Source organism: Helianthus annuus, chromosome 13 (genome assembly GCF_002127325.2).
Source record: "Helianthus annuus cultivar XRQ/B chromosome 13, HanXRQr2.0-SUNRISE, whole genome shotgun sequence".
Lineage (NCBI taxonomy): Eukaryota > Viridiplantae > Streptophyta > Magnoliopsida > Asterales > Asteraceae > Helianthus > Helianthus annuus.
Window position 1 is genome coordinate 82,394,108 of NC_035445.2, and position 72,089 is coordinate 82,466,196.

Here is a 72,089-nt window from a genome sequence, read left to right on the forward strand (position 1 = left end):
ATTGGTCATAGACATTAAACTAGGGTTGTTCTCACTTCACGTCTCAATCAAAAGTTAAAATAAACATAATTCAAAGGCGATGAAATCATAACCGTAACAAGATAGGTGTTTACCGACTCAGATTTCGGGTACTTCGATTTAGTAATGGGTTAAAGTAAATGTCTAGTCAACCGTAAAAATACACAACTCATAGCCTTGCTGTGTTACAAACCAATTGCACTAGCAGTTAAACACACATACACATAGCCTAATAATTAGGGTTGTAAACGAACCGAACGAACATGAACAAGGCCTTATATAATATGTTCATGAATAGTTTATGAACACTTACCGAACAAGATTTTTTGTTCGTGTTCGTTCATTATGAAAATGAACGTGTTCACGAAGGGTTCACGAACACAGATAAAATCAGCGAAGACGGCAATGGCTATAGGTGGATGGTGAGAGGGAGCGGAACTAGACCTTGAAGCCCTAATCGTTGAACGAAGGTCAATAGTATTTTTCGATGTGAATAATGAGAAGAAAAGTAGAACAATGCATAAACAAGGTAGAGATAGAGTTTCCTATTTTATCTGTTAGAGTAATGAGATAAATAAAAAATTAAAGAACATAAAAAGTTTAGATAAAATAAGTAAATGATAAGAAATCTTTAATGAACAATATAAACGGACGAACATGAACGAATGCTCACGAATAGATTACTGAACGTTCATGAACGCAATTGAATGAACAAGACATCTGCTCATTCATTTAACTAACCAAATGAAATTTCTTGTTCATTTTCGTTCATTAACTAAACAAAGGAACGTAAACGAACTTCCCGTTGGTTTACAACCCTACTAATAATAATAAGAGTTAAATACCATTTTAGTCATTGTGGTTTGGGCTATTTTGCCAGTTTAGTCAAAATGTTTCATTTTCCCCTGTGGGTCCAAAAAGGTTTTACCATTGCCATTTTAGTCCACTGGGTTAACTTAATCAATTTTTTCTGTTAACGAGAAGAGAAATTCGGTCATTTTATATGTAATTATGTTAACTAGAAGGACAATTCGGCCATATAAAATGACCGAATTGCCCTTCTCGTTAACAAAAAAATAGATGAAGTTAATCCAGTGGACTAAATGGAAACAATGAAATATTTTTGGATCCACTAACTAAAAATGAAAACTTTGGACTAAACCGGTAGAATGAATCTTCTAAGTATAATAAATCTGTAGGATTATGTTGAATTGCAACAACTACAATTATATACGCTTTGTTTTTGAGTTTCAATTTAAAATTTTCATACACTATAGACTATTTGTTTGGATATAGTTTAAACGTTGTTATTTCCTTTGGTATATTCTAATCTTGACAAGCATTGTTGATTTGCATGTTAGTAAAGGGGCATGGATTTTCTTTTGGTGGCGGCTAGCCCACAACCTTGGTACCGGTGAGACAACCAACCAAAAAATCATCAAATTGAACAACGAATCAAGGAATGGGCAAATGGTACCGGTTCGGAACTGGGTACTGAATTTCTCAACCCGGCTCGATTTTCGGTACCGACGTTTTGCGTTTTCGGTACCGGTTTTTACCTTTAAATACTGTTACTGTACTGGATATTTTCGCTACCGGTAACGGTACCCATTTCTTAGGATTTTCGGTACCGGTTCGGTACTGTTTGGGAAACCATTGACATGTTTGACCCGATATCTTTTTAGCTTAAAAATTTAGTTTTACCCATTTGAGAATTGAGATAAAGTACATGTTTAAGTAATACGTTATTTATGATGTTATCTATTCAGTAGTTGACTCATTGTTTTTTTAGCTAAAACTTTTAATTTGACCCATTTCAGAATTGAGATAACGCGCCTCTTTAGGTTGAATATGTGTTATTCAAAATGTGTTTCAGTGAGAACTAATACTTTACCACTTAACTATGTATAATTTCTACACAAAGTTTTTTCTTATTGTGTTTGTTTTTAGCATAACATAAAGTTAAGGCCTTGGCGGTGTGTGTTTGTTTTGCTATGTTCAGGAAGACGGACAAGTATCATTGATCCATGATGGCTGCCAAAATCAGCTGCCGCTCAACTTTGTATTATGCTATAACCCGAACGGAGATTACTAAATGCAAGTAACGTATAGTATACCGACCCTGTGATACTTAGTACACTTACAAACGTTCATAGTTTAAAATTATAAGAAATTCACTTGAAGAAATATAGTGGTAGCCTATGTACTTTTTATTATCTTTTTGTAAACATAGACAAGTAAACTAATGTATCAAGGTTATAAAGCTTTTCAAATTATGACAATTGTATGTTGAATTAAATGTTGCTTTATCAAGGGCAAAAACATGAGATGAAGTCAAAATACTAATAATTGACAACGGAAAACCTACAGATAAAACAACTAATGTGATTTATATAGAGATTTTCAACGAATCGTGATCGTTGCATATTCATGTATTTCAATTTGTCGTTGTAATCTAATATATTCGTTTGTGTTTTAACGTGTATAAAATAATAATATTTAATGTCGGCCGGTATTAATGAAGAAATTTTCTTTTATCAACCCGCGAAATTTGCGGTTTCTTAAACTAGTAATAATAATGTATATACTTCGTCTTTGTCGTTTTAACCAAATTGATTATTGAAACCTAAACCCCTTTTTCCGGTTCAAATTTCGGTTTAAAATCGAAACCAAAGCAATGAATTCGAATAATCATTTGCCTAAGAATATGATAACGGCGATTCAAACAACAAAGAATTCATACTCCAAACTTCTTCTCACTGATCTGCTTTATGGTTTTCATCTTTTCCAGAATGTTCGTAACAAGGTATACTGCCTATTAATAATTACGACGCATGATTTGCTTGTAATTGTTCACATTCTATAGATATTTTGAACCTTTCACATTCATTAGTTAGTGTTCTTGTTCACATACCTTTCAGTTTCTAGGTTACTGAAATTTGTTAAGCTAGCTTGTATTATATGCTAAGTAGTTACTGCGGTAAAATATAGGATATCGGTCAAGGATCGGTATTTGAAGTATCGGTTATCGCGGTGGGATATGGGTCATTTTAATATCATGCTAAATTTATAGATATAACAATTTAACACTAACAATTCAGTATATTCTCTCCTACCATTAACAAATTAACCTTTTGCAACTTGCAAAACACTAACAATTTTAGCAACTAGGAACTGACTAAGGCTTAAAATACTGACGTTTAACAGTAACAGTTAAGACTTAAAACACTAATAGCAGCGATAAGAAGAAAGATGAATGGTAGAAATAAGAAGAAATGTACTGATATCGGGAAAATCGGTGATATATCTTTCATATATGGGTCCAATATCGGTCAATATCGTTGATATTGTCGGTACTGATATTTTGACGTATATTTTACACCGATATCTCTGCAGGGGACCGATAACCGATATATCATTGATATATCGGGATATTAACTACATAGATTATATGTTTGTCTTGGAAGTTTTCTTTTGGGATTTATGTTCGTTTTGCGGCAACAGGTTTTCCGGTATGTTATATACATTCCGTGCCCCTTTACTTTTCTGTTTGCTATGTTGTTTGTGTTCACGTGTGGTTTTCTGCTTTATTTTGCAGTTGTCGCCAACCCTGCTGTAGCTACCAGCTTCTGCCGCCGCTGGTCAACGCTGGCTGACGGTTGACCGCTCAAAGTTGGTTCAGCAGAAAGTCAACGGCAACAATTTCACGCTGCAGTTTTGTTTCGTCTCCTTTTTTTTGACAGCCGTGATACTCACCCCCCTAACCGCTTTGACTTTAGGATATGAAAATGCATTTTGACTCGCTTAAAGTTTATGACAATCATATGTTGACTACAAAACAATTTGAAGTAATCACTCAATTAATGAAGAGTGAGTTTAATCAATAAAGTCTGCGGCGTAGTTGTCAATAGCGATCGTAGCGATCGCTATAGCGCGCTACGTAGCGTATAGGTATAGTGTCGCTATTAGGGTTGTAGCGATGGATAGCGACACTTTAGTTTTTTCTTTTGTTTTTTTAATATAAATAAATAGCAATTAAATATAGCTATAAAATAGCTGGATTTTAGGTTTTTGTTAAATATACATGTAAAGTAGCATATATGCCAGGGTAGTTTGATATAAAATACATATAAAATTTTTAACTTTTTTTTCTAGTGTATCGCTATTTATACAATAGCCGCCCGCTATTTATTGCTATTCGCTATGTAGCATATAGGTACCTTATCGCTATTTGTTGCTATTCGCCATTAACAACTATGGTCACTCTGCGGTCTGTAGATTAATTTCCTGTAACTGTCAAATATGCGAGATTTTTTTCATCATGTGATTTTGAAAAATATCTAGTTGAGTTTTCCGGTTGGGAGCTATGACATTAATACTTTGCAATACGGTCTAGTTTCCTATTAATGCTCTAATAATTATAAAATTTGTCTCATGTTCGAGAGTAAGGTTAAATGTTATGAAGATATGCCATTTGATGTTTATTATCATGGGTTTAAAAGAATATGTTGAAACACAAAAGCATATTACACTTGCCACATAAACATATGGTTACATATGTTGATCACCTTTTGTTTTTAAAATATAACAAAGAGTAAACTTCCGTTTTGCTCCCTGTGGTTTGGTCACTTTAACGGTTTTGCTCCAAACCTTTAAAAATAGCCATTTTACTCCCTGATGTTTCGGTTTTTTTGCCAGTTTGCTCCCCGCCTCTAACTCCATCCAAATTGTTTGTTTTTCCATTTTGCTCCCCGCAGGGAGCAAACTGGCAACAAAACCAAAACATCAGGGAGTAAAATGGCTATTTTTAAAGGTTTGGGGCAAAACCGTTAAAGTGACCAAACCACAGGGAGCAAAACGGAAGTTTACTCTATAACAAATAGACATATGCCGACTTCCGGCAGATCCGTCACGTATTTTGGATCCTTATCAAACACCCTTTTCGATGTGTACTATGTACTTAACTTATTTTCCCAAGAATTTTGACGTTTGTTTTCATACACACATAATGGTCAAGGTTGTAAAGCACTCAAAGCTTTTGCAAAAAGAAGTGAACATATGTGATTTGTTGTTCTTGATCCTTTTGTTCTGTTGCGTAGGATTCGGTTGCTTTTACGGAAAGAAAAGAACAGTACATATCTCTTAACTTTCTAAATAGCGATGGCGGTTACAGAAAAATTGCATGAAGAAAGGTCATTTTCAGATAACTATTTATGGACCAAACGTAGCAGAAAGGTAACATATAGACATGAAGGTGAGCGTTTTTTTAGATAATATTTGATAGACAACATGTTTTTGACACAAACATCCAACTATTGGTTGCTAACGTTTTCTAATTTAATGTCAAATAGCGAAGAATTTGGAACTGAATCGGCGAAAAAACTTGAGGCGTCTCATGTTTTCTACTATTTTTGTAAAAAAGGTATTCTGCATACTCATACTCGTGACTTGTTTCTGGGGGTTTACTTATACTTCTTTGCCGTTTTATCGAATTACAGAGTAATATTTTAATGAGGTTCGATGATCTTTATTTTCTGTCAATCTTTCCTTAACAGTTCATGTAATATGTCAATCTTTCCTTAACAGTTCGATGATCTTTATTTTCTGTCAATCTTTCCGGGAGCCGCTACCCGATCAAGCTAGCTCCGCGGTGACTTCCCATGCCGAGTTCTTACCCTGGGCGACATATGCCACTCCCATGACTCGAACCCGGTACCTCTGGGAAGAGGTGGGTGTCGGTGGCCAACTGGGCTACCCCAGTTGGTTAGCAAACACTATTGTTTGAAACATCATATTAAGCACTTTTCAGCTTGGTGATCAAATGTCTGTCGTTTTCATTTTCTTATCTCGTGTTCTACAAAACAGTTCACATAACCTTATATGCTAATGCAATTTCCTGACATAATTAACGTTTTAAAGCTGCAAGCCGTTGGTTGTGTTGCTCGAGGGAATCAGCTTACAATGTGAATGGGACCTTGTGAAAGCGATATCAGAGGACGGTTTGCCTGTGATTGCGTCAATGAGGTTCTGCTTCTAAACCTTTTAGTATTATTTGTGTCTAAAACATGCTATTATATTTTTGAACTTGAATTAAACGTCTTTATATGTGCTTTTGTGTGTTGGTGGGGACATTTTTTTATTATCCGCCTAATCATATTTAGGCTATCAATGTGCGTTTGTGAACTTTTAACAAAGTATATGAAATCGTACCTTTCTCTATTTTAAATGTCAACAAGAAAATACCCTTGTATGTATTGCAACAAGGGTATGCCAATAAGAGGATGCTATCATCAAAATATTATAATGAATTAATTCTGGCACTTTAATTATAGAAATCCCCTACATTTTCGTAGGACTTATAATGCAGTTTTGTAAGATAGTTCTTCTTTGAACAACTACCATGAACCTCTTATCCTTTAAAAAATGATTAGGGGTGTAATGAGCTGAGCTGAAGCTCGCGCTCCTCATTTAACTTATGAATGCTTGAGCTCGTTCGGGCTTGACTGGATTATTATATATTAATTATTTAATTATTCTGTTTAGATACATTTATATTATATATATAATTATAGTTTTCTATAATATATATTATTTGTTCTTTTTGTCTTAGATTTATATATATAGCAAAAAATATTAGTAAATATATATTTAGTAATAGTATACAAAGGTGCTGTTTGTTTTTTCTGAAAAGCTCTGCGCAGGCACTTCTGTCTGCTCCGCGCAGCCACGCGCAGACATTGTCACGCACAGACTATTTGTTTTTCCGAAGACGTTTCATTAAAAAACGTCTGCGCGTGCTCTTCTTTGTGTAGACTTGGCCCAGCCACTTCTAAGATCTTCTAAGGTCTGCAGAGGGTTAAACATCACCACCCACCACCACCGTCCATCACCACCACCATCACCGTTCACCACCACCCACCACCGTCCATCACCACCACCACCGGCCACCGTCCACCACCTACCACCGTCCACCACCCACTACCGTCCATCACCACCACCACCCACCACCACCCACCACCACCACCGTCTACCACCATCACCGTCTAGCACCACCACCACCCACCACCACCGTACGTACACCACCACCAATTTATTTTAGAAGTCTGCATACGTTAAAAAACAAACAACCTTCTTCTTGTAGTCTGCAGAGGTTTGGTCCACCTCTTCTTCTACAGATGTCTGCAGATGTGGTCCGCAGACTGCAGACGTTTTACCTGTTAAAAAACAAACATCACCTAATTATCATCGTCATCGCCCTCGCCCCGCTGTCGCCGTCGTACTCAGTAAATCCCACCAATAGCAAAGCTAAGGTAGGGTCTGAGGAGGGTAAGATGTAGACAACCTTACCTATACCCCGTAGGAATAGAGAGGCTGCTTCCAGTGAGACCCCCGACTCGATAGTAGTTTTGCATCAAGCCTTGGACATAAGACACATAACACTCAACAATTAAGACAAAGGCCGATTAGTGCATGTACTCCCTTGTCTTTTGGCTATCAACGTCACCACATGATGCATGATTAACCATCCCCCTCTTTTAACGTTATTTTCACGAAATTAGTAAAATAACGTTAAAACTAGTGCACTTTCACTTTTGCCCCCCAAGCGCCCACACATATAAACATTATATGCGCATACCGCAAGCGGGGCGTATTTAGTATACTAAGTATAAATTATATAAATAATAGGCTCGTTTAAGCTCGCTTAGGCTCGCAAGCTTAGTCAACCTCGATATGTGAAGCTCAGCTTGATTCAAGCTTTTACGCTGTGTTCCCGAGTATCTTTTTGATAAAATATACATATAAATTGTTTCTATTATTTTCTTCTAGTGTATCACTAAACATAAAATAGCGCTCTCTATTTCATCGCTATCGCTACGTAGCGTATAGGTAGCTTGTTGCTATCGTCTGATTCGCTATCAACAACTATGTAACCAAAAGCTTGGATTTGTGAATTTTCTTTTATCTCTTCTCTTTCATAAATATGTCTACACTTAGAAGCTCACCTTTGGTTTAGTAATTTAAATGTGGTTGGGCTTTTGAATCCTTTTTAATGACATAAGTTAATTTTATCGGGTGTATTAATAGCCATTTTCACAAGACTTTATTCGGCCTCTCTAGGGTTTGTATTAAGTTCACCCCCTTTCATCCTTTGCCGCCGCTCACGCTGCACCACCGCTCATCTCTCTTTTTGGCAACTCCATCAATTGCATCCAAGGTGTGGTGATCCTCTGTTGTGTCGATCCATCGTATGTTTCGGTCATCTATGTGTGTATTTTTCTTACTTGGGAGTCTCTGTATGCAAATTGATACCGTTTTTACTATGCAGAGAAGCAAGTTTACTTATGGTTTATGCTTAAATGCATCCCTATTTCCTTGTTAGATCTTTATCTCGTAGCAAGTGCTCTATTGCACTTCTTAAAACAAAATTGATGTCGATTTTGTTGCTAATTTAGCATTAACATTCTTTAATTTGTAGTGTACTATATGCTCTCAAGATCTAATATTGCTGTTGGTTTTTTGAAAAATGTTAAGAATTGATGTTGATTTCTCGTAACGCTTTTAATGCTAATAGATTTGAACAGGATGTATCTATTTTAGTATGGATGTTTTTAAATTATGGAACTTTCATTTTGGTGAATAGGGTAGGAGTTAGCTGTAGGATCGGGGATTCGATCTAAACGAGTTGATCAGAAGAGTTCTAGACCAAATCAATGAATTCCGCCTCTGATTTGGTCTAGAACTCTTCTGATCGACTCGTTTAGATCGAATCCCCGATCCTACAAGTGGTATCAGAGCTCAGGAGGAAGAGTTCTAAAAACATCATACCTAAAACACAATGCCTACATAGACTTCTAACACTTTCTTGGAGTTTAGACTTTGTAACCAAACCCTACCCTTGATGAATATATTTCTCTTAATCTTTTTTCTTTACCATTAGCCTCTTAGGAATTTTTTTTGACACTAGAGCTAGATTTTGCTGTTATTACCTTCTTTTTATATCCTATGTACGTTCTTTTTTTTTTTATTTTATTTCCCTGTTTTGAATTTTGCAGTTCTTTAGGACTAACATTCCCTGGATATTTATTATATATATGGAGTTGGATTTACATGAAGAACATAGTCAACAGAGAGTGTTGACAGAGTGAGTTCTCTTTTTCTAAACGCTATAACGATAGGACCCTTTTCTTGTTTCTATATGACAATTTTATGGTCCGAATATGCAGGCCATCGAGTTCAAATCCAAAGTCAGCCAAGAGGGCAAAGAAATGCGCCTCTTCGGAAGTGAAGATCAAATCAAAGCCAACTAAGTTGATCTCTATTCGTAACCAGTTATTTTAAATCATACCTCTACACAAAATTAACGTTAAATTTTTTTTTTCTTTCATTTTTAAGAGACATGAAAATGCATCGGTTAATATTTGCGGATGGAGAAATACTGGATGGAACTGCTGTTGCTTATATAGCTAATGGAAAGGTAGTAATTGTAACAATACAAGTTCCAATAGTCATTGTTGCAGAAGTCGCTAGGTGCTCCGAGGTCGGTCGACTGGGGAGTTGCGAGTACTCGGGGAGTACTTGGACATGTCAAATATCATAAGTTTAATAATATTTATAACAAAACATATGAATGGCATTTTGTAAACCGATATTCATTCCTTAAAATATGATTTTCATTCATTATGATAGACATATGAATTATGTTTTTTTTTTAAAGTCAAACTTGGCCCGAGTTGACTAACTAGATCCGATTCTGGCCAAGGTTGATGGCGTTTGATTGATTCCGAGTAATCAGGCGGAGTTGAAGAAAATCGCCTCGGCAACCTGCCTTGTAGCGATTACTCGGCCTCCGGGACCTTGTTTTACAACACTGCCAATAGTAGACCACCTATATTATTATTATTATATTAATTTGACATCCCCTTTTTGGCAGAAAGTGCTATGCGGTAAAAAGCAAGGCCATGGTATACTCTGTGAGTGTTGTAAATCTAAGGTAAAGTTTTCCGAACCTCCAAGCTTTAGCATCAAGGATGAAACAAGTCAATAACCTTTTTTATTATTTGTAAATAGATTAGTGCCTCACAGTTTGAAGCTCATGCTGGCTGGAGCACGCGCAGAAAACCGTGAGTTTTCCACTAAAACACACGTTTATGTTTTCTTTCAAATTTGGGTAATTTTTTAACTTTTGTATAAAAATATTGTCAGCTACGAGAATATTTTTCTCCCAAATGGAGTCTCTCTACATGCATTTTCACTTCTCTTAAAGCAAATTCACGAAAATCTGGCTATGAAGAATGGCGTGTGTGGAGAGTGTCATAAGGGAGGAGACCTAACGCTCTGTGACGGATGTCCTCGGTCTTTTCATAATGGTAGAGTTCATATTATTTTGATTTAAATATTAGAGTAAAATGTTATTTTCGTCCCTTAGGTTTGGCCAATTTTGCGACTTTCATCTAAAGGTTTGTTTTTCTGCATCTGGGTCCAAAAGGGTTGAAATCTTGCCATTTTAATTCACCCGGCTTGTTAGCTCCATCCAATTTTCTCCGTTAAGTCAGGGGTATTTCCGTCCTTTTTGTTAACTTAAACGGCAATTCGGCCTTTTACAGGGGTATTTGGTCTTTTTACATTAAGTAAAAAAGACCGAATTGCGCTTAAGTTAACAGAAAGACAGAAATACCCTTAACTTAACGAAGAAAAATGGATGGAGTTAACGAGCCGGATGAAAATGGCAAGATTTAAACCTTTTGGACCCAGATGCGGAAAAACAAACCTTTGGACGAAAGTCGCAAAACTGGCCAAACCTCAGGGACGAAATGGCATTTTACTCAAAATATTAAACAGCCAGCTGGTTTTGGGTCATGAGTGATCTAATATTAGTTTATCGTATTTTCACTTTTAGTTTGCGTGTTTGTTCTACATGTCATGCAGAATGCATACTCGATACATGGCGTCCTCTTGAAATATGGTTTTGCAAATATTGCAAAGACTCGATGAAGCGTTCGGAATCATATTTGAATGATGTGGCTGGTTTAACGGTTTCTGGACTCAATCCCATAGAAGAGGTTGAAAAGCGTTGCATCCGGATTATTGATAATCCAAACAAGCATGATCTGGTAGCATGCTCGTTATGCAGGTAACGCTGTTTTTCGCTATATAATGTTATTTGTACTAAACCAAATCTAATCCTGTTTGAATAATGTTGTTGTATACAGATCATACGAGTTCAGCGTTGATGGCTTTAATGATCAAACCGTTATCGTGTGTGATCAGGTTTGTGAATTCAAAAAACTTCAGTTTAATTTTCCAATGCCAATTTTAAAAGTTATCCCCTAAATGCCGTTTTGCATTCCTCACAGTGCGAATTAGAATTTCACATCGGTTGCTTGAGGGAACATTATAAAGCCAATCTGAAGGTAGGTTGATATTTCAACATTCGGTAAAATCCCAATATACTTTTTTTCTAATATTCAATTGTGTTATAGGCTTTGCCACCGGGCAGTTGGTTCTGCTCGGTCGAGTGTGGGAGACTCAGTTACGTTATTAAGGTTTTGGTTACCCGCGGAGCACAAAAAGTTCCTGATACTCTTGTGGACACCGTAACTAATCTTGACGTGAAGTGGGTTGTCGTTCATGGCAAACATGCTTCAGAAGAAGACAAGTCGTTGCTTGCTGAAGCTGCTGATATTTTTCATGTGAGTGTTGCTTTTATTCGACCAATCAAATTGTTATCTTTTGTCTATGTCGAGAATTTGTTTTTGCATTCAATCTGCAAATGAGCTTAATTAGCAAGCATTTATTCTGTGGGTTACAGGATGGTTTCAATCCGATCGTCGATTCGGTAACCGGAAAAGATTTCATTGAGTCTATGACATATGGGTAAGCATATAACAAATTACTAGGGGTGCAAACGAGCCGAGCTACTCGCGAGCTACTCGAGCTCGGCTCGAAAAAAAGCTCGAACGAGCCGAGCTTAAACGAGCTCGAGCCCGAGCCTAAAAACAAGCTCATTTAGTAAACGAGCCCGAGCCCGAGGTTCGCTTATCGAGCTCGAGCCGGCTCGCGAGCCTAAACGAGCTTTCTGTTTATATATTTTTTATTAATATATTAAACATATATTTGTATAATAATAATTACCATTTATATAAATATAAAAAAATAACTAACTTATATGTATAATAATAATTATAATTAATATAAATTAATTAATAAAATACTAAACGAGTCGAGCCCGAGCCGAACTCGAGCTTGAAAAATTACCTTCGAGCCGAGCTCGAGCTTTAGAAATAAAGCTCGAATCGAGCCGAGCTCGAGCTTTCATATGTTAAACGAGCTCGAGCTCGAGCCTGGTCGAGCTCGGGCTCGGCTCGTTTGCACCCCGAAATTACTTACCGACTTTCTAGCTCTCTTTTTTTTTCATTAAATTATTTTAGCATCTTAAACATTCTCTCTCTCTCTCTCTCCAACCAACAGGAAGAGTATAGATGCGTCGGATTTTGCTGGGGTGCATTGTGCCATGTTAACAACAGGGTAAAATTCACATTGCTTTCTAAATTTTCCTAATTTTATGGTGACATTATTAACGATTCTTATGCTGGTTATGCAGCTCAAAAGTTGTTACAGCTGGATTGTTTCGTGTATTTGGTCACGACATTGTAGAACTTCCAATTGTTGCTACCAGTCAAACTTACCAAGGGAAGGTGCGTGTGTGTATATATATATATTTATATTTTGATCCGAGTAAATTACGTTTTTGGCCCTTGTGGTTATATCACTTTTACTATATTAGCCCAAAATAAGAATTTTTAACATATCTGCCCCTATGGTCTCTATAACTAACCATTTTGGCCCCTAAGTCTAACCATTTTAGCCCCTATGGTCTCTATAACTAACCATTTTGGCCCCCATGATCTCTAGACTTAGGGGCCAAAATGGTTAGTTATAGAGACCATGGGGGCAGATATGTTAAAAATTCTTATTTTGGGCTAATATAGTAAAAGTGATATAACCACAGGGGCCAAAAACGTAATTTACTCTTTTGATCCTATGAATTCTTCTCTGTCATTCTTTGATCCTATTATGACGCATGTCTACATTTTCAGGGCTACTTCAAGCTTTTCTTCACGTGCTTCGAGAAACTGCTATCGTTTTTAATGATTAAGAAGCTCGTGGTCCCAGCTGCTGAAGACACGAAAGCGATGTGGACTAACAAATTTGGTTTCAGAAGAGTGACAGCGTCAGAGGTTTGTGTTTTTTTTAGTGTTTTTGTTTTATTTTAATTTTTGACACAATAAATTGATGTGGTTTGGCGGGGTTGCAGCAAAGCGAGTACCGAAAAAAACAAACATCAATGGTGGCTTTTACTGGCACCAGTTTACTGGAGAAGGCCGTCCCTGAAGGTCTTGTCACTTTTGAAGACAATCCTTTTTTCAATCTAAATATGGGGTGATCTGTTCTTGAGGCAAAACTAGAAAGAAGTTTAGACGGTTTTTGTTTCATGCAAATGGGTAGAAACAAAGTGTGTTTCTTAGTTTGGTATCTTTTTCTGTTTGAATTCTGGTTTGATGTAGCTGTTTTTGCATCATGCTTTATTATCTGTCCGATGCTTGTCTATTTGCCTGTTTTGTGGTATGCTTGTCTAGTTTGTATCTGTCCGATACAAACTAATATGTATACTTGATATCCGACGAGTAACTACACGACACATACCTGGCGGGTGTCGTGTCGGATTATGGACACATTCACAATACTGTTACCTGTGGCTGTTTCATTGCCATCCCTACTTAGAAGCTGTCGATGTCGGTGTCTTCTATTTTGAAAAAAACTGAAACCGTTCTTATTGGATGATCATGAGACTTGCCAAAAATCAAAATTCTTGATCAATGGAGGAACAATATGACAATTTGTTCAATAAGATACCAAAGAGGATGATTGACTCATTCCATACTAGAAATAACCGCAGGAAATTTTTTGATAACACGGATTCCTATTTCTCAATGATATTCAATGATCAATACAATTGGCTGATAACACGGATTCTTATTTCTCAATGATATTCAACGATCAATACAATTGGCTGAATCCTGTGAAATCATTTCATAGAAGTTCATTTAGATCTTTTTATAAAGGAAATCAACTTCGATTCTTCAATAATCCACGTCACTTCTGCTTCTATTGTAACAAAAGATTCCTCCTTTTTTTTTTTTTTTTTTTTTTTTTTTTTTTTTTGGGAAAAGACCCGTATCAATAATTATGATTTTACGTATGGACAATATTTGTGATAGTAGTGGATGTTGGAAAAAGAAATAAATAAAAAATATTATGTAAACAGCCATATAACTATTAAGATTATGTAAATAACATGGAAAACAATCAGATTCAAGAGCCGTTTCATTTGTAACACATTTGTAACAAACAAATGGAAAATAATAAGGATTCAACTAACTGGCTGAGCCCAAAATGTATGCTTTGTAACAATAACCTTGATTTGACAATAGCTATACCCTCGATTTTAGAAAGACAATACATTTAAGTTCTGAAAGTCGAGACACGAGGCACGAGATCAGAGCTTCACGTACGTGATGCGTTGCTCTATGTACAACAAAAAATTCAGTTCGCAACGTCTATTTTGAATATCAACTTTTCAACCAAATAAACTATTTGTAACTTCATAAATTTTGGTCATTTTATACGTTTTGTACTTGAAGCATCACCTCAAGGTCATGTGTGATATGCCTCGTGTCAAACATTAGACCACATGTACTTGAAGCATCACCTCAAGGCCATGAAGCGTTTTTCCGACCGCCTTGTATCAATGGCGCAGTTTAAGAACCAGATTAATAACAAGGACACTTGTCAAATACTTTAGAGATAAAAACTTTAAAGACATCAACGATAGTTAATTAATATGTAATATTTAACATCTATCCTTAATATTTTATAGCTGTTATAGACTTAGACTGGAGGGTCTGGGATAAAGCCCCTAGCCATGTCAGCGACACGTCACGTCCACGTCAGACAGGGGCCCCTCCCCTTAATTTGCAGGGTGTGGGATAACGTCCCGTATGAAACAAAATTAAAAAAAAAAAATTATTGGATGAGATGATGTGGGCCCCACCTGCACATAACCTTCTTCCTCGTTATCATGGTGGCGATGGAACCATGGCGCCCCCTGTTAAATCGCTGGGTATGGGTGGTGGCGTCCCTCCGGCGCTATCGATGGTGAGGTGGCAGGGGTGGCGCCCTCCACACCCTCTGGCCTTATAGGTTTTAAACTACCAAATCTTTAATCTTAAACAAAAATAGGAAATACATAGTTCATGAACGTAAACGAAATCCCGTTGTATGTTTATATTTAAATAACTAGTTATGTATTAATCAAAATTTAAACAAACATAAATGAACACACATAAGCGGACTTTCACCAACATAAATAAATGAACAAAAAATGTGTTCATGTTTGTTCATTTTATTAATTGAACAAAGAAAATTGTTCATGTTCGTTCATTTATTTAAATAGCTGAACTGCCCACCAAGCAGTTCATCATAAACGTTCGATTCGTTTACACGCCTATAGGTGTATGAGTTAGCTATTATAAAATAACTTTACTTCAATTCCTGTGAGGAAAATGAATGCTCCTGATTCCTTATGCTTATGAACTTTACATTGAGTATGTGGCACGCTTAAAATTTCGACCAGATTCATTCAATCTATGTCATTTCCCTATGTAAATATTTGAGCAATTCTAATTTCTAAGTCATTAATCATCTGCTATAATATGATATATATCTTGATTAAATAATCGTTTTCCAGTCATCCTAGAAGAGAATGTTTGTGTCACATGTCTAAATGTAAAAAAAAAATTAAACAGTCTTTCCCTGTATTCTTCTATCTATTAATTTCATTTGATTATGAGTTTCTTGTATTATTTAATTTTTTTAAAAAAAATTATATAGTTATATTGTTTAAATGTAACTCACTCAATTATTTAATTAATCTTTAGATTTATATTCTTCCTTTTGATTAGCTATTGAATCCATTAATAAAGCCTTTATTTTTAATATATGTATATTTCTATCAATTAAAAAAAACATTAATAATGCCATCAGACAGTTATAAATACATTGTACCATGTTAGCTTTTTTAATTGTTAACTTAGACACTTAGAGCATGTGAAGTGAGGCTTGGGGTAGTGGTGTTCAGAATTTGATTCGGATTCGATTATCAAGGTTCGAATTTGAGTTGATTCGTATTCGAGTCGAGTAATCGAATTCGAACCGAATACGAATTTATGATTTTCAATTCGATTCGATTCAAAATTCGAATTCAATTAATATATAGTTTTTTAATATATGTATATACACACACATATAACTTCTAAACTTGGCCAAAATATGAATTACATCCATAAGTGATAAGTTTATTATTTATAACATCACCAAACCTAGTGACAAATTAACTAATTTAAATCGGTACCAGTAACCAACCTATCTTCTAAATTTCGGTGTTTTGACATATTGATAGTTAATTAATTTTGCAGATTGTTATATTTTATGTGGAATATAATTAGTTTGTAGTAGGTTTGAAAAATGAAAGTAAAATTATTTATTGTTTATGGTGAATTTGACTTAAATCGAATTTATTCGAATTCAGTTCGAACTCAATTCAAATTCGAGTTTCAAATACAAATCGAATCGAGTCGAATACGAATTCAGGTAAAAAAACTAAAATTCAAAAAATTCGATTTGAATAATTTAAAAATTCGTTATTCGATTCGATAGACACCCCAACCACATAAGGGGAGGCGGGGTGGTCCGTGATGGCCACCCCATCACGCGTGAAACAACAACGAACACCGCCGCCGCCAAGCTTATAACGCGTGATTTTTGTAACGCGTTGAAAGTTTAACGCGTTGAAATTGGAACGAATTTGCAGAGATGGTTTTGTCGTATTTGTTTTGCAGAGATAGAACTTTGATGAAAAGTTCAAATTTAGCCCCTCAACTTTTGTTAGCTATTTTTAAATAGCTATTTTCTATCACTAGTGACCACCCCCACTATATTTCTATCACTAGTGATAGAATATTGGGTGATGACATGACATGAGTTGATTGGTGCTTGGTAGTGATAGAATTGTATCACTAGTGACCACCCCCTCCCCTAAAGACGGCAACAACCAGAAACACCTAACTAGCACTAAATCTATACCAATATCTAACATGAATAGAATCCTAAACGACCTAAGGAAGAATACTTTACTACACCTCACACCCCCACGTGACTAGCTTTTTTTTGAAAGGTGTGAATTATTCGCGAATGTTGGGAAGTCTAGCATGTGTTGTCTTAACCGGGTACGCATTAGAGAGCCCCCTCGTACAATAGATCTTCAATTTAAACCTCTAAATGAGAAACCCCTATCATCCATACTCAAACTTGAGACCTGGAGGGGAAAACTCACCCGGTCCCACTATGGATGAAACTTAAATACCCGTGGCCACTACTAGAGCATGATTCCCCACGTGACTAGCTAGTGACTAGAAGCCACCTTTGACTGTTCCATGTTAGTTACGTGTTGTATGAAACATGAAGAAAACCAATCTTTTCACAATCTTGACTTATCTTCTCATACTTTTCTGAAATTTACTTTTCGAAAAAAAAATCTTCTCATACTTTTCAAACCATAGCATATCTCACCTTCCTAGAACATCCAAAAGAAAATGATCAACAACCTCTAGCTATCTTTCATTCATTCTATATATACCACTTATCTTTCAACAAACTAAACACATACAAATATTATTAACCTTGTGCAAACATCCCAACAAACAATGTCCCCCAACAAACTCCACTTCCTTCTAATCCCCCACATAGGCCCAGGCCACACTATTCCCATGATAGACATGGCAAAACTACTTGCAAAACAACCCAATGTTACTGTCACAATTGCCACAACACCTCTCAACGCTACCCGCTACGGTCCCACTTTAACCGGACCCATCGAATCTGGACTACCCGTCCGTTTTCTCCAACTCCCATTTCCAGCAGCCGAGGCCGGCTTACCCGAAGGATGTGAAAGCACAGATAAAATCCCCAGTTTGGATTTAGTCCCTAACTTTTTAGCCGCTATTGGCATGCTGCAACAAAAGCTAGAACAACGTTATGAAATGATAAAGCCTGTTAACTGTATCATATCTGATAAGTACATGTCTTGGACCGGGGATTTCGCGGACAAGTATAAACTTCCGAGACTTATGTTTGATGGGATGAGTTGTTTTAATGAGTTATGTTACAATAATTTGTATGTATCTAAGGCGTACGATGGTTTGCCCGAAACAGAACCGTTTGTTGTCCCGGGTTTGCCTGATAGGATTGAGTTGACACGAAACCAGCTTCCACCCGAGTTTAACCCGAGCTCGATTGATACAAGTGAGTTTCGTCAGCGGGCTAGGGATGCCGAAGTGAGGGCTTATGGGGTAGTGATCAATAGTTTTGAGGAATTGGAATGTGAATATGTTAAGGAGTATAAGAAGTTAAGAGGGGGTAAAGTTTGGTGTATCGGGCCATTGTCGTTATGCGATAGTGACAATTCGGCTCAAGCTCAAAGAGGAAATGTAGCCGCGATCGATGAAGAACAATGTATAAAGTGGCTTGATTCTCACAAGCCCGACTCGGTAGTCTATGCTTGTTTTGGTAGCCTTGTGAGGGTTAACACGCCGCAACTTATTGAGCTCGGGTTAGGGCTAGAAGCGTCAAATCACCCGTTCATCTGGGTGATTAAATCGGTTCATAGAGAGAAAGAGGTAGAGGAATGGTTAGCGGAAAGTGGGTTTGAGGAGAGGGTTAAAGATAGAGGGTTAATTATCCGAGGTTGGGCCCCACAAGTGTTAATCTTGTCTCATCCGTCGGTTGGAGGTTTCCTGACACATTGTGGTTGGAACTCGACTCTGGAATCCGTGTGTGCGGGTGTGCCCATGATCACATGGCCACAGTTTGCGGAGCAGTTTATTAATGAGAAGCTTGTAGTGCAAGTATTGGGGATCGGTGTGGGTGTTGGAGCGGATTCTGTTGTTCATGTGGGTGAAGAAGATCGGTCTGGGGTGAAAGTTAAGAGTGAGAGTGTTAAGAACGCTATCGAGAAGGTCATGGATGACGGGATTGAAGGAAATGAGAGACGAAAGAGAGCTAAAGAGCTCGGAATAATAGCTAATGGCGCGATAAAGGAGGGAGGATCTTCGCATTTGAACTTGACACTCCTGATTCAAGACATTATGCATTATACAAAAACTTCAAGTTAAATGTCTTGATCTAGCCAACTGGTTGGGTTGGGTGGAAGTGTGGAACGTGTTACAATGGCTTGGTTTTGGTCGAATGATTAGTTCTAAGATATGTATAGGTCACATATGCCTACCCTTTTTATGTTTCTTTTAGTTATATACGTAATTAATATATTAAATATTGGTTGCTTTGTACCTAATTTCAATATTGGTTGCTTTATATGAAAACTTTGTTTTATTGATAAAAGTATGAAAATTATTGTAATCATTTGAATACGTATATTGGTTGCTTTGTATAAATTTTTTTATAGATAAAAGTATAAAAATTATTGTAATCATTCGAATTGGTAGCTTTCAGTTAATAGGAATTGAAAGAAGGTGGAAGAAGAAATTGTTGGTGGAGGGTCGTTATCAAGTTATTTTATTTATCTACTATGAATCTATGATATGACCAGAGATTCGATTCGTGTTTTTTTACTTGAAAGAAAAATTAGATTTATTAAAAAGTGTTAGATAAACTCGGATGACATGTGGTTAACGGACCCTCTTGAACTACGGTTCCATCCCTGATAAGAAATATATGTGTTACATAATTTAGTAGATATAATTCGTGTTTGTTTTTCTTAAAAGAATTAGATTTATAAAAAAAATATTGACAAATTCCAATGATATATGATTAACGGACCTCCTTGACCCATGGCTTCATCCCTGATAAGAAATATATGTTTTAGGTATTTCAATTTGTGAAAAATAGAAATTCAAGGAAAAACAAAGAAGAAGAGAGGTTGAAACAGAAATAGAAATTTAACATTTTTATAGTATTCAACATTAAATTAAAACGTTATAAATAAGCAACAAATTTAAGCTTAGCTTAGGTTGATTATACCCTTGGCTTTAGAAATTTTTTTTTAAAAAAAATTTAATTATGTGGTTCATCTTTATACACGTGTCCACACTTCCCCACCATAAAACCCTTCTATCATCATATTATATTATTATTATAATTATATTATATTTATATACTATTAATTTACAACAATTCTTAGCAATGAAGTTCTTACATTCTTTATAGAGTGTTGTACTAGCTTTATGGGTTTGTTTATACATATTAGGGTGAAGGGAGTGGTTACCTATTCCAAATAGGTAAACTCCTCTGTCGCAACCCCCGACCACTACCCCGGGAGTGGGAGACGCGGATACGAGCCGGTGGTACCAGTGTTTATTAATTTGGCAGCATAAATGAGACATCAGGACCGTAGTTAGGAAATAAATTTCAGAGTTTCAAAACACCAAACTTTTATATTAAACAAATGGGTTAAAACCCATGTTTCATTCATAATATCTTTATAGGTGTAGGATCGTTGTGCGATCTGAATGAGTCGATCAGAAGAGTTGTTTATCCGAATCAAAGGCGGAATCAATGAAACAGACACTTGATTCAATTTAAATGTCTCTTGTATTGAATTGATAGTATTACAACACCTGGAGACGATTCGGTAGCACTTCGTTACCGAACACAAAACTCTAATTCCGCTTCAAATGAAACGGCAAGTGCTCCTATATATAGTGGTGTGATTCCGCTTGAAATGACCAAGTCACGTTCAAGCGGAATTAACTTTGTTAATTCCGCTTAAACATGCCTTTGACACTTTCTGTGACAACCCGAACTCTCAAGGATTGTGCCTTTCTATTTTGTGATCCTGATTTCTTCTTTATTCCTTTTTGTCACGTTAGTCGTTAAACTTTTGTGCTAGAAACTTGTTAAAATTTCAAACGTGAACAAGGAGGACTAGTTGCGTGTTTGACCCACATGTATTTGGGCCGCACACACACGGGGTGTATCTGGGCCGTGACGTGTGATTGACTAGCTACCCACCTCCTCTTGTTTCTAACCAGTTGGCCCACATAGGTGATACTAGGCCGATCATGCAAGTCCAAAGCCCAAAACTTTGTTGTGGATTACATAGTTGTTTTTTTTATTACAATTATTTGAATGGGCTTGAAGCCCACTTCGGCCTAATGAGTTAACCGACCCCAAGACCCCAAGACTATTATTGTTAATATTATATTACGTAACATGATCTATGATTGAACCAAAACTACGACAACAAACCCTACCATCTTGGAAGTGCGACGGCAGGAGAACCCCCCCCCCCCCCCTCGAGGCATTCTTCTGTTGGATCCAGTAATTCGGTTAGTGTGATTGTGTTAATTAATCCTTGACTGATTCCTTCCGACTATGTGAAAACTATTTGTACGTGATCCTGCATGTTAGCGAATTAATATGTTTATTATGTATACAGAGTAGGGTTGCATACGAATGAATCTTATGTGCTTAAAGAATAGATTTGATAAACTTATGTTAGTGTACTGCCATTAATTGCTTAAGTTGTAAACATGATAATGATGTTGATTATTATAAAATATTAGTCCTTATCATCTACTCATTCACGTGATGCTAGCCTCCACCATATTGTGCATTGAATATTTTTTTAATATAAGAAATCATGAAAAGTCAAGCCACTTGATGATGATGTTTGATGTGCCATGCACAAGGAATTGATGTAGTGATTAATGTTATATTTATGGTCCAATTGAAAGCATGTAGTGATTAATGTTATATTTATGGTCCAATTGAAAGCAAGTTGATAGTATCAATTGTCGGCCATTATGTAGGAGAGGTCCACTTAAAATCCCTTGAATATTGAACTGTATGTGAAGTCTTGATGCATTAATAGTCATGTGGAGTATTAATTAATGCCATGATTTTGTGAATTTCATTGTAATCAGTTTGACTAAATTAATTGATTTCTTGATGATAATGACTAGGATAAGGAGGAGTTATATTCTGCTATTTCGATGGGTTATTAATCTATTGAATGAGTTTTTGTTTAAGGGGCTGATATATATTAAATGGGTTGCTAAAATTTATTAGATGTAATTATATAAGGGTGGGCTGGTGGTAGGACTTAAATAAGTGATTACAAGATGGACTGACCCTTTTCGCATTGGGCCGACCCAGTGTGTGGACATTAAGAGTGCAGTGTGTTGGATATGTATATATTTTAGGTGCACATCGGTAATACGTGATTATGTGTTTGATGAAGGAAATGTGTCAACAGATATAAAGACATATAATATTACGTGTATGTTATGACATGAAAGCTTGTTAACCTGGAATTTAAATCTTGAATTGTTTGGAAACACTAGAATATTGCATGACCCTACGTGTGTGTACTTACGTTTACTATACATTAGGTCGCGTGTCACGGGTTTAAAATTAAAGTGTAGAAGTAATAAATCTTACCGAGCAAAACTAAGGTGAGTTCATCTCTCTTGAGCATGCGTCCCGGTGGTTGGGACAGTCAGTGGGTATCCCGAGGAGGGATAAGTCTTTTGGGTAAAAACGGGAATGTTGGATAATATACTCCTCCTATCACCTTTAAAGTCCCTCCGTGTTGTTTGGTTACCGGGAAGGTAACATGGTATTAGTTAGTAGCGCTACTTAGGTTTGGCAACCTCACCCCGTTCCTGGGAGGACGGGTGTTGAACTAATGACCTAGTCATGACCAATGCTTTGATAGGAGCATTGGAGAAAGGGCAAAATAGTCAGAAGCCGTCTTGTATTGGGGTATTATCAACATTGTTTTCAACATTACTTTTGGATTTAAATTCAATGGATTAACTAAACACTTGGTAACTAACGTTTTCGTAAAACTATGAACTCACCAGCGTTGTCTGATACACTTGTTGCATGCTCGCAGGTCGTTAGATATCTTGGATCTGGGAACTTGCTGTCTGAAGTAGCTGGAGTGGTCATGGGTCGACTGGAAGGATTCATGTGTTTGAATTATTAATACTATATATATTGGTTTCGAAACGGTTGAACTTTGGTTTATTAATTGCTTCCGTTGAACACGTTGGTTTCCATTTAAACTTATTGATGGCTTTTTTTATTAATAATTGATGATTTTATTTAACAAGTTGTGATTGGTTCAATATGATTGGTGGCTCGTTATTGGTTTGTCACACGCCTAATAGGGTTTCCCAAAGGTGGTATTTTGGGGGTGTGAAAGTTTGGTATCAGAGCCACTGGTTATAGTGAACTTGGTTTTAAAACGTTTTTATAAAACCAGACTATAACCGAACAGTACCGAAATCGACCATGACACTCGGCTCCAGACTGCAAGGTTCGTTTCTCATTTACTATTGCATAGTATATCTAGCGTACACTTATGTATAACATTACACGTGACTGCACACTTGGCATAACAATATGAGCCCTTATGTTACCAACCCCTGTTATGTGAACTGTTAGTGTGACACAACCCTTTGACTATTGTGATTCTTGATCCTGTAAAACCTTTCGTTGCTATTTGAATATGGGGAACCTTTTAAGGCAAGTTAAGAGGCACTGAGATAAGCATGCAAATCGCCTTATTATTATGGGTGCACACATAATAATAACGCGAGGTTCATGCAAGTCCCAGTGCGGCTTAACGAGCGTGAGAAGGGTTCTGCCCTATTGTGTGTAAACTGGGTAGTTTGTAGATTTCAATGTGATACTCGACTTTTACCTCATTTCGACCCTTAAGATTGTTCCCTTCTCTTATATAGAACCATGAGTGGACGTGGAGGAGGCCGAGGTGGTGGACGTGGTCACATTGCTATGACCCAGGCCGAATTAACCAACTTGATCAACACTCGTGTAGCTGAAGCCCTAGCGGCTTACCAGGCTGGTACGATATGTTGCCAATTACTCTCTATCCTTATGACGTATACTCGAATCTTACTTGTGTGTTGTATGTCCCTTCGTTTTAGGCCAACCTGCGAATCAAAACAATCCGCCTGCCTGCACGTTTAAGACCTTCATGGATTGTAAGCCGCAGACCTTCAGTGGGACTGAAGGGGCTGTGGGACTCTTGCGTTGGTTCGAGAAGGCTGAATCAGTATTTGCTATGTGCAACTGTCCCGTGGGGGACCGTGTGAAGTATGCTACAGGCACTTTGGAGGATGGTGCCTTAACTTGGTGGAATGCCCAAGTACAAATGTTGGGTATTGAGATGGCGAATGCCACTACCTGGGATGATTTCAAGGAGTTGATGCGAGAGGAGTATTGTCCTCGTGATGAGGTTCAGAAACTGGAGAACGAGTTCTACAATCTGAAAATGGAGGGATCTGAGATTGAAGCATACACTAGGAGGTCTAATGATTTAGCAACTTTGTGCCCCAACATGTCTCGACCTCCACATCGGCGAATTGAGTTGTATCTCAAGGGCTTAGCACCAGCTGTTAAGGGGTACGTTACTGCCGCAAACCTAGACAATCTGCCCCGTATCGTTCGTTTGGCGCATAAGATTACTGACCAAGAGGTCGAACGTGGCAATTTGCCGCCACGTGTTTCTGCTACCACCTCGACTGCTACAGCTACAACACCTGCTAGTGATAACAAGCGGAAATGGAATGATACTGATAAAGCTACCAGTGCCAGCCAATCTCAGAAAAGGGCAGACAACAACATCCACCGTAGTTTTAGCCAGCCGTCTTCTGTGAACCAGAATCAGAGCAACAATTCAAATCAGGGTTCTTACGCGGGAAAGTTACCAAAGTGTGATAAGTGTATGTTTCACCATCGCGGGCCATGCACCCGGGTATGTCATAGGTGCAACAAGGTGGGCCATATGGCTAAAGATTGTAGGGTCTGGCTCCCGAAGCCGCCGCAGCAACAGGAGAGGCAGCAGCCCCAACAGAATCGGGGAAATCAAAAGGGGTGCTTTCAGTGTGGTGAAGAGGGTCATTTTAAGAGGGATTGCCCTCAGCTTAATCAGAATGCTGGCCACAACAACAATCTTGGGAATGACAACAATGGGAACAATGGTGGGAACGGAGCACGTGGAAGAGTATTTACTATTGGCGCTGGGGAAGCTCGCAATGAAGGGTAATGCTGAGACCGGTACGTCTTCTTTGAATGATCTTTTGCTCCTGTTTTATTCGACTTTGTTACCAATTTGAGTTATGTGTCTCTGGGGTTCAGTCGCCAGTTAGGAGTGACTCCCACCCCTCTTGTACAATAAGTATGTAGTAAAATTAGCTGATAGCAAAACAATAGAAGCCTCTCATGTTCTTTTTGGTTGTAAACTTGATCTCATGGGTCAAGTGTTCGACATTGACCTACTTCCCAATACTCTTGTAAGTTTTGACGTGGTCGTTGATATGGATTTGGTTATCTATGCATCAAGCGGAAATTCTCTGTAAAGAGAAAATCGTGCGTATCCCTTTCCCTAGTGGGGAATCCTTATTAGTTCAAGATCATAGTAGTGGTGCCATTGTTGGCATCATCTCAGCCATGAACGCCCAAAAGTGTCTACGAAAGGGCTACCCTGCTATTCTAGCTCTCGTCACCGATTCGCAACCTGGAGAAAGGAAGATCGAGGATCTTCCAGCTGTTCGAGAATTTGCTGACGTGTCTTCTGAAGGGTTACCTGGTTTACTTCCACATCGTTAGGTGGAATTTCAGATTGACCTTATGCAAATCCTGATTTCCTTCTAGGATACAGCAATCCCTTGGGTTCGCTGGATACTATCACAGATTCATAATGGGATTCTCGAAGATTGCGCAACCTCAACCTCTTTAGCACAGCGGGGAGCTGTGAATTCATGGGAGATAAAACAAGAGAACGTCTTTTCAACTTTTGAAACTCAACCCTGCAACGCACTGAGCATCACTTCTATCCAAGGGAACCGAGGATTTGGCGTTTTACCATGATGGTTCGAATCAGAGTCTCAGTATACATCAATGCAGCACGAGAAGGAGATGGCCAACGTGGTGGACTTACAGGAAGAACTACACGAGTCACGACCTACAAGGGAATCCGTAGTCTATGGATTTAAATTGGAGGCATTACTTGGACGGTACCGAATGCACCACTTAGACCGATCACAAGGGCCTCCCGTGTACCCTTGTTTCAAGAGAGCTAAACATGTGATGGCAATGCTGGGTGGAACTCTTGAATGAATACAACCGTGAAACCTAGACGTGCACGAGCTTTACAGCCTGCTATCGACTTTAACGTACCTGATTAAACTCGCCGTGTTCAAACAGAAGAATGGAAGGAAGATAGTTCTCAAGATTAACCCATGCAGGGCATAGGGAAGCAACCTTTGGCAGGTCGGACGATATTTGCTACTTCATGGAACGAATATGGACCTCACTATGCATCAACCTTAGGGAACTGGTGTAGGCGAAGCACACGGGCCTCGATATCCTATTCATCGGAGTTCTGGTAGGATGTATTAAAAGCTGAAGACTATGTGCGGGTGACCGGGCCTGAAGGCCCACATAGGCACACATGGGATCGATGTTTGACATGTGGGAAAGTCGAGGTGAGATATTAGCAGCCAGAAACGCATATATGGACATGGGAACAGACTGCCATGGACTTTATCACTGATCTACTTACAACTCAAAACGGAAACATTATCACCGAGATGATCGTTGATGGACACAGGTTACCAGCACACTTTCTTGCCTGTTACCTCTGAATTTGATCGATGCATGAATTATGTCAGGCAATACACAAAACCCTTGGCTCACCCTGGGAGGGTGTGGAATGCTTGGGAAGCATGGCGAGCTTAACTGACGTCACGATGGACCATTTAACAGTCTGGGAAGAATCGGTAGCGTAACCTACACACTCGAGTTACATGGCGAATTAGATAAAGAAACGTCTGTTCGACGCAACCCTTGTGATACCCTGGTTGAGAAACCCACTGTTAACACAGTCGAATTTCAATCATGAGAGTTCTTTGGAACTCAAGTCGTGGACCGGAGTTCACGTGGGAGCGTGAGGATCAGATGAAGCTCAAGTATGCTCAACTTTTTCCTGTCGATTAATCAAAATCTGATGCAACCAGTGAATTTCGGGGCGAAATTCATTTCAAGTTGGGGATGATGTGGCACCTGGGGGGAAAATCCGCAACAATCTCGATTTCTCACTTCACTACTCCTTTGTGTTTACTTGTCAAATTTCGGGACGAAATTTCTTTCAAGTTGGGGATGATGTGACAACCCGAACTCTCAAGGATTGTGCCTTTCTATTTTGTGATCCTGATTTCTTCTTTATTCCTTTTTGTCACGTTAGTCGTTAAACTTTTGTGCTAGAAACTTGTTAAAATTTCAAACGTGAACAAGGAGGACTAGTTGCGTGTTTGACCCACATGTATTTGGGCCGCACACACACGGGGTGTATCTGGGCCGTGACGTGTGATTGACTAGCTACCCACCTCCTCTTGTTTCTAACCAGTTGGCCCACATAGGTGATACTAGGCCGATCATGCAAGTCCAAAGCCCAAAACTTTGTTGTGGATTACATAGTTGTTTTTTTTATTACAATTATTTGAATGGGCTTGAAGCCCACTTCGGCCTAATGAGTTAACCGACCCCAAGACCCCAAGACTATTATTGTTAATATTATATTACGTAACATGATCTATGATTGAACCAAAACTACGACAACAAACCCTACCATCTTGGAAGTGCGACGGCAGGAGAACCCCCCCCCCCCCCCCCCTCGAGGCATTCTTCTGTTGGATCCAGTAATTCGGTTAGTGTGATTGTGTTAATTAATCCTTGACTGATTCCTTCCGACTATGTGAAAACTATTTGTACGTGATCCTGCATGTTAGCGAATTAATATGTTTATTATGTATACAGAGTAGGGTTGCATACGAATGAATCTTATGTGCTTAAAGAATAGATTTGATAAACTTATGTTAGTGTACTGCCATTAATTGCTTAAGTTGTAAACATGATAATGATGTTGATTATTATAAAATATTAGTCCTTATCATCTACTCATTCACGTGATGCTAGCCTCCACCATATTGTGCATTGAATATTTTTTTAATATAAGAAATCATGAAAAGTCAAGCCACTTGATGATGATGTTTGATGTGCCATGCACAAGGAATTGATGTAGTGATTAATGTTATATTTATGGTCCAATTGAAAGCATGTAGTGATTAATGTTATATTTATGGTCCAATTGAAAGCAAGTTGATAGTATCAATTGTCGGCCATTATGTAGGAGAGGTCCACTTAAAATCCCTTGAATATTGAACTGTATGTGAAGTCTTGATGCATTAATAGTCATGTGGAGTATTAATTAATGCCATGATTTTGTGAATTTCATTGTAATCAGTTTGACTAAATTAATTGATTTCTTGATGATAATGACTAGGATAAGGAGGAGTTATATTCTGCTATTTCGATGGGTTATTAATCTATTGAATGAGTTTTTGTTTAAGGGGCTGATATATATTAAATGGGTTGCTAAAATTTATTAGATGTAATTATATAAGGGTGGGCTGGTGGTAGGACTTAAATAAGTGATTACAAGATGGACTGACCCTTTTCGCATTGGGCCGACCCAGTGTGTGGACATTAAGAGTGCAGTGTGTTGGATATGTATATATTTTAGGTGCACATCGGTAATACGTGATTATGTGTTTGATGAAGGAAATGTGTCAACAGATATAAAGACATATAATATTACGTGTATGTTATGACATGAAAGCTTGTTAACCTGGAATTTAAATCTTGAATTGTTTGGAAACACTAGAATATTGCATGACCCTACGTGTGTGTACTTACGTTTACTATACATTAGGTCGCGTGTCACGGGTTTAAAATTAAAGTGTAGAAGTAATAAATCTTACCGAGCAAAACTAAGGTGAGTTCATCTCTCTTGAGCATGCGTCCCGGTGGTTGGGACAGTCAGTGGGTATCCCGAGGAGGGATAAGTCTTTTGGGTAAAAACGGGAATGTTGGATAATATACTCCTCCTATCACCTTTAAAGTCCCTCCGTGTTGTTTGGTTACCGGGAAGGTAACATGGTATTAGTTAGTAGCGCTACTTAGGTTTGGCAACCTCACCCCGTTCCTGGGAGGACGGGTGTTGAACTAATGACCTAGTCATGACCAATGCTTTGATAGGAGCATTGGAGAAAGGGCAAAATAGTCAGAAGCCGTCTTGTATTGGGGTATTATCAACATTGTTTTCAACATTACTTTTGGATTTAAATTCAATGGATTAACTAAACACTTGGTAACTAACGTTTTCGTAAAACTATGAACTCACCAGCGTTGTCTGATACACTTGTTGCATGCTCGCAGGTCGTTAGATATCTTGGATCTGGTAACTTGCTGTCTGAAGTAGCTGGAGTGGTCATGGGTCGACTGGAAGGATTCATGTGTTTGAATTATTAATACTATATATATTGGTTTCGAAACGGTTGAACTTTGGTTTATTAATTGCTTCCGCTGAACACGTTGGTTTCCATTTAAACTTATTGATGGCTTTTTTTATTAATAATTGATGATTTTATTTAACAAGTTGTGATTGGTTCAATATGATTGGTGGCTCGTTATTGGTTTGTCACACGCCTACTAGGGTTTCCCAAAGGTGGTATTTTGGGGGTGTGACACTTTCAAACCGAAATTAGCATTAAACCCACTAAATTCAGTTTCTAGCACCCCGAGCACTGATTGTTCTATCCTATTACATTACATGACTCGATACAAGACGAAGTCAATAGACATACTGCACCAACAATAGGGATAAACCCTAGTTTAATTTAATTAACAGAAGTTAAGTGACGAATGATTGATGGTAAATGGTTGATCAGAGCTATTGATGGGACCATGTTCTGTGACAACGTAGCAGGTAAGGATGATTAATTGAGTCTTATGCCGGTGTAAGCCTGCTTGGCTACATCCAAGTAGTTGGTGGTGAAGCATGCTTCAGAATTTGATGTTTTATTAATGATTTATGTTAACATGCATGAATGATGTCTAGTTATATATTAAACTAGGTTATCACCCGGGAAATGCTTCCCGGGCTGGAGAAAGTTATTAATATACTTATTATTTATAAGCAATACATACTGAAAATCATAAAAAATAACTGGCATGTTAATGGAATCAAAAAGCAACAGCAAGGTAGCAAATAACGCTCGGAGATACCCAGCATGTCCTTCAAAACTTGCTTCTTTAATGGCCTCAACGTATTCATTGTCATCATCTAAGAGCCCCATTGCGTAGCAAGCATCTCTAAAATTCGGGAATAACTGACCGTTAACAGTACGTATTTCCTCAAAGGATATGGGACCTCTAACTTTATTTAGAAGTATCCTCAAAAAATATGGTCCGCCTAATGCAGGAGACACAGAATGTATACGACCAACAATTTGGTACGTCTTACGTACCTACCAAGATCTATCTTGAGGTTTTCAAACAAATTTGGAAGGAAACTCGACATAAGTCAACTTTCTAGCATCTTCATTTGACTCATTTAATTTCATCCATTCAATAAATATTGAAGAAGCAACAGAAGGCTTGCTTAACACATTATGAATATCGTCATCCGCACCATACACAACATTCTGTTGACCCGACATATGAAAGGGAAGCCTCATAACTGCAGGATACCTATAATGAACCTCGTTTGAGAATATTCTCCATGATGCCTCACAAGCTGAAATATATCTACAATCATAATATTCCTTGATCTCATCTCTTGGCTTATCCTTAATGCTTGGATTTGAAACACCAGAAACAACCGCAGTAGCCATATCAGGGCCTTTATTAATGTACTTGAACAAATATTTAACTGAACCGGATTGATTACACTATTCTACATTGATGTGTGCTTGATATCTTTTTAGAAGCCTTTTGTTATATGGAACAACGCTTCTGTTGTCCAATCTAACACCAGATTTTATAACTATGTGGCCAGAATCTCGTCTTCTTCGGTATACAGGGAAACCACTTGAATCAACAGTTGTATGTGGTGAAAATTTCTTTGGAAAGCTTTTTGAACATCTTTTATCAACCATGCAAGGACAATTCAAATTAGCATTTCCACATGGACCGTGAATCATATAATCACTTACCAAGGAATAAAGTTCCGGATCTTCATTTTTATCGGGAATCTCAGCGGATATGAATGGATCTATGTGATCTCCAGTAGGAAGTTTGTGATCGACCTTCATAAATAAGCATATATGTGCATGAGGAAGACCACGCTTCTGGAATTCTACCGTATAAACAACTAAATAAAAATAAAAAACACATATTGAGTACTTTATAAAACTAATTGCAAATTATAAACGAAAAAAAGAAATGTAAAAAATAAACTAACATACCAGCATTAATCTCACCGAGATAATTGGAATCCTTCAAATCTTTGAGTATGGAATCAAGCTTAATTTTAAACAATCGACAAAATATGTCAGGCCTGTCTTCAGCTTTGATGGTGGAATCTTTTAGAAATCTCTTTACTTCTGGCCATTTAGGATTACAAGTTATAGTTATGAAGAAATCTGGATACCCGTACGACTTACATAAGGCCATTGCATCGAGGTAGTTTTGTTGCATGAATCTTGCACCTCCAGTAAATGAAGAAGTTAGTATAACAGCCTTTCCAGTGTCTTTTAGAGTTTGTTTACCTTTAGCTTTATGCTTCTGAAGATTTTCAAATGTCTTAGATCGAAGTTTTGTTTGTTGTCTCTGAATGAAATGTAGTCTCTCGTTCTCGATCATAGTATATGCATCAACCAAAAATTGTTGCAACAACCTTCTTCCATTAAGAATTAAGGAAAAACCATAATTTCTATCTTGGATCCTATATGCAAAAAATTATCTCATGGTGCACTTTGGCTTTATTTTCTTTTGTGTCGCAATGAAATCTCTATGGGGAATATCAATTCTATATCCATCATCACCATATGGGAAAAGCAACGGATATTGCAAAGCAAGATATGATGGATGTAATTCGCTAATACGCTGGAGCATTCCAGACTGAGTCTCCACAAGAATATCACGATGATATATAGCTTTATCTATGTCTCCGACAACCAAAGCAGCAACTTCAGACGTGGTTGGTAAGTTATATATTCTGTCATCTTTTTCTCTTTTATACATAAGACGGAGTTTAAGATTGGCCTCTGGGGATTCGTGAAAATGGTCTCTGACCATCCTATATGTCTTAACCAACATATTTTCTGAAGCTAATAAATTCCTCAAATACTGTATCATTTCAACATCAAGCTCTTTATCATTAGAGGACGAAGGTTTGCTTGTTTTCCTGATAAAATATAAATAAACAACATAAAAAGTTAATATAGCATAATAATAATAGAACATCGTTTTTTATAAATAAATATAAGTAAAAAAGATGGTGCTTATAATGAATCATACCCGAATAATGTCTGTCTGTTTGTTATTTCATTTTCAGTGTCATATATGTATAGCTGACAAAACTGAGGTTGATTTCTATTAGAAGGTTTAAGACTACCGATGCAATGATAGTTTTGGCCACTTATACGATATATAAATGGAGTGTTGCCCTTGTTAATAGTAGAATCAACCTTTCCACCCATAGATGTAAAAGAGAACATAGAGTTGTATCGTCTAATATTCTTCTGGAAAAACCTGCTTTTTTCATTTGAGGAAGAAAACAAATTTTGATAAGACGGATGCGCATCCTTTAAAGGCGGTAGCTCAACTTTACCATACCCACAACACATACCATAAGACAACTTATTAATAGTTATTCGACCTTTTCCACCTTCTGATGTCCATAACTTTGCACTATAGATTTGGCATGTAAGAACTTGGTCACCATGGTCTAAGTAATCTATTAAAAAAATATTAATGGTTATATTGCAGTTTCAGTATAATATAAATATATGACATAAAAAGATGAAATAGAATTAAACCTTTAGATACCCCTTTATAAGGGTCGTCCACTCTAACTAAAACAACACCATCTTTATCGGAATCCAAATTGACCATAGGTATAGGAGTAGTATCACGTTTCTTGTGCTCAAGCTTACGTTTACCAGAAGACAACCTTGTAATTGTAGAAGTAGTACCAAATACCACTTGATTGTTACTAATATTGATGCGAGGAGAAATGGAATATCGACGATTTTCATTTGACGGTGTGGATTTGGTTCTGGAGTTATCTAAAGGTTACATATTTTATCATAAATGTTAGTATAAGCATCTTGTTTAGTAAAATATAACAGAAAAGTAAGAAAACAGAAACATAAGACATACCTGTTATGGTTGAAACTAATGAACTTGTATGATTTATACTTCTATGAGGAGAAAAGGAGTATATGTTCCGATCAGTATTACTAGGAGACTGCAGCGAACTTATGTTCTCAGGAAATATGTTAGGAACATTTGTTGATGATGATGATTTCTTTGATCTCTTATTAATATTAGAAAACTGTAGCGAACTTATGTTCCCAGGCAATATGTTAGGAACATTTGTTGATGATGACGATTTCTTTGATCTCTTGTTATTATTAGAAGACTGCAGCGAACTTATGTTCTCAGGCAATATGTTAGGAACATTTGTTGATGATGACGATTTCTTTGATCTCTTGTTATCAAGTATTATTTTTTGAAGCTTACGTCTTTCAGCAGGTGAATCAACTTAATAATTAAAAAGGTAGAATACGTAAGAAACATAAGAATTAGTAGCATTCGAAACATAAAATGTAAAAATTATAGTTTTAATTAGATTTAACAACTTTTACCATTTGAGATATCTGAAAGAGGAGTTCTGATAATAGGACCTAACAAAAACACAAATATGAATACAAATTTAATATAAAAAATGCATTATTGTGGTTAGGTAAATGAAAACTGAATAACTTAGTATGTCACTTACTCTTAAATATTTGTTGTAATGAATTCTGATCCTTTAAAGATGAACGCGAGTGATATGATCTTTTTAACATAGTATATGTGAATAATCACAACTTTATTAACAACAACCACAAAGAAAATTATTAGAAAACAAAATTATTCATATTAAAATTGTAGAATAGCTAAAGGAAATGGAATTGGTAATAATTACATCTTGTATGTAACATGCACTAATGATGAATACATATAGAATTACCTTCAAAAATTTAGATACGGATGAACTGGAACATAAAGAATTGAAATGTGTGTATGAATGTCTTTGAAAGTGGGAAGTTGTCTCTTTTGAATTTCATTAAATATTATGCATAACAAATATTCTAATGCAAAATGAGAGGCTTAAATAAGGACTTTTTTATATTTTGCATTAATTGAGATTATCTATTAAATTTGCTGAATTGATTTTTGGTTATATTCAGTTATATAATTTCTAAATTTAGTTTAAAGTTCCCATTTATACATAGTCACAAATATTACAATATCAAGTTGAGAAATGTGAATTTTAAACCATTAAGTATAAATAAAAAGATTATAAAGGAAAACACCAGAACTTCAATTATAAAAATTAAAATCGAGTCTATTACACAAAACAAAGATTGAAATTCAAAACTTTAAACTCGTGTGACTAAACAAAAATAAAAAATAAATTCTTAATTAGTAACTCTGTAGACTTCAATGAAAATCTTTCCCATTTTTTTCTTCATCAATCTTACGCTTTGTAGAACAACTCGGAAATGCTGGATCAACGTCGTACAGCTCATAGAGATTACGTTTACCTTTTGCGATATTCTCCTCCTGTAAATGCAAAATAATTTTTTTATTAGTTACTTAAATATTTAACAATTTACTATAATAAGTAATAATATGTGTTGCTCATAAGCAATATTATTACCTGTTTAGTCAAAAGGCTCTTTTTAACATGGGAAATAACAGAATAATCGCTGCTTAACGCAGTGATATCATAAACTTCATCAAATTTTTCGATATTTTCATGGGTAACTTGAATCTTATAAGCAAACAACTTCCCAACCAAAGATTTAATCTCCTTTGGAAATGTTGAATATTCATCGATCTATTAATATTTTATAAATGTTAAAATAAAGATTATAGAATAAAAGTATTATAAACTGAAAATATACCGATTCATTATCTTTTAGCAATTCATCAGCAGATTTATTCAAAACCTGTACAGCTTGATCATGAAATAATATAAGATGAGTTGAATCAGTATCGTCCTCAACTTCAATTTTGATCTTAAATTTCGGAAGAGGTTTTATGATGTGTTCAAAACATTCATAGTTAGAGCAGCGATAAACTTCATATTTCTTAAAATCAAAAGAACCATCAAGTGGAAGATATTCCTCAATCTCCATAGTAGCCTCATGCAAACACGTTGGACATGTCATGTAGTACCAACCAAAACCAGTAAATATGTTCTTGATGATACCGAATATGATAAGAGACTTTGGCTAAAAAAATTGCAAAATACAATAAATAGTTAAAATAAATAATTGAAAAATTTAATGGAAAATTAATTACACATACCTTAGTTGTCTCCCATAAACATCAATGCTACTGAAAGATGCATTGTTAAAAAACTCAGAAGAGACATCATGAGAGTTTGAAAACATGATTGTTTGAAAATAAAAGCCAAAATTCAATTTGAGATAATAGGTTTAATGTAAAACCGGTTGTATTTATAAGGTTACAAAGTTCGTTAAGTTTGAAAAAGATTTGAAATAACAAATGTAATAAGTAATAATATTTGGAAATATTTGAATGGCTAAAATATAATGGAAATTTCAATACTTTAATTATATGAAATATTAATGTCTTTAATATGGAAAGTAATTAACATCGTTTATATTTAAAATCTAAATAATTCAATTGTTAAAATAAATAATATATAGTTTTTTCTCATTTGTATATTAAATAAAGAAAAGATAAATAATACAAAATGTTGAAAAAAATTGCTTATTAATAAACGTCACTTCAATAACTTGTTTCAATGAAATACCATCATTACCTTTAATTAATCTATTCTATCAAAATTAAAAAAAGACTATTATCACTTCAACAACAACAAACGCCATCGGTTAGGGTTTTCAAGTTCGTTTCTTACATAATCTTGCAGACAATCAAAGTGTACCGAAGAAAGATTGGTGTATAATTTCAAAGAAAAGGTAAGATTCGTATCTTCAGTTTTGTTAATCGGTTAGTATTTTTTGGATCATACATTGATTTATTTAGATATTTAAGTATAGATCTGATAGAGAATGAACATGAAATCGATTAAAACGGAAATTCAGTAGTAATTATAGATTGCATGTTAAAAATATCATGGATTTAGAGTGTTAACAAACTTGATAGATGCTATAACTCATAAAAGGAATAAATTTATACTTAAGGAACGAAGGCAATGGTTAAATTAATTAATTATTTTCTAAAATTATGTAAATATTATATCTGTATGTTAAACAAATAGCTACTGGGAATACAGAAGTAAATAAAGAATGGGTAACAAATAACTTTTTCTTTTTACAAATAATCATAACATTAAAAATTATGAATTTTAGTCAGAATTAGATGTTTGGATGAATTATGCAAATTTAATGTGTTTTTGATGAGTCTTAAAAAAACTTTATAATAACTTATTTAACCATAAAAAATATGAATTCGAAATAATAAGTATTATGCAATGCAGTGTACAAAATGGTTCTATGGTTTGTTCAACTGATGGAAGATCCTAAAGAGCTTTCGTTGGTATGTGTACTTTCCGTTTCTAAGTTGACCAAATATAATGTTGTCACCATATGAATTATTTAAATATGTTACTTTGTATCTAATACAAGCCGTATAATGTATATATCAACGTTCATGTAGATGGTACCTGTTGCATTTGTTAAAAAAATGGGGCAATGAGTGGTAACATATGAACATAGAGGTTCTTCATGAAGACGGTAGACATTGGATGGTAAGACTTAGACACATGGATGATCTACCAGTATTAACAGATGGTTGGAGGGCTGTTGTTAATAATCTTCATTTGTTAAAAAACACATGGCTGTTATTTAGAAGCATTGGGGAAAAAGTGTTGGAGGTTTATCCTTTCATAAACAATGTGCATGGTGAATCATACATAACAAAGAACAACTACACAAAACTGGGTCCTACGGTAAGCGTAATGTTTGATAGTAAATTAAATGTGAACATTGTAGACACTTGAAATGTAATACATATTTAGTAATTATCATTATTAATATGTTTTAATAACTTGCAGGTAATTCCAGATGAATTTATTAACATGTTTTACAGAAACCACGAGCTAAACGGCAGTTACCAAGTATTTGCAGGTGGTAAGTACTAGGATCTAATGGCAGCTAAACTACATGTTACTTATGCTTTTAAGGATGGATGGCCGAAACTGTGTGAAAGTTTGAACATATGTGATGGTGACACACTGATATTCGATAAGATTGGTAATGTGATATTTCATCTGAGGGCATTCAGGAATGGAATCGAGTTGGATTGCGTATTCAAAAAGAAGCAGAAGAGAGCGATTTCTGTGAAATAATATCTCAATCATCATATCAACGAAATGCTTATTATGTAAGTATCTTCCAGTTTAAAAAAAAGGTTTATCAAATAAATTTGATTACTAATACTTAAAAATTTTATTTACAGAACTTTGTTGAATCTGATAATGGAACGAACACAAGTGGAGGTACGTTGATGAATGAGGTAGTGTGTTATACTTTGTATTTTTTTAGTATAACTTTTATTAATGAACTAATGTAGTTTTTTATTTTATGTTTTTTATATAAATTAAAATTGAATAAAAATTTCATATCAGGTTAAAGACATTGGAAGTGAAACTGAGAAGATGTTGAATACAAAAAAAGGAGTTGTAAAAGTTGATAACCCTACATGAAATTTTTATATTGGGAGACTTAGCCACCACTCATAAAAGACACCGTATGTTCCTTTTTTGCGCAGAAATTCCAAGAACCATTGAACGCGAGACCATGCCTACTTTGCCCAAATTTGCAGGAGCTTTCAGATGTAGAGAAGGATATGTTAGCAGCCCCATTTTCCTTATTTGAAATAAAGAATGCAGTGTGGGACTGTGCCGGTGATAAAACCCTGGTCCGGATGGCATTAATTTTCGGTTCATAAAACGGTGTTGGGGTTTGTTATAGGCTGATTTTGTGAAGTTATTTGAGGAGTTCTTGCAAAATGAGACTATTTCCCAAGGTTGCACATCTTCTGTTATTGTTCTTATGCTGAAGTGTAATGATCCGAGTGGGTTGGTGACTATAGACCAATCAGCCTCATAGGGTGTATCAACAAGGCGATTTCTAAAGTGTTGGCGAATAGGATGAAATTAGTTATCAACAAAATAATTTATGAGGAACAATCAGCTTTCTTGTCTATTAGGAGCATTCTCGATGGTCCACTTATTCTAAACGGATTGATACCATGGTTGAGGCGAACCAAGAAAAAAGGCTTCATCTTCAAAGTAGACGTCAAAAAGGCTTATGACTCGCTAAATTGGGATTTTGTTGACTCTGTTTTGGATCAAATGAAATTCCCCTTGGTTTGGAGAAGATGGGTGATGGCCACCACTAAGAATGCCTGGGCTTCTGTACTTGTTAACGGGTCGCCTACACAAAAGTTCAATTCTCATAGAGGGTTGAGGCAAGGCACCCATTATCGCCCTTCCTCTTTATCGTCGCTATGGAAGCCTTGATGGGGGTTATGAAGAAAGCATGTGAAATTGGGTTTTATGAACGTATTCGGTTTGTGGATCATGGTTCGGTGTTTTCGCATTTCCTTTTTACTGATGATGTCGTTTTTGTAGAGGCTTGGTCACTTTCGAGTGTAAAAAATTAAAGAGAATCCTCTGGTGCTTTTACCTTGCTTCGGGTTTACGAGTCAACCTCGCAAAAAGTCGCGTGTATGGTGTCAATGTGAGCAATGAACATATTCAAAACATGGCAGGAATTTTTAGGTGTCGAGAAGGATCATTTCCTTTCAAACGCTTGGGTCTCAAAGTAGGTGCGAATTTGAATTTAGTAAAGCACTGGAAACCAGTAATCGATACATTTAAGAAGAGACTGGCAATTTGGAAGGCGAGCACATTGTCGTTTGGGGGCAGGTGTCGCAACCCTCGATCCCTTATCTGTCCCGGGAACGGGCGGACGCGAGCTCAGTAGTGGTGGTATCAGATTATTTAATCTTGCAGCGGAATTTACATCAGGATCGTAGTTAGGAAATATTTATCAGAGTAAAACCACCATATATTATAATTATATGGGCAAAACCCAAGTTTCTTATTACAATACATTTATAGGGACAAACCCTATTTTATTGAATTTAAAATATTATTTATTAGGTAACTTTTTAGCCACATTTTCCCAAGCCTTCAGTGCTCTCCAGCTGGCTTTTTACTAATTGGATGTCACATGGTGTTACCTATAACGTGTTTTAAAAACATTTGTCAGTCGAAAATACTGGTGAGTAATCCCAATTTTTATCAAGAAACATTTTATCAATTAAAACAGTATTGAGAGCGACCACATTGTTTATTTCTACACAATTACTCATTCAGTATTTGCCACTCGACCGGATCTATGGCTATGGTCAAGTTACCCATTGGCCCACTCTTTGTCCAATGGTAACGTACTGTCGTTCCCGACTTACTACTCGCAAGTAGTAATAAATTTTGTATACAAAACCCCATAATACCGGCAGTAATTGAAGAACTACAAAGACTCAATCACTGCCTAATCACATTGTAAAACATTTAAGGTTTTGTAAAACATTCCAAAAAGGTTAACAAAAAGAGGATAAACTCACATTGCTATCTTAGACTTCGCGTAAGGGTTTCCTGGATATAATCTATAATTTATACAAATGTACATTGATTAGTATCATAACCCTTTGAAAATATAAATGATACCGTCCCCGAGACGGCATTCCAACAACTACGTCGGGCAAAACCACGACAGTTGTTACGGAACCCTAAATCAATCAGGCAGCGTAACTATTACAAAACTGGGGTTATAATACTTACAACGGAGCAGAACCTCGCTAATTAGGGGTATAATACCCGTGTATTATAAGCCTACTACAGAAATTGTGATTTGAGAATGAAATTGTGAGCGACGGAAAACGAAAACTGATGCCTTCTATTTATAGTTGCTGAAACTGGTCTCCACGCGGCCCGCGTAAAGAACAGGCAGGGCTTACGCGGCCCGCGTACTAGCCCGGGTAGGGTTTAGCTTATTCGGGTCATTGCCTAGACTCGCCACGATGTCGACACGTGTCGGCCTCTGGTGTCTCCGCGTTGTTGATCTCTCGCGGCCCGCGTTCACTTAAACAGGGTCTTACGCGGCTCGTTTGAACTAAAGAAAGTCAACGATATCAGGTTCAACCTTGATACCGCCTGCGTGAATGGTTGGGGTGGGTCTACGCGGCCCGCCTCAGCTTAATATTTATTGTTTTTAATTTATTTTAATACTGTAACGTATTTCGGGCTTAGTTTTCACATACGGGGTGTATTATAAGATATATAAGAGTATTTTAACATAGACTAGGGTGTCGAAATTATTATGAGGGTGTTTGGTTTTACCAAGGGTTGTTACATTCTCCCCACCTTGTTTTAGAGCTCGTCCTCGAGATCTATTGAAATAATTGCGGATATTTCTTTTACATTTCTGATTCAAGCTCCCATGTGTACTCAGGTCCTCTTTTGGAGTTCCACTTTACTTTGACTAGAACTAGTCTCTTGTGCTTGAGATTCTTGACCTTCCTGTCTTCAATTTGTAGAGGTCTTTCTACAAACTTGAGTTGTTCATTTACCTCTATATCCTTAAGAGGTACTATCAATGATTCATCAGTTAAACACTTTTTGAGATTAGATACATGAAACACATCATGTATTCCTGCCATTTCCTCTGGTAGTTGTAGTTAATAGGCTACAGGTCCTATTCTTCTAATAATCTCAAAAGGTCCAACATACCTGGGGCTTAGTTTTCCTCGTTTGATGAATCTTACCACTCCTTTCCAAGGAGAGACTTTTAACAATACCTTATCTCCTACTTGAAATTTCAAAGGTTTGCGTCGGTTATCAGCATAGCTCTTCTGTCGATCACGTGATGCTTTCAGTCGTTCCTTGACTTGAATAATCTTATCAGTTGTTTCTTGCACTATCTCAGGTCCAGATAGTTGCTTTTCCCCAATTTCTGCCCAACAGACTGGGGTTCGGCACTTTCGTCCATAAAGTGCTTCGAATGGTGCAGCATTGATACTTGTGTGATAACTATTATTATAAGAAAATTCTATTAAAGGTAAGTGATCGTCCCAATTACCTCCAAAATCGATTACACAAGCTCTAAGCATGTCTTCCATTGTCTGAATTGTCCTTTCGCTTTATCCGTCCGTTTGAGGATGATAAGCTGTACTTAGTTTTAATTTAGTTCCCATTGCCTTTTGGAAACTCGACCAGAAATGAGATGTAAATCGACTATCTCTATCAGAAACAATTGATAAAGGAATGCCATGTAAAGAAACAATTTCATTTACATACAATTTAGCTAATTGTTCCATACTAGTTGCTTCCTTTATTGGTAGGAAATGCTGACTTGGTTAACCTATCTACAATCACCCAGATTGTATCATTTCCTTTCTTGGTTTTGGGTAATTTAGTAACAAAATCCATTGTTATCAATTCCCATTTCCAAATTGGTATTTCTAATTGCTGTAACAAACCTGAGGGTTTCTGGTGTTTAGCTTTGACTTGTGAGCAAGTTAAACATTTAGAAACATAGGCTGCTATGTCTCTCTTCATTCCTATCCACCAGAAATTTTTCCTTAAATCCTGGTACATTTTATCATTTCCTGGATGCATCGTGTATTTAGACTTATGGGCTTCATCTAGTATACGATGACGTAGGTTTCCTAATTTAGGTATCCACATTCTCTTTTCATGGAATCTCCAAATTCCATCTATTCCTTGTTTTAATTCTTTCAACATACCTTTTAATTTTTCAGAATCTTCCTTAATTACTGATTCTTGTGCTTCTCTTATTTGATCATTTAAATCTACTTGCAGATTTAATTTAAGAGAACGTACCCTTTTTGGCTTTTCATGATATTTTCGGCTTAAAGCATTTGCCACTACATTTGCTTTTCCTTCATGATATTGGATATCACAATCATAGTCACTAAGAAATTCCATCCAGCGTCTTTGTCTCATATTCAACTCCTTTTGTCCAAAAACATACCTTAAACTCATATGATCAGTGAATATGGTAAACTTACTACCATAAAGGTAATGTCTCCAAATTTTAAGAGCAAAAATTATAGCTCCTAATTCTAAATCATGGGTTGAATAATTCTCTTCATGATTCTTAAGTTGTCTAGATGCGTAAGCTATAACCTTTTGGCGTTGCATCAACACACATCCATAACCTAACTTAGAAGCATCACAATAGACTACAAAGTCTTCAGTTCCTTCTGGTAATGCTAATATGGGTGTATGGGTTAATCTTTGTTTAAGAATTCTAAAAGCTTTTTCTTGTTTTACTCCCCATTCAAACTTAACAGATTTGCAGGTTAGCTTAGTTAAAGGAATGGCTATTCTAGAAAAATCTCGAATAAATCTTCTATAATAACCGGCCAATCCTAAGAAACTTCTAACCTCGGTTGGTGACTTAGGGGTTTTCCATTTGGTAATCGCCTCGATCTTTGTTGGATCCACATGAATTCCTTCATGATTGACTAGGTGTCCAAGGAATTGTACCTGTTCTAACCAAAATTCACACTTAGAGAATTTAGCGTACAATTTTTCCTTTCTTAACAGACTTAAAAATAAGTGCAAATGGTTTGCATGTTCCTCTTTACTCTTAGAGTAAATTAAAATATCATCTATGAAGACAATTATGAATTTATCCAAATATGGCTTACATATTCGGTTCATCATGTCCATAAATGCAGCTGGGGCATTGGTTAAACCAAATGGCATGACAGTAAATTCATAATGACCATACCTTGTTCTAAATGCGGTTTTAGGAATGTCCTCTTCCTGTACCTTTAATTGATGATATCCTGACCTTAAATCGATCTTAGAGAAAAATCGAGCTCCCTGCAGTTGATCAAACAGATCATCGATTCTCGGTAATGGGTACCGATTCTTAATCGTGACTTTGTTTAATTCACGGTAATCAATGCACATACGCATTGATCCGTCCTTCTTTTTAACAAACAATATCGGTACTCCCCATGGCGATGAACTGGGCTGTATGAATCCCTTTTCTAACAATTCGTCTAATTGTTTCTTCAGTTCCTGCATTTTGACTGGTGCCAAACGATAGGGTGCTTTGGCAATTGGTGATGTTCCTGGTAGCAGGTGAATTCTGAATTCAACTTCTCTGTCTGGAGTTTGCCCTGGCAATTCTTCTGGAAAGACATCTGAAAACTGAGACACTACTGGAATGTCTTTTAATTCTTTTCCTTTAGTGTTAGTGATTATGGAAATCAAATACACTATAGATCCTTTTCTAACACAACTTGCAGTTTTCATCACAGATATGAATTTCGTGGATCTAGAGGGCTTATTTCCTTTAATTGTGATCGTTTTACCCTTTGGTGAATTTACTTGAATTGACTTTTGATCACATAAAATATTGGCTTTATTGGCTATTAACCAATCCATTCCTAAAACAACATCAAATCTTGCCAAATCCATGGGATATAAGTTTGCTATAAATTTTTGATTCAAAATTTCTATTCTTGCTCCCTGCAAGATTTCAGAAATCCTAATAGTTTCTCCGTTTGCCGTTTCTACTAGACATTCTTGTGGTAGTTTAGTTAATGATTGATTTAGAATTTTGCAAAACGAAGTATTGATAAAACTTTGGTTTGCACCAGAGTCAAATAATACTTTAGCAAATATATCATTAACTAAAAACGTACCAGCTATAACGTCTGGGATCATCTTGGCTTCTTCTGCAGTCAGAATAAATGCTATAGCATTTTTAGTATTCTTGTTGTCTGGAGCTGGAGCTAATTTTGGACAATTAAGCTTGATGTGACCTTGTTCCCCGCAGTTGTAACATATCCGGATGTAAACATTCTTCCTGCAATTTTCTTCCTTGTGTCCCGACATTTTGCAAAAGTTACAGTATATGGAGCATCTTCTTGAATGCTTTCTTTTGCAATACCTACAGTAGGGTGCAGAGGTAGAACCTGTATTTTTCCCACGATTAAAATTTCCAGAACGAAATTCTTGTGTGAGCTTTTGGGTTAGGTTCCTTCTTTGATCCTCTTCTCGGGTACGAACTAATTCATCTGTCAAGGTATTGGCTAGTTCTACAGCTTCTTCTATGGTTTGAGGTCTAGCTGCCTTAACTACATGTCTAATCTCCCCAATTAATCCCCAAATATAACGGGAGATTAATACTGGTTCTGGTGAAGCAAGAGTTGGCACTCTTCTAGCATATTCAAAGAATATTTTAGTGTATCCTTTACTATCCACACCAATCATCCTAAGATTTAGGAATTTGTTTGCTATCTGTTCTTTTTCATTTGGTGGGCAGAATTTCCTTTCTACCTTGTTGATAAATTCTTCCCATTCCATATTGTAGGTTCTATCACTTCCTCTTGATTGGAGGATAGTGTTCCACCATTCTAGTGCTGCATTCTTAAACAAATTAGAAGCAAACATTATCCTATGTTCTTCAGCACACTTGCTTATTCTTAAAACTGCCTCAGTCTTCTCTATCCAGCGTAAGGTTGCAATGGCCCCTTCGTTGCCTGAGAATTCCATTGGTTTACAAGACCAGAATTCTTTATAAGAACAACCATAAGGCATGGTTCTTCTTCTTTTGGGAATAGACATTTGAAGTACAGGTCCATTGTTTACGCTGTTTTCTGGTTCAGTTGGTCGCTTACTGCTATGCTTACTCTTGTTATCGGCTTCCCTAACAGTTTGAATAATATATGGCATTGCATCTATGATTCCTTGTGCCACAATATGTTGGATGACACTATTATCCATTTGATTTCCATGATTATTGTTGCCCGGATTCTCATTAACCACGTTAATGTTACTCTGGTTATCGTTATTCGGATTTCCTTGATTTTCGTCATCGGCCATCTGAATTTTAAACATTTAACCATATTAATGTCACAATTAATATCGTAATATAGTTAATCACATGATACTCAATCTAGCCAAAAACGTAGATCATTGCTACTTACTCTATTCGTATACTATTATGCATCTATTACATACTAGTACTGAAATAAAATTACAATACCAACAGAAATAGAATCACACTAACAGTAATATGCATCCGTACACGCATATTTTATTTTATTATTATTACTACTACCATCTCCTCCATTCTCACATTCACGGATATGGATTTATCCAAAAATCCATATTGCGCTCATCGTATTTTCATACGAGACGCTCTCCCACCTGACGCATTCTCTCACTGCTCTCTAAAATTTCCTCCTCAAAAGTCCTAAGTTCTTGAACGTTTTCTGCACTCATTGGGGGTGCAGGTTCTCGGACTGGGTTTGGAATCTGGGGTGCGGGTTCCTGATATGGGGGTGACAGTTCCTGAAATTGGTAAGGATCCTCTAATATTTCCCTTAATATAATCATTTTGGTAATAGGGATCTAAAGGGTCCATACCTGGGTAGGCTTCTATGTTCTGTATGGGTGGATATTCCTGGATAGGGTAACGTTGCACAAAGTCCCTGTTGTCGTCCCACCAGGGGTCGTAATTCAGGTCTAGGGGATTTGGTGCAGGTATCCTAGGAATTTCTTCGGGGTTAAAGTCGTGCATCTCCACTTGATTTTCCGGGTTTTCTATTTCCATGGGTTGTTCTGGGTTTTGTGGTGGTTGTGGGGCTATTAGTTGTTCTAGACTTGGGTCAGCAGCATTTGTAGCTAGGATATGGAAATTAGCTAGGCTTCTATTAAGCATATCCTGTGTATGGGCATCTGACTCTCGCTTAGCAGCTGCTAAAACTCTTTGCTGTTGCAATTTTCGCATTCTTTTCCTACGCGCAAAAGCTTCCTTACTGAACCATCCTCGTTTCTTATGAGGGAATGGCTCCTCCGACTTAGCTTTAAAGGTAAACATCCCTTCTTCTGTGTCAGCAGAATACCCAGAGGGGGCAGGCTGAGAAGAGGTACCTTCACTCTTAGGTGAATCAGATAACTGACGACTCATGTCTGAGGGTCCTTGATCACTCATACTGTAAACTAACAAATAGTCAAATAACACATAACAAATAAATACAGTTATGCATGTATTTCCATAATTTATTTCCTAACACAAATTTTAGAATTTTAAGTGTCAGCAGAACACTTCTTTAGCTCAGACCAGTGGCTAGGCTCTGATACCACCTCCTGTCGTAACCCCCGATCCCTTATCTGTCCCGGGAACGGGCGGACGCGAGCTTAGTAGTGGTGGTATCAGTTTATTTAATCTTGCAGCGGAATTTACATCAGGATTGTAGTTAGGAAATATTTATCAGAGTAAAACCACCATATATTATAATTATATGGGCAAAACCCAAGTTTCTTATTACAATACATTTATAGGGACAAACCCTATTTTATTGAATTTAAAACATCATTTATTAGGTAACTTTTATAGCTCCATTTTTCCCAAGCCTTCAGTGCTCTCCAGCTGACTTTTTACTAATTGGCTGTCACATGGTGTTAGCTGTAACGTGTTTTAAAAACATTTGTCAGTCGGAAATACTGGTGAGTAATCCCAATTTTTATCAAGAAACATTTTATCAATTAAAACAGTATTGAGAGCGATCACATTGTTTATACACAATTACTCATTCAGTATTTGCCACTCGACCGGATCTATGGCTATGGTCAAGTTACTCATTGGCCCACTCTTTGTCCAATGGTAACGTACTGTCGTTCCCGACTTACTACTCGCAAGTAGTAATAAATTTTGTATACAAAACCCCATAATACCTGCAGTAATTGAAGAACTACAAAGACTCAATCACTGCTTAATCACATTGTAAAACATTTAAGGTTTTGTAAAACATTCCAAAAAGGTTAACAAAAAGAGGATAAACTCACATTGCTATCTTAGACTTCGCATAAGGGTTTCCTGGATATAATCTATAATTTATACAAATGTACATTGATTAGTATCATAACCCTTTGAAAATATAAATGATACCCTCCCCGAGACGGCATTCCAACAACTACGTCGGGCAAAACCACGACAGTTGTTACGGAACCCTAAATCAATCGGGCAGCGTAACTATTACAAAACTGGGGTTATAATACTTACAACGGAGTAGAACCTCGCTAATTAGGGGTATATAATACCCGTGTATTATAAGCCTACTACAGAAATTGTGATTTGAGAATGAAATTGTGAGCGACGGAAAACGAAAACTGATGCCTTCTATTTATAGTTGCTGAAACTGGTCTCCACGCGGCCCGCGTAAAGAACAGGCAGGGCTTACGCGGCCCGCGTACTAGCCCGGGTAGGGTTTAGCTTATCCGGGTCATTGCCTAGACTCGCCACGATGTCGACACGTGTCGGCCTCTGGTGTCTCCGCGTTGTTGATCTCTCGCGGCTCGCGTTCACTTAAACAGGGTCTGACGCGGCCTGTTTGAACTAAAGAAAGTCAACGATATCAGGTTCAACCTTGATACCGCCCGCGTGAATAGTTGGGGTGGGTCTACGCGGCCCGCTAATGTGCAGATGTAAACACGTCATATTATGTATAGTTTGTGTCGGTTTTAAGCGTTTGAGTGTGTTTATTCACAGTAATTTGTGTACTTATTGGTTGTCGGGTTTTTCAGTCTTAACAGCGCTTAAATGCAGTACAATGATCATACAAGCTGGAAAACGGGTGTTACAAGGTAATACGAAGCGAGAAAGCAGTTATGCTGGAAACCATGCTCCCTCGCGCCACGCGAGGGAGGCTATGTGATGTGTCGCGTGGCGCGACAGATAGAAGTCAACGATTGGTCAGAATATGCTCCTTCGCGCCACGCGAGGGAGTGACGAGATTCTGTAGCGTGGCGTGAAAGTGTTACAGCGTGGAAACTTGTGTTTTTTAACCTAGTTCGAAGAAAACAGGGGGGATTCATTACGCAGCCGCCGAGGGACGATTGGGAGCACTTTTGGGCGATTACTTTCCATCATCTTCCATCTTCCATCTTCCAAGCAACTTGTTCATGTTCAATCGATTTCTATCAAATCATGAAGCAACGATGACCATGATGAGCGGCTAATTCTCTTATAACTTCTACTCGGATGAACTTTTACATTGTTTGGCATTAATTCTTGTTTGCGGATTCGTATAACTGGTACAGCTTGACCACTCGTGTTGGATTCTTGGTAAACGTTTATTGTGTTTGAATTATTTGTCATTTATTAAGCGTATTGGCAACTTCCTTGCGTTGTTAGCGGGTTAGTAAATTGGTGGGTAGTTGATACAATTAAACGGGTTATTAGGTTGCATAGTGAATCTTAAAAACTATCCTTGATAACTAATCAGATTCATTAATTCCGAGGCCATGTCTATGTGGTGTTTTGAATCGGTAAACCGGTTTTGATGTTAAACGGGTAATTGGGATTCCGGGTAGAGGTTATTCTTTCTCGTATTGATTACAACTCTCCTAATTAGTTCCTTAGCTTTTACAATTAAATTCATCAAAACCCCAATCTAGATAATTTAGTTCTTAGTTAAAACGTGACACTGACCACAGATTCCCCGTGGATACGATACCCTACTTACGCTATCTACGTAGCTTATTTAGGTTTTTGATTGACCCTTACGACAGTCATCACCCGCCTCAGCTTAATATTTATTGTTTTTAATTTATTTTAATACTGTAACGTATTTCGGGCTTAGTTTTCACATACGGGGTGTATTATAAGACATATAAGAGTATTTTAACATAGACTAGGGTGTCGAAATTATTATGAGGGTGTTTGGTTTTACCGAGGGTTGTTACAGCAGGATAACATTGATTAAGTCGGTCCTTAATGCGCTTCCAACATATTATTTCTCGTTGTATAAGGCCCCTGTACAAGTGATCGATCATCTTGAAAGGTTAAGAAGAGAATTCCTATGGGGTATCACACCCGAGCAGGGCAAGCTTAATTGGGTGGCATGACATAGTGTAATAACGCCAAAAGAACGTGGCAGCGCGGGTATTGGGTCACCAAGGGACGCAGACTTGGCTATGCTAGCCAAGTGTTGGTGGAGATTCAAGACGGACCCGAAAAGTTTGTGGCGGAAAGTTGTATGGAGCATACACAATAATGCTAGAACGTGGAATTTTGTGCCAGCAAAGGTAAGTATTTCGGGCCCGTGGAAACAGATAGTAAAGGTGTCATCCGATGCTGAAAGTTATGGGGTGAATCTGGTCAAATGCTTTCAAGCTATTCCAGGTTTGGGCAACACTATACTGTTTTGGAAAGAAAGATGGTTGGGCGAAGAAACATTGTGCAGCAGATTCCCTAGTTTGTTCGCGTTGGTGCTGGCAAAAAATGCTAAAGTCTCGGAAAGGGTTCATAGACAGAATGGGGTAGTGATGCTAGACAGAATGGGGTAGTGGTGCTGGAGTTTTGCTGGAGTCATCAACCAGCTACTCCGGCTTACTCCGGCTGAATCAGCAGAGCTGCAGGGCCCTCCTTCAAGCGCTGCAGAGTGTGAATATGGATAGCGGGTCAGATAGATGGGTTTGGGAGTTGGAGACATCAGGAGTTTTTTCGGTTAAGAGTCTCAAAGAAGTGCTGCAACTATCGAGGTTTAACGACCTGGGGAACGACTATGTATGGAATAATTAGACAACATCAAAAGTAAATTTTCTAGCGTGGAAGATCTCGCTGGATAGGTTGCCAACTTTGTCTGCTTTAGCGCGTAGGAATGTTCACACGTGGTCGATGCAATGCAGATTTTGTGGTCAAGATGAAGAGGATGTGGACCATTTGTTTGTAAACCGCACGCCAAAATCTGCTTCTTCGTTCAGCCTTGAAGGGAAAAGCAGTTCAAACCACCATGAATCCTTCAGAAAACCAATCCACCCCACAACAGCAAACACCACAACAAACATCAACTACTGAATTGCCACCAATGCCACCACCTCCATTTACATCTGAACCACAACAACAAACCACACCCATTGCACCATCATCAAGCACAACCACCCAACCAATCTCTGCTCCAACTGGAGAATTTCATTTTATTGGTGGACCACTCTATTCTCTAGAAAGCCGATTACCACCACAGCCCGAGCCGTTGCGGGCCACGAATCAACCGAATTTAGTACCACACCCGAACCGGTCGGGTGCTATGTTTGAGCAAGTGGATAATAGGGCGAGAACAGAGACATGGGATGATGGATACGGAGACGAGGAGTGGGGGATAAACGATGGGTATATGGGGTATCCAGCTGGGTACCAAAATCAGCCAGTTAATCGCAATCAACCGATGTATCAGCAACAGAGACAGCCACAGGGAGTAGATGCTTATCAGACCCCGCCACAGGTTCATAGGGCACCGGTTGCACCTCGCCAAAGACAAAGTGACCCTCGATTTCCGGATCCGAATATTCGAGGAGTTGAGAGCCATTTTAGACCGCACATTGCTGAGCATGCATTGTCGATAGTGATGCCAGTAGCACCGGGTAATGTGGAACGTTCGTTTGAAGCAAAACCACATATTCTGAATATGCTACCTACCTTTCACGGGAAAGGTACTAAGGAGCCATATGCACACATAGCAGATTTTGAGGCAGTTTGTGGTATGATTGCTGGACACGGTTTCACGCCAGATCAGGTTAAGTTGGTATTGTTTCAGTTTTCATTAAAGGATGCTGCGAGGGATTGGTTTACATCGTTGCCATATGCTAGCATTTATACATGGCAAGAGCTGCAGCAACAATTTTTGGATGAGTACTATACCCCGCAAAGAACTAAAACGGGGAGGTTAGCAATTAGAGAGTTCCAGCAACTACCGGGTGAGCTTCTTTACGAGGCTTGGAAACGGTTCAATCAATTGATTCGTAATTGTCCTAACCACGGTATTCAAAGATGGGAGTTGATTACAGCATTTCACGATGGGATTTCAAATGAGGACAGACGGGATATTAAGGCTATTACTGGGGGTACCTTTTTGAAAAATCATGTGGATGTAGATTGGGATTACTTGGATATTGTTGCAGCAGATTCAAAGAGGCAAGCACAGTCGGATAGGAATAAAAAGTATCCAATTGTGGCACCATCAAGTACAGGAGCCTCTAATGCAAGGGTTGCTCAGCTAGAGAGAGAAAAGGAGGCATTGGAACGCCAGTTAGCGAAATTTCGAGGTTTGGGCGAACGGGATGCAGTGCATGCGGCGCAAACCTTTCCGGTTTGTGATTCATGTGGAGATTTGGGACATACGTTGGATGCATGTCCGGGTCAGTTTGTAGCGGCTGAGGAGGACGTGAACATGGTTTATGGAGAGCAAAGGAATTATGATATGAATTCAAACACATATCATCCAGGTTTGCGTAATCATCCAAACTTTCGGTACAGTAATACTAATCAATTGAATCCTCATTTTCAGGTACCGAATCAAGGAAGCCAGCCGTATCAGAACCGTCAATCGAATTATAATCAGAATAGGAAATTACAACAAGGGCAATCAAAGAAGTTATCAGCAACAACAGGAGCAGGGCAAGGCAAATACTTCAAACGAGGAGGTTTCCAATCGGGAGATTATGGAAATGTTGAAGCAAATGAAAAAAAGACCAAGAAGTGCAAGCTAAATCTCATCAAGCATTGGAAAAGCAAGTTGCCCAACTGGCGACCGAGATGGCACAAGGGAGAAAAGATCCGAGTCGATTGCCTAGTGATACCACGAAGAATCCACAGCATCAAGGGAGTTCGTCTAACGCCAGAATTAATCAGGTAAGTATTCTTCGTTCTGGGAAAGTTTATGATAATCAGGTTGGGACTCCTCCACAGTTGGTTGAAGGTGTTGTGGAGGAGGTTGATGAGGAAAACGAGAGCGATGCGGAGCCGGGACCTATTAGCCCTAAAAAGAATAAAAAAGAAAATCTCGAAAATAATAGGGTGATAGATATTGAACTGGGTGACAAAAAGGAGAAGGGTATGGAGGGTAATACCGTACCATCTCCTAAGGCTTTAATTAATCCCGAAACAAAAGTTGTTAATAAATGGGGCCCACAACAGATGAGATGTGGGAAGTTTTTAAACAGGTGAAAATTAATCTCCCGTTATTAGACGCAATCAAGCAGGTTCCGGCATATGCAAAATATTTGAAAGAGCTTTGCACCCAAAAACGGCACAACAAATTTCCGAAAAAGATAGCTTTGACTGAAAAAGTTAGTGCCGTTTTGTCGGGTGATCTTCCACCAAAGCTCCGAGATCCAGGTGCTCCTCTAATCCCCATTCAAGTGGGTGAATTTAAGATGAGTCGAGCCTTGCTGGATTTAGGAGCAAGTGTCAGCATCTTACCGGGAAGTTTATACGATCAATACGACTTCGGACCATTGAAGCAAGCCGACACCACCGTGGTGTTGGCCGACTTGACGTTAAAACTACCCCGGGGGATCTTACGTGATGTCATTGTCAAAGTTGACGAGTTTTATTACCCGGTTGACTTTTTGGTTTTAGACTACGTGCAAATTGAAAATACTAAACAACCTAATGTCATACTTGGTAGACCATTTTTAGCAACCGCTAATGCACTAATCGATTGTAGAAATGGTACGGTTGACATTACGTTTGGAAATCGTAAGGTCCGATTAAATGCTTTTGCCCGTGCATCTGATTCTCTAGTCAATGATGAATGCTTCATGGCGGACATTATTGACGGGTGTTATCCTCACGAAAGTGGGGAATGCACTATAGAGACGTGTTTTGTTTGTGACAGGGATTTGGCAGAAATAGAGGTGGAATTGGAATACGCGGAAGAAGAGTTGGAGGTGATGGCTGTTAAGGAATTGAAGCCGACTTGGACACATCAAGTCGAGAATTTACCGGATCATATTGACACTCAATTGAAGCCATCACTTGAGTCACCTCCACAAGTCGAGTTGAAGACATTGCCAAAGCATTTGAAGTATGCTTTTGTGGGCAACAACAACACCATACCCGTAATTATTGCTTCCAATTTATCACCTGAACAAGAAAAAGCTTTAATGGAAGTGTTAATAGCCAACCGGGCTGCAATTGGGTGGACAATCGCTGATCTCAAGGGGATTAGTCCATCCATTGTTATGCATAAGATCATCACTGAGGAGGGAGCAAAACCGGCTCGAGATGCTCAACGAAGATTGAACCTAAACATGCGGGAAATTGTGAAAAAGGAAGTCTTAAAGTGGCTGGATGCAGGGATCATCTATCCCATATCGGACAGTACTTGGGTGAGTCCGACACAGACGGTGCCTAAAAAGGCGGGCATCCAGATTGTTACAGGTGAAGACGGTAAGGAAGTGGCCACCCGGCCGGTAACCGGGTGGAGAATTTGCATAGATTATAGAAAGTTGAATGCTGCAACTTCAAAGGATCACTTCCCACTTCCTTTTATTGATCAGATTGTGGAAAAGCTCGCAGGTCAGAAATTTTACTGTTTTCTTGATGGTTATTCAGGTTATAATCAGATTGCTATTCATCCTGATGATCAACAAAAGACTATGTTTACCTGTCCTTACGGTACTTTTGCGTTTAGGCGAATGCCGTTTGGACTGTGTAATGCCCCGGCCACCTTCCAAAGGTGTATGATGAGTATCTTTTCAGATATGGTCGGGGAGTCTTTGGAAATTTTTATGGATGATTTTTCAATCTTTGGCACATCTTTTGAGGCCTGTTTGGAACAATTATCACGAGTGCTAAAAAGATGTGTTGAAACAAACCTGGTATTAAGTTGGGAAAAGAGCCATTTTATGGTTCAGGAAGGCATCGTGTTGGGACACGTTGTCTCGAGTAAGGGGATTGAAGTGGACCACGCCAAAATTCAAGTAATTTCAACTTTACCACCACCCACAAGTGTCAAAGGTGTCCGTTCCTTTCTTGGACACGCCGGTTTTTACAGACGGTTCATTAAAAACTTTTCAGTTATCACTAAACCGTTGTGTAATCTTTTGTTAAAAGATGTCCCATTTGTTTTTGACAAGCATTGTAAAAGATCTTTTGAGACACTAAAACAAAAGTTAGTTGAAGCACCCATCCTACAATCCCCCGATTGGTCACTTCCCTTTGAAATAATGTGCGATGCTAGTGACTATGCAGTAGGTGCAGTTTTGGGACAGAGAGTTGACAAGAAACCGGTGGCAATCTATTATGCGAGCAAGACTCTCGCGGATGCTCAGTTGAATTACACAACCACGGAAAAGGAGCTGCTTGCTGTTGTCTATGCTTTAGACAAATTTAGACCTTATATTTGTGGTAGTAAAGTAATTGTGTTTTCTGATCACTCTGCAATCAGGTATCTTATGGAGAAAAAGGACGCAAAGCCAAGGCTTATCAGATGGATCATTTTATTGCAAGAATTCGATTTGGAGATACGAGATAAGAAGGGAAGCGAAAACGTGGTGGCAGACCATCTGTCACGAGTGGTGAATGAGATTGAAGGACCTGAACATGACATTCTGGAAACTTTTCCAGATGAGCATTTACTTACTATTGATACTCAACCATGGTTTGCTAACTTTGCTAATTATGCTCATTCAGGTATCATTCCGAACCATTGGTCGAGAACTAGGAAGGCGCACTTTCTTTCACAAGCAAAGCAGTATATATGGGATGAACCGGATCTGTTTAAAGTTGGAGCTGATCAGATTATCCGGAAGTGTGTTGAGGATGAAGAAATTCCATCAGTTTTGTCATTGGTGCACGAGTCCGCATGTGGTGGACCTTTCAGTGGACAGAAAACGGCACGAAAAGTGCTATCGTGTGGGCTATATTGGCCTACGGTGTTTAGGGATTCATTTGAATACGCTAAGAATTGTTTGCGGTGTCAACAAATGGGTAGCATTTCGAAACGGGATGAGATGCCCATGCAGCCAATCCTTGTTGTCGATATTTTCGACGTATGGGGAATTGACTTTATGGGCCCATTCCCGAATTCGTTCGGAAATCTTTACATCTTGGTGGCAGTGGATTATGTGTCTAAATGGGTTGAGGCCATTGCCACCAAGACCAATGACCATAAGGTTGTTTGCAAATTCGTTCAATCGAACATTTTTTCGAGATTTGGTGTCCCTCGTGTGATCATAAGTGATGGGGGGTCTCATTTAAAAAATTTCAACTTTGGCAAACTCCTTAAGAGATATGGTGTTGATCATCGAATTGCCACTCCGTATCATCCTCAAACGAGTGGACAAGTCGAAGTTTCTAATCGACAAATTAAAGAAATTTTACAAAAAACTGTGCGAGCCGACCGCAAGGATTGGTCCAATAAATTGGACGATGCTTTGTGGGCGTATCGTACAGTGTACAAAACACCGATTGGAACAACACCGTATAGATTGGTCTATGGAAAAGGATGCCACTTACCGGTAGAAATTGCACATCGTACATTTTGGGCAGTTAAACAGATTAACATTGATTATGATACTGCAGGTAAGGAGAGACAATTGACATTGGGTGAACTGGAAGAGATAAGGAACAAAGCGTACGACTGTGCTGCCGCATACAAGGATAAGATGAAGAAAGTGCACGACGCGAAGATTAAGCCGAAAGTGTTTGAAGTTGGCCAGCTTGTTTGGTTATACAATTCCAGGTTGAAACTGTTCCCTGGGAAGCTGAAGAGTAAATGGATAGGGCCTTATCGTGTGACAAAGGTCAGAAAACACGGTGATTTTGAGATTGAGGACTTTGATGATCATATCCGCCAGATGGTGAACGGCCACAGACTGAAGCCGTACTTCAATGCTCGAGAAATTAACGGTCCTGGGAAGAACGTGGAGGTGCTATACGTGAGCACAGTCCGCGAGTATGTTGAGTAATCGCACATGTACGATCTGGCTGAAGATCTAAAACTTAGCGCTCTTAGGAGGCAGCCTAAGGCTCATTTGTAATTATTTTTCTTGCTTTCGTAGTTAGTTAGACTGTTTTTAGTGAGTTTTCGAGTATAACCTTGCCGTTAATCAAGTGTGGGGACGCTCGGGTGGTTTGGTTAAGCTTTAGTGCAGTTGAGGGAAACGCACACTCGTTTGGGGGGTAGGACAAGGTGATTTTCAAAGAGATTTTATGATCACATAAAAATTACTGCCGGAAAATCAGTTTTGGGAGCATTTTTGCACAATTTTCGGTTGTTTTTGGTATGTTTTCGGAGTATTTCAGGATATGAGATGATTCGGAAAAAGAAAACTATCAGAAAAGGAACCCCAGGTACGTTTCTATTGCTAAATCATCATAAAAATTTGTTTGGGGGTGAAGGAAAGGAAAACAAGAAAAATTAAAAAAAATTTCTAAGGCATGGAAGCCATGAAAAAGAATGCACCCACTGGAAACCGTTCTTTTTCGCGCCACGCGAGAGGAGAACGTCTCCTGGCGCGCCACGCGACGGTCCGCACTTCCGGCCCCAATTCTTTTAACCTAAAAATCAGTCTTCGCTTCATAAACCCTTTCTTCACCATAACCGGCTCCTCTTACTTTTCCCCCTAAACAAATTGCCGGTCACCTCCTTCTTCATCACCGAGCGACCGGCGATCACCATACCCACCGTCTATAATCAACCGTTCACCACCATCTACGCCGCCTCTACCACTGTCGAACAACAACCATCGTCCACCTCTATCTTCCACCGATAACCATCGCCACTTACACCACCGCCGGCGACCGGTCACTGCCGAGCGCCGCCCAGAGCCGATTAAACAGCGATTACTTATAATCTTCTCCTAATTTCGAGTTTAATTCGCGATCCAGGTATGAAAGTTTGAACTTTTACTTATTCATTGAAGATGATTATGTTTTATTCTTGAAATTTGAAATATTATCAGTGGGATGCAGTAGTGGGGTGAAATTGAATGTGAAAGGGCGGTGCTTGAATGAGAAAATAGGTCAGGGACTTCAAGCTAGCCTGAGTGTAGTTCAGAAAATTATAAGAGTTGCTGGGGTTGATTTGATTTTGTTACAAAAGGGTAGTGAATGTAAATTGTGAAAGAATTGTGTTTGGTTTGAGAGATGTGTGAAAACAGGGATATAGTTTGATTATAGGTTGCAATTGTGTGATCAAAGGATAGCTAAAAGTTGTTTGTTTGAATGGGTTGTGCTTGAATAATGATACCGTGAGCATATTTGGAGATATTTGGGATCTGATTGAACTAGTAGTTACATCTAGTTGACGTTGAGTCAAACATAGGTCGCAAGGTCGTGTACGAATTAATGAAGCAAAGGGTAGGTAGTGAGTATGTATTGATTAGCTATTATGCGAGAAATTAAGATGGGGAAGGGCCTATGTGCGGATGGTCAAAGCGTGTGCGCTAGTTTGAGAAGGTAAAGGATATAAAAAGGGTTGAAGATGAAGTTGGCATTACATTTGGTGAATGTTTGTGGTGTTAAGATGTGCGAGTAGTTAGGGCGATGAGTAGTGTCGAGGCAAGTAAGTGAGCGCGGAGTCAGGCTAGGTGGTTTCGTTGGGGCATAGCGTGGATACTAATATATATATATTAAAAAAAAACTGAATAATTATAAAAGGTGTTCGACACTGTTCAAAACACTCTTCGTGAATCGTAATTCGAGTCGAATATTGACGTGCTTGTTATAAGTGTCGGTCGATTCGTTTGTCCTCAATCTCCATACGAATGAATGGACCGTACTACATGTTATTCCGACTCGCATCATGATGTCATCACTATTGTTTGTTATTGACTTCGTAACCGCGAATGAAATGCTATACGGTTACGAATGTCACCGGCATTAGACTAACTTGAATCTTTGCATGCTTTCAGGATGTCGGACGAAGGTGCATCAAGCGCAGGAGGAAAACGCAAGCGCAAAGCAACGAAAAAGAGTCAACCGGTCCAATATAGGATGCCTGAGGAGCGTCCGGAACCCAATGCGTTGGCAGTGCCTCTTGATCAGCGGGAGTTGCGCAATCACACACTGTTACAGTTCATGTTGGGCACCGACGAGTATGAGAGATGCGAAAAGTTTTTGGAAATGGAGTTATTTCAGCACAGGACCGTGAATTGGGGAATGATTGATGCTATGGATCAGCGAGAGAGATTGGAAGGGTTGTTAGGACGTAGATGGTTAGAGGCGATACGGTGCGCAGAGCCACAGTATGCAGAACTCACTGTTGAGTTTCATTCTACTTTTAAGTACTCGCCTGAGTGGTTCATGCAACCATATACAGTTAAGTTTATGTTGGGGCGTCAACCGTTCAGAATGAGTGTTCCCCAGTTCGCAGAGGCGATTGGGTTGTACACCAGGGAGGAGTCAAGCGTAGTGGATTTTAGGAGGTCGTTACGGGGAGTTACAGTTAATCGAGAGGATTATCATGTGACGGAAGCAGAGTTATCTGAGTTTTGGCTGACGATAGCGGACTCAGAATGGTCGACACGTGCGGTGGCATCCTCGATTCGGGACCCGTTTGTCCGATATATTCATAGGATCATCGCGTGCACGGTCATGGGTAGGAAGGGTGGAGAAGATAAGGTGAGTCAGAATGATCTGTTCTGTTTGTATTGCATTATGAATAGGAAAGAAGTGAATTTGGCGACAGTGATGTTGGCATCATTCGCACGGGGTCGTCGAAAGGGTGGTCAAGCCAGGTTGCCATTGGGTACTTATGTGACTAGGTTGGCAAGGCATTTGGGGGTTACTGATATATATGAGGGGCGTTTGTTGACTCCTGGTCCAGTTACAGCCGAGTTTGGGATTGAAGAACTGCGTCGAGCGCAGATGATTTGTTTGGACGAGCCGCTTCGTTGGGAGGCGGTAAAGCAGGGTCCTCCTCACAGACAAAGAGTGCGTCTGCAGTCCGAGCGTCCTCCGTCTGCGCATCCTCGTGCGCAACGTCAGGTACGTGCGCCTGCATCAGCACCGGTGACACTGGAGTCGTTGAGGGATATGTTGCTGGTTCAAAATGACGTATTGAGATACATTATGGAGCGTCAGCACATAGAGGTGCCGGATTGGTTTCCACCACCATAGCAGGCTGCTGGGGGCGATGAGGAGTCTGGAGGGGATGACGAGTAGATGGTTCTAGCAGTATCAGCGCCGGTGATTTTGGTTATCTTTTGTAATTTTTCCTCTTATTTTGTTTTTAGCTGATGATGGTCTGTACTTAACTTGATATTTGACATATTTGGGGAAATTGTAAGGGTTAACCGGTTGGGCTGATATATATATATATATATATATATATATATATATATATATATATATATATATATATATATATTATGCTATGATTATGTTTGGTGATGTTGCTAGAATTAGTAATGGGTCGTATTTGGCTGGGAACTGTGGTTGGAGTACTAGTGCGTTTTGGAAAGCATGGAACTAGACAGATGCAGAGCGGCAAGGAAATCAGGGGAGTCTGTTCCATTTGTTGTTGTTGTATTTTTATTTCTATTTTTATTTTTCAGTTTGTTTGAGTCGTAGTTTCCTTCCTCATTGAGGACAATGAAGGAAATAAGTGTGGGGAGGGGGAAACTAGCGTTTAGTTTAGGTGTCGTGTCATTATAGTTCTGTCATTTATTAAAAAAAAATAAAAAATAAAGAAAAATAAAAAAATTAATTAAAAAGAAAATAGAAAATGTCCCGTAAAGGTTTTCGCATAAAATGGAAAATGATAGGTGTAATTAAATCAGTGGCTTTTCGATTACTATATATATGAGATAATAAATAGTCGGTCACACGTCTAATTTAGGATATGTGGGTAGGCCCAGCCGGTTGAAAGGTTCCTTAGGCTTGATATAAAATAACTTAAAATAGGAGTCTTGTGGGTTCCCGCCTTAGGAGCTATAGTGAAACTGAAACTGTGGAAGGTATAAGAGGTACGTCATAAGTAAAAAGCTTATAAGTTTCTCCGATTAAACTGGCACACCTGTTTCTTTTTGTGAAAACAAATCCGAAACAGTGTGGCGCCCGAAAAGAAAAAAAAATCATTCCATCCATCCATTCACCTGAGCACATGTAAAAAAAAAACGTGAAGTTTATGGCATTAACCATGGGGATGGTGACTCGTGTGGCGTATGTCCGCTAAACTGATCGTATACAAAAGCATGTAAGCTCGCAATATCATCCATTCTTCCATCATAAAGTTTAATCGGACTAACATAAGAGTTTTTTTATATAAGACGGTAGATTTAATATCTTTTAATCTCATAAGCTTGAAACGGGAATAGGTGGAGTCGTAGTCTTTTGAGTGTGGGATCCATAGATGACTATATAATACTTGAACTTAATGGATCAAAAATAAGGGCTTGGAAACCGGCGGTTGGGTTTAAGTGGACAGTATATTCACAATCGTGGTTAACGTGTGATCAGATTCATTTTAATAAAATAATTGAATATATTGAAAGCCATTTGTTTTAGTTGTGATTCCATTGCGAATAATTTTTTCGGGGACGAAAAAAGATAAGTGTGGGGATGTGATGTGCAGATGTAAACACGTCATATTATGTATAGTTTGTGTCGGTTTTAAGCGTTTGAGTGTGTTTATTCATAGTAATTTGTGTACTTATTGGTTGTCGGGTTTTTCAGGATTAACAGCGCTTAAATGCAGTACAATGATCATACAAGCTGGAAAACGGGTGTTACAAGGCAATACGGAGCGAGAAAGCAGTTATGCTGGAAACCATGCTCCCTCGCGCCACGCGAGGGAGGCTATGTGATGTGTCGCGTGGCGCGACAGATAGAAGTCAACGATTGGTCAGAATATGCTCCTTCGCGCCACGCGAGGGAGTGACGAGATTCTGTAGCGTGGCGCGAAAGTGTTACAGCGTGGAAACTTGTGTTTTTTAACCTAGTTCGAAGAAAACAGGGGGGATTCATTACGCAGCCGCCGAGGGACGATTGGGAGCACTTTTGGGCGATTACTTTCCATCATCTTCCATCTTCCAAGCAACTTGTTCATGTTCAATCGATTTCTAACAAATCCTGAAGCAACGATGACCATGATGAGCGGCTAATTCTCTTATAACTTCTACTCGGATGAACTTTTACATTGTTTGGCATTAATTCTTGTTTGCGGATTCGTATAACTGGTACAGCTTGACCACTCGTGTTGGATTCTTGGTAAACGTTTATTGTGTTTGAATTATTTGTCATTTATTAAGCGTATTGGCAACTTCCTTGCGTTGGTAGCGGGTTAGTAAATTGGTGGGTAGTTGATACAATTAAACGGGTTATTAGGTTGCATAGTGAATCTTAAAAACTATCCTTGATAACTAATCAGATTCATTAATTCCGAGGCCATGTCTATGTGGTGTTTTGAATCGGTAAACAGGTTTTGATGTTAAACGGGTAATTGGGATTCCGGGTAGAGGTTATTCTTTCTCGTATTGATTACAACTCTCCTAATTAGTTCCTTAGCTTTTACAATTAAATTCATCAAAACCCCAATCTAGATAATTTAGTTCTTAGTTAAAACGTGACACTGACCACAGATTCCCCGTGGATACGATACCCTACTTACGCTATCTACGTAGCTTATTTAGGTTTTTGATTGACCCTTACGACAGTCATCACCCGCCTCAGCTTAATATTTATTGTTTTTAATTTATTTTAATACTGTAACGTATTTCGGGCTTAGTTTTCACATACGGGGTGTATTATAAGACATATAAGAGTATTTTAACATAGACTAGGGTGTCGAAATTATTATGAGGGTGTTTGGTTTTACCGAGGGTTGTTACAGCAGGATAACATTGATTAAGTCGGTCCTTAATGCGCTTCCAACATATTATTTCTCGTTGTATAAGGCCCCTGTACAAGTGATCGATCATCTTGAAAGGTTAAGAAGAGAATTCCTATGGGGTATCACACCCGAGCAGGGCAAGCTTAATTGGGTGGCATGACATAGTGTAATAACGCCAAAAGAACGTGGCAGAGCGGGTATTGGGTCACCAAGGGAAGCAGACTTGGCTATGCTAGCCAAGTGTTGGTGGAGATTCAAGATGGACCCGAAAAGTTTGTGGCGGAAAGTTGTATGGAGCATACACAATAATGCTAGAACGTGGAATTTTGTGCCAGCAAAGGTAAGTATTTCGGGCCCGTGGAAACAGATAGTAAAGGTGTCATCCGATGCTGAAAGTTATGGGGTGAATCTGGTTAAATGCTTTCAAGCTATTCCAGGTTTGGGCAACACTATACTGTTTTGGAAAGAAAGATGGTTGGGCGAAGAAACATTGTGCAACAGATTCCCTAGTTTGTTCGCGTTGGTGCTGGCAAAAAATGCTAAAGTCTCGGAAAGGGTTCATAGACAGAATGGGGTAGTGGTGCTAGACAGAATGGGGTAGTGGTGCTGGAGTTTTGCTGGAGTCATCAACCAGCTACTCCGGCTTACTCCGGCTGAATCAGCAGAGCTGCAGGGCCCTCCTTCAAGCGCTGCAGAGTGTGAATATGGATAGCGGGTCAGATAGATGGGTTTGGGAGTTGGAGACATCAGGAGTTTTTTCGGTTAAGAGTCTCAAAGAAGTGCTGCAACTATCGAGGTTTAACGACCTGGGGAACGACTATGTATGGAATAATTAGACAACATTAAAAGTAAATTTTCTAGCGTGGAAGATCTCGCTGGATAGGTTGCCAACTTTTTCTGCTTTAGCGCGTAGGAATGTTCACACGTGGTCGATGCAATGCAGATTTTGTGGTCAAGATGAAGAGGATGTGGACCATTTGTTTGTAAACTGTGGAATGGCGCAAACGATATGGGATTTCATCTCACATTGGTGCATAATATCCGATATATGGGCCTTTAATGCTAACGATTTATTGGGTTGGCACAAGAGAGTTAGTGGAAGCCAAAAGTGGAAGAAAGTGGTGTATTCTGTCATGCAACTGCAAGTGGCTGTTTGGGCATTGTGGAAGTGCAGAAATAATTTGGTGTTCAATCAAAAGCCTCTATGTATGACAAGAATAAAAGAAGAAATAAAGCAAATGGGTTACCTATGGGTAAAAAATCGTGCAGGTTGGAAGGACTTGCAGTGGGAGATTTGGTGTGCATTTGATGCAGGAAATATATGCAGTTGAAGTTTGGTGTCCTTTTTGGCTGTATGTTTGTAATAATTTTGGTGGTCTAATTAATTGTTAGTCCTTCAAAGATTTAATATATATGCTTTGTTGGCCGTTAAATTTTTTTTTTAAAAAGAAACAAGGTTGATTGGTTAACAGGATATAGGCCCACCCCTTACCTCCTCTTTCTCTTCTTGCCGCATGCGGCATACCCTCACCGAAATGTTCCTCCTTTCACCTTTGCCGCGCGGCACATTATTGATGGTGGTGGAGTTGCTGATCGGCAAGGAGTTTGCCGCACAGTCATGCCGCGACCACCTCGTTCGCCCTTAGTCTATTTTCATCCTATATAAAACAAATTTAAATTAACTTTAAAGATATATGGTTTTTATTACACTAGTGGGTTACACCCGCGCTCTGCGGCGGGGCGACCCAATTTTTAATGGAAACGTAGACGCGATAGTAAAAATAACGTCAATGACAGGAACTCGTTTGATATTGGTTCGGCTCATTAAGACACCGACACTTACCGAAAGAGAAACAAAAAAAAGTCATGATACGACCAAAAAAATACTGAGATGTGTTTACATCGATCGGAATTCGGAACAATAAAAACGAATATCAATTCCAAACTAACGTTGTTCGGTCAGTATTAGACAGTTTGTTTTGTTACATATACAACATCAGGTTCAATTAAACTTAAAAAAGAAAAAAAAACCAAAAATAGACAAAAAAATGAAAGATAAAAACAATCACAAAAAGACAAAAATCACTATAGCTAAGAACTTCATAAATTATATATAACTAGTGGATATTTCCGCGCGTTGCATCGGATATTCGGTCGGCAGTTCATTATAGTATATGTATGATACCGGCACTCGATAATCGAAAGACATATGTCCAGGAAGATATCAACACTTGTTTTATGTCAATAAAATAAGCGGAAAAAAAAACAAATGACGGTACCGGTACCTATGTTATATGCGTACGGTTCTTTATGGTAGATAACAAAAAAAATTGATTATATTTGACAAATAAAACTTTGATCGAAATATCGATAAGAGGAAGAACGTCGCACCGGTAAATTTGAAGTTTTACAAAGCATTATATCATATTATTAAAATAACTAAAATGCTAAACGGCGTTACTTTGTATAAAAAAACTAATGCATGAGAGTTGAGACAACTTTGATGACATAACGTCGTTTTGCTCACTTGTACATTGTTATTCACAACTCAGTTTTGAGTAAAATTTATATCAAGATGCAGATAAAATAAGTACGTTACAACGACATATTCGAAATTTTACCAAACATCGTGCTTTAAAAACTATAAAAGAAAAATAAAATATGTTTAAAATAATATAATAGTAAAATAAATAAAGTAACATAAAATTTTGTTACTATTCATGGCCCATAAAATTTAATATATAGATAATAATAATTACTATTTTCATTCTATATCAAACAAATGTAAATTAACTTTAAAAATATATGTTTTTTATTAAATTACTCGTTTATTTAATCTTTAAAAATGAATTCATTATTACTAGTATTATTGGCGTTTAACTTATTACAATTTTATTATAAAACTACACACGTTGTTAAAAAGTAGTAAATATTTTTATAACCCATTTTTAAATGTTATTTCACGTTACCATTATATTATACTACATATACATTTAGAATATGGGGGAATAGGGCACTCCCCCATTTGGACTAACCTTTTTTTAATTTAATTTTATTTTCAGTTTAAAATTACGCTTTCGTCCTTCGTTTAAAAATATGTTTTTGCCCCCAGCTCAAAAAAAATTATAATTTTGCCCCTAGCTCAAAATTACGCTTTTGCTCTCGGTTCAAAAACTCATTTTTAATTTTGTTTTCAGTTTAAAATTACGGTTTCGCCATTCGTTTAAAATTACGGTTTTATTCCCAGTTTTAATTTACGCTTTCGTCCTTCGTTTAAAAATATGTTTTTGCCCCTAGCTCAAAAAAATATATAATTTTGCCCTAACTCAAAACTACGCTTTTGCCCTCGGTTCAAAAACTCATTTTTAATTTTGTTCTCATTTTAAAATTAAGGTTTCGCCATTCGTTTAAAATTACGGTTTTGCCCCCAGTTAAAAATAAAACTTTGGTTTTCCCTCTACCTTAAAATTACGATTCTGCCCTCAGCTCAAAATTACGTTTTTGCCCACAGTTCAAAATAAAATTATGATCCCCCCAGCTCAAAATTATGATTTTGCTCTCAGTTTAAAATTATGATTTCGCCTCCAGCTCAAAATATAATTACAATTTTGCCCTTTATACAGACATATATGTTATGAGATAGAAATATTCGGTTTATTGCCCCGCAACGTGGGCGGGGCAAAAACTAGTTTATAACATTTGGCCCATGATCACACCGACCAACCTTGTCAATTTTGTTCATGAAAAACTCACAAGTTTTTTTTTCTTTACCGAAGCACAAATTTCCCAGATGGTTACCACAGAGGATTTTATTGGTTTGTTGATGGGATATAACTAGGATTTTGACCCGCTGCGCGATGCGGCGGCGTCGAAAGTTAAAGTAACTCGGTTTGACCCTACTCGTTTCTCAAAAAAAAAAAAAATTACATCGCCATCGAATGAAAACCCAAACACAAGATTAAGTTGTTTTAGTTCGGCTCTATTTGAAGTTTTAGCAAAACGATCTCGAGTCACTCATGAGCAACTTTTTCACACCCCCATCAGTTGGTGAACAATTTTAAAGTTGACAATCTCGCATTGTTCTATTCATTGTTCCCGTTGAAATTACAGTGTTGAATTCAGTCTTAGTTTTTTAAACCTCTATATATACCACAACTGTTAAGTTTATACTTTTCAACCTGAAAAAACCAACAAAGTTACGACCATTTGATGAACATGCATATTGTCAACTTAAAAGACTACAAGTGTACAAGAACCTACAAAAACCAACGTCTTCATATCAGGTTAAAGATATGTTGTATTTTTTATTGAATACCCTACAAAAACCAATTTACTCTGTTGCAAGCCCGACTTTTTCAAAAGAAGCAAACCATTCGCCTAATGTATTTCAGCTCCTTGCCCTCTCAACAAAAATCATGTTGTTCTTGTCTCTACACAAAGTATTGAGCATCTCTATCGTTTTAGAACTCAGGCTTTTATCGATGGAAGATTGAGGTATCAAAGTGCCATCATAATCCAAAAGAATCGCCCTTGTTGTAGTTCGTTTAAAAGCCGAAACTATATGCTCCATTGATAGCTTCTTAAAATTCGGATGTAAAGCGACAACTCTAAAAACTCAACCCGAACCGTATCCCCCAACACCTTTTACTCACATGATCATTACATGTTCTTTTCAACTCTTGCATAAAGCTACGGGCCCAATAGCCGACACCATGAGTACTCACATACCTATAATGTCTGGTATCTCATTTGCTTCTCGGGGTCACTCAGCTCCAAGGCACAATCCAGTGCATCTGCAACCCAGTCAACATCCCACGGGTTGACCCATATAGCCCCACTCAAAGATGGGGAACATCCAATAAACTCGAAAAAAACCAACAATGAAAGATGATTAACAAACAAACAAACATATTTGGTCTTTTTTAACATTTTTTTTCAGTTGCATATTATACCTAGAAAAATTCTTGACCATTATAGAGAGAAACGCTAAGCACCCACAACAACAGATTGTATGGTCTCAATATATTTCTACAACGGTCGATTAATCAGATTCAAATAGTTTTACAGAACTGAAAGTAAATTTTTTTATATAAATTAGAGAAAAACTAATAAACTATGTAATATTTTGGTGATACTCATCTCTCATCATCAGCTACGAATCCATTGTGACCATTACAAATGGTTCCTACACATTAAAAACAAGACAAACATTTATAAAAAGACACCAATTTACATAAAAATGAATCAATAAAACCTAACTTAAATATATAAAACAGAAAAAAAAGTGTTGTTGGGAAAGAGAAAACACATCCAAATTATTGAGACTTTTACCATCTTCAAGATAGGCACCTTCAATCTACAAAACCATATAGAGATGAATTCATAAAAAAAACCCCACTTTGTACTGAGTCTCCAACCCATCCAACAATCAGAAGAAGAAAACTGGAAGGAAACCAAAAGGAAAAGGAAAACTGAGCAGAGCATACTTGGTATACTGATGTTCCCACTCGGCCACTCCAAACAGAAATTCGACTGGTCAGAATATACACTCTTGCAACTTCAATCAAACCACACACTAATCTGGACCAAAAAGTGTAACCTAGTAATAATCAATGAGGAACAGTGGAACACAAACATTAAAACACACACAAACTAATTGTTAACAATGTACAAATCATACAAATACTAACACCACCATAAACCAAGGAAGTTAAAAACCTCGCAGGTTAAAATGTCACAGTGCCACAAAGCGTCGAAATATTAATAAATTCCCTAAAATTAAAAGGAAATCCATGTGAATCTAACCCTAGTCAGTAATCAACAACGTAGTTTGAGCGTATCAGAACTAATTATGAAATGAAAATTACCTGTTACGAATCTGATACGCTTTAACTTTTTAAGAAGAAATATGTATGTTGGATCGCCAATATTCACAGGGAGGAGAGTGGTGCAAGGGTTTTAAAAGTTTTGTTCGACGATTGGTTTCTTGGTGCTTAAAGGTTGAAATCGTCCCCAACACCTCCATGATCTGGTTTTAAAACCCCTAATCCGAAACCCTAGCTGCCATCGTTGCGAATCTGGTTATCTACCTCAGCCCTAAGCCATTGCCATCATCCCCTTCATCGGCTTGGGGTGGCCGGCTTCCTCCTACTTTCATGGATCTTTCTCTCTCTCCTGCATTCTCTCTGACGCCGCTTGCTCTCTCTGGGCATGTTTGGCTAAGCTTTTCAAAACAAAGCTTATCGACTTATCAAAAAGCCAATAAGTTGTTTTTGTGTTTGGCTAAGCCAAAAGTCCTTTTAGAAATGACTTTTTGCAAAGAAGAAAAAGGAGGTTTCAAGAAGTCACAATATTGTGACTTTTTGGCCAGCTTTTAACTTTTCAAACTATAAATTACCAATATACCCCTTCTTTACCCCCTTATATCTAAAAAAATGCCTATTTTAGTCATTTTACATCAATAAGCTAATCCAAACACTTTTTTAAAAAAAACTCCTTTTCAAAAAGTCCTTTTCTCAAAAATCATTTTTAACTATAATAAGCTTAGCCAAACATAGTGGTTTACATTCTAGAAAACCAGTGGCAAAAGGTACAAAATAGAAAGAAACACTAAGACTAGAGGGTATGGTGAGGCCCATCCCCATGAGGATGGGCTGTCATGTAGGCGTCACATCACCGGCTCATGGGGGGTGGGCCTCATTCACTTTTGAGGGGGGTGGAGGATGGGGCTACCCCACTTTAGTATTTTATAATTTCCTAAGTTTTTTTTATTAACTTAATAAAAACTATATAAAAATTAAAACATACAACATAAAACAACATAAATAAATTCATTTCATAACATAAAAAAAATTACATTTCCTAAAAATAAAAATAAAACCATTTCTGAAAAAAAAATTACATTTCCTAAAAATAAAAAATTACACTACTCGTCTTCGTCTTCGTCTCAGACGAGCCATCTCCATCTTCCTCTTCCTCCTCCAAAAGAATCCCCGCCGCCTTTACCACAGCGTTTGCGAAAAACATCTCCTCTTCGTCCGAAGAAGACGAGGACCACCAAGAATTAGATGCCATTGTGGATGAAAAGATATTTTTTTTTATAAAAGATTGGTATAAAAACGGGAGTGTTTTTTTTATAAAAATGGATGAGAATGGAGAAGAATGGGTGAAATATTGAGGAAATGGTATAAAGAATGGGTATCTATTTAAAGTGAAAAAGGTTTTTTTTTTTTTTTTTTTTTTTTAAATCTAGCCGTTATGTAACGGCTATATGTTTGAAATGTTGCACGGCGAGCTCGGCTGTGGGGAGCTGGGGACGACGGAACGAAGGGAGGGGGGCGGTGTGGGGGACTGACGCCGGGCCTCAGCCAGCTCCCATACCTTTTAGTCTAATTAAGTAAAAGGTACAACTTACATTGCATAGAAATGTTAAAAATTAGAGTATATATAAATGGTGGTTTTAGACTTTTAGTATGTGGGTTTATGGTGGTAAATAGTAGCGTTGTTCAAGAAATAATAAGAATTTAAGAATAAAGGGCACTCATATAACATATAACAATAGTATATAAAATATAACATTCATACATAATGTATGTTGTATAGAAAAAAGTAGGTTTATTAAAAAATGATAAATAAAAAAAATACTAAATTTTTATATAACTAGGATGATACCACATGCGGATTGCGCCGCAAACAACGCTCGCGGACATCACGTTAAATCGATCCGAGCCGTTGCGTCTCTGAGCTTTTATTTAGCACAGATTATAACAAATCCATTGTTTACACACATTAGTAAGGATGACTATTTGTGCATAATATTCTACATATCATCTAGAAGTCGTAAAAATGTGGTGCCAATGTAGTGCCAATGGCAGCAAACATGCCAAATGACAACAAACATTATTTTGTCAAACCTTTAAAACAACCTTCAAACCAATTGTCAAATGACCATAAATCTCACCAATTTAACCGAAAACCTTTGAATCTTTCAACTTTAGTAATCGTACATGTACTCATTATATCGAATTTAAAAATAAACAAAAAAAAATTAGCATACTTTTTGTATAGTTATCATTAGAACCCCTCACTCGAGCCACGATTGTCATACCGCAACCTAACCATCTCCATTTCACGAGTATTAGGCCCTTCACTACTTAACCCAGATGGGTGCAATCTGTATACACTCCTGTGCCGGTTGTACTCATCGTTGGCTACTCTTGTGTGCCCAAAACCATTTTTCTGAATTTGATCATGTCATCGTTGTACTGGGTCGTGTCATAGTGTGAGCTCCCATTGTAGAACGGCCTGTGTCCTATCTTGATCCCATTGTAGCACGGGGACTCCATTTATGTGGCCGTACCCGTCTCGGGTACTTATCGGGGACGGAAACACCATGGGTACTCGTCCGGGACGCTTCCTAAGCGTTTCCAATGTCAGGGACGTATCTGGTAGAAGTATCCAGCCCGTTTCCATTTAGCAAAAAAAATCAAAAAAAAATTCTAAAAATTCAAAAAAAAAAATCTGAAAAATTCTAAAAAAGTATATTTTTTTATTTTTTTAAAATTTTTTATTTTTTCTGAATTTTTATTATTTTTAGAATTTTTTTTGTTTTTTTTAATTTTTAGAATTCTTTTAGAATTTTTGTTGTTAAATGCCATTTTAGTCCCTGTGTTTTTGGGTCATTTTGTCAGTTTAGTCTAAAGGTTTCATTTTTCACCTGTGGGTCCAAAAAGGTCATTTTATATGGCCGAATTGTCTTTCTAGTTAACAGAATTACATATAAAGTGACCGAATTGGCCTTCTCGTTACCAAAAAAATGGATGAAGTTAACCCAGTAGACTAAAATGGCAACGATGAAATCTTTTTGGACCCACAGGTGAAAAATGAAACATTTGGAATAAACTGTCAAAATAACTCAAACCACAGGGACTAAAATGACATTTAACCTATTAAATATTTGAGTTTTTTTTTTAGATTTTTTGGATTTCTTAGAATTTTTTTTAATTATTTTAAATTTTTAGAATTTTTTTGACTTTTTTAGAATTTTTTATTTTTATTTTTTTACTTTTTGAATTTTTTAAGAATTTTTTATAATTTTTTTGACTTTTTAGAATTTGTTGATTTTTTTTATTTTTTAGAATTCTTTTTTTTTATTATTATTTTTTAGAATTTTTTTATTTTTTGTGTTTTTTTTTATTTTTTGGGTTTTTTATCATATTTTTTTAATATGGATTGATCCGTATGTTGATCCATCCATTTAAAATTATTTGAGTTTTTTTTTACTTAATTAACTAATTTTAACCTATCCTGACCTACTTACTTTTTTTCATTAAGTACTTCACAACCTATCCTAACCTAATGACTAAACTTGTTTGGCCCATCTTAACCTGTCTTTAGGGCTGTAAACGAACCGAACGAACACGAACAAGGCTATGTTCGTGTTCGTTCGTTAAGGAAATAAACATGTTCGCGAACTGTTCACGAACGCATACCGAACATAAGTTTATGTCCGTGTTCGTTCGTTAAGGAAATTCAATTGTTCATGAACAGTTCGTGAATACTGGTCTCGAACACAAATGAACTCAAGCAAATAAAAATGAACACAAACAAACATTTAACTTGAAAATAAAAAAATGAAAACATTTTTATCCTTAAACATTGGATATAAGTGGTTAAATACAACAATCAAATGATAAATCAAAACACAAGAAGTCTATCACACCACCGAACGATGAATAAAGTTAAACTAACTTAGACATAATTATCCCAAAAAAGGTCTTAGAATGTCCAAATTTTAGCTAACTTAGAAAAAAATAGGGTTTCAAGTTTTCAATATGTTTAGATAAAATGCTTATTATTTATTATTTTTTAATATAATCAAACGAACATATTACCGAACGTTCACGAACGCACTTGAACGAACGAGACCTGTGTTCGTGTTCGTTCGCTAAGCTAACCGAACGAAATTTTTTGTTCGTGTTCGTTCGTTAAGCTAATCGAACGAACATAAACGAACTTCCCGCCGAACGGTTCACGAACTGTTCGCTGAACGTTCGGTTCGTTTACAACCCTACCTGTCTTAAAATTTAAAATACGTATATCAACCCAAAATGAAATGCATG

At 37.6% G+C, this 72,089-nt stretch overlaps 3 protein-coding genes and 1 long non-coding RNA gene across 12 annotated transcripts; 3 read left to right on the forward strand and 1 right to left on the reverse strand.

Moving 5' to 3' along the window:
* Nucleotides 1-2,648: 2,648 nt before the first annotated feature.
* On the forward strand, nucleotides 2,649-13,770 carry LOC110898361 (increased DNA methylation 1). Of its 7 annotated transcripts, none has more exons than XM_022145135.2 (22): nucleotides 2,649-2,824; nucleotides 3,415-3,530; nucleotides 3,617-3,732; nucleotides 5,118-5,272; nucleotides 5,370-5,440; nucleotides 5,605-5,841; nucleotides 5,938-6,042; nucleotides 9,072-9,160; nucleotides 9,243-9,326; nucleotides 9,412-9,493; nucleotides 9,950-10,009; nucleotides 10,087-10,139; nucleotides 10,222-10,385; nucleotides 10,945-11,149; nucleotides 11,229-11,286; nucleotides 11,373-11,429; nucleotides 11,499-11,708; nucleotides 11,828-11,892; nucleotides 12,487-12,543; nucleotides 12,620-12,713; nucleotides 13,116-13,256; nucleotides 13,334-13,770. In XM_022145135.2, the coding sequence occupies exons 7-22, from the start codon at nucleotides 5,986-5,988 to the stop codon at nucleotides 13,460-13,462; spliced, it is 1,605 nt and encodes a 534-aa protein (XP_022000827.1). In that variant the 5' UTR covers nucleotides 2,649-2,824; nucleotides 3,415-3,530; nucleotides 3,617-3,732; nucleotides 5,118-5,272; nucleotides 5,370-5,440; nucleotides 5,605-5,841; nucleotides 5,938-5,985; the 3' UTR covers nucleotides 13,463-13,770. The 7 variants fall into 7 exon arrangements, with proteins under 7 accessions (XP_022000827.1, XP_035837911.1, XP_035837909.1 ...); XM_035982018.1 differs by having other exon boundaries at nucleotides 5,605-5,746; XM_035982016.1 differs by lacking the exon at nucleotides 5,605-5,841.
* Nucleotides 13,771-17,782: 4,012 nt separating this feature from the next.
* On the forward strand, nucleotides 17,783-19,554 carry LOC110898360 (UDP-glycosyltransferase 73C4). The gene has a single exon (XM_022145133.2). It carries the CDS (start codon nucleotides 17,841-17,843, stop codon nucleotides 19,305-19,307), a length of 1,467 nt encoding a protein of 488 aa, XP_022000825.1. The 5' UTR covers nucleotides 17,783-17,840; the 3' UTR covers nucleotides 19,308-19,554.
* An 18,889-nt stretch (nucleotides 19,555-38,443) lies between these two features.
* On the forward strand, nucleotides 38,444-38,815 carry LOC110901140. Its single transcript, XM_022147986.1, has one exon. The coding sequence runs from the start codon at nucleotides 38,444-38,446 to the stop codon at nucleotides 38,813-38,815; it is 372 nt and encodes a 123-aa protein (XP_022003678.1).
* A 27,454-nt stretch (nucleotides 38,816-66,269) lies between these two features.
* Nucleotides 66,270-68,193, reverse strand: LOC110902875. 3 transcript variants are annotated; one of them, XR_004877325.1, is made up of 4 exons: nucleotides 67,836-68,193; nucleotides 67,455-67,567; nucleotides 67,300-67,324; nucleotides 66,270-67,153 (listed from the first exon to the last, which is right to left on the reverse strand). It is a non-coding gene; the product is annotated as an uncharacterized LOC110902875 (long non-coding RNA). The 3 variants fall into 3 exon arrangements; XR_004877326.1 differs by lacking the exon at nucleotides 67,300-67,324; XR_002571482.2 differs by having other exon boundaries at nucleotides 67,300-67,567.
* Between the last annotated feature and the right edge of the window lie 3,896 nt (nucleotides 68,194-72,089).

Bases quoted from the DNA above. Each gene is read 5' to 3' on its own strand.
- LOC110898361 (XM_022145135.2), top strand. From the start codon at position 5,986: ATGGGACCTTGTGAAAGCGATATCAGAGGACGGTTTGCCTGTGATTGC. The intron at 6,043-9,071 runs GTTCTGCTTCTA...TGAATTTTGCAG, and splicing joins CCTGTGATTGCGTCAATGAG to TTCTTTAGGACTAACATTCC. The intron at 10,386-10,944 runs GTAGAGTTCATA...CATGTCATGCAG, and splicing joins TCCTCGGTCTTTTCATAATG to AATGCATACTCGATACATGG.
- LOC110898360 (XM_022145133.2), top strand. From the start codon at position 17,841: ATGTCCCCCAACAAACTCCACTTCCTTCTAATCCCCCACATAGGCCCA.
- LOC110901140 (XM_022147986.1), top strand. From the start codon at position 38,444: ATGAAATTAGTTATCAACAAAATAATTTATGAGGAACAATCAGCTTTC.